At 44.1% G+C, this 72,089-nt stretch overlaps 1 pseudogene; it reads left to right on the forward strand.

Annotated features, from left to right (window-relative positions):
- The first annotated feature begins 18,075 nt into the window (after positions 1-18,075).
- LOC138674614 (uncharacterized) lies at positions 18,076-28,024 on the forward strand (annotated as a pseudogene).
- Positions 28,025-72,089: the final 44,065 nt, after the last annotated feature.

Genomic DNA, 72,089 nt, shown 5'->3' on the forward strand with positions numbered 1-72,089 from the left:
CTACAATACCCAGATAGATTAGCGAAATTAGGATTATTTAGTCTAGAAAAAAGACGACTGAGGGGCGATCTAATAACCATGTATAAGTATATAAGGGGACAATACAAATATCTCGCTGAGGATCTGTTTATACCAAGGAAGGTGACGGGCACAAGGGGGCATTCTTTGCGTCTGGAGGAGAGAAGGTTTTTCCACCAACATAGAAGAGGATTCTTTACTGTTAGGGCAGTGAGAATCTGGAATTGCTTGCCTGAGGAGGTGGTGATGGCGAACTCAGTCGAGGGGTTCAAGAGAGGCCATAATAGTGGGCCATAGAAAGCCTATTTATTTTTTTGCTTGATTTGGGTTCTAAAATCTACCTGAAAAAATCACTACATCAATCAGTGGGAGATAAATATTGGCCTCTGGGCTTGTGTGCCACTCCTGACTCCTGTGTGCGTCATCTCTCACTCAGTGGGCCATAGAAAGCCTTTTTTTGTTTTATTTGTTTTCTAAATTCTTCCTGAAAAAATCATTTTATTGTATTTGGTTTCTAAATTCTTCCTGAAAAAATCCTTTTATTCTATTATTTTTTTTCCCTAAAGTCTCCCTGAAAAAACAAAAAAAAACAAATCAGTGGGAGATTAATATTGCCCTTTCTGCTTGTGTGCCTGTCTTGACTCCTGGGTGTGCCATCTCTCTCTCTCTCTCCAATTGTGGGCCATAGAAAGCCTATTATTTTTTTAGCTTGATTTGGGTTCCAAAATCTACCTGAAAAAATCACTACATCAATCAGTGGGAGATAAATATTGGCCTCTGGGCTTGTGTGCCATTCCTGACTCCTGTGTGCGTCATCTCTCACTCAGTGGGCCATAGAAAGCCTTTTTTTGTTTTATTTGTTTTCTAAATTCTCCCTGAAAAAATCATTTTATTGTATTTGGTTTCTAAATTCTTCCTGAAAAAATCATTTTATTCTATTATTTTTTTTTCCTAAAGTCTCCCTGAAAAAAAAAAAAAATCAAATCAGTGGGAGATTAATATTGCCCTTTCTGCTTGTGTGCCAGTCTTGACTCCTGGGTGTGCCATCTCTCTCTCTCTCTCCAATTGTGGGCCATAGAAAGCCTATTATTTTTTTAGCTTGATTTGGGTTCCAAAATCTACCTGAAAAAATCACTACATCAATCAGTGGGAGATAAATATTGGCCTCTGGGCTTGTGTGCCACTCCTGACTCCTGTGTGCGTCATCTCTCACTCAGTGGGCCAAAGAAAGCCTTTTTTTGTTTTATTTGTTTTCTAAATTCTCCCTGAAAAAATCATTTTATTTTATTTGGTTTCTAAATTCTTCCTGAAAAAATCATTTTATTCTATTATTTTTTTTTCCTAAAGTCTCCCTGAAAAAAAAAAAAAAACAAATCAGTGGGAGATTAATATTGCCCTTTCTGCTTGTGTGCCAGTCTTGACTCCTGGGTGTGCCATCTCTCTCTCTCTCTCCAATTGTGGGCCATAGAAAGCCTATTATTTTTTTAGCTTGATTTGGGTTCCAAAATCTACCTGAAAAAATCACTACATTAATCAGTGGGAGATAAATATTGGCCTCTGGGCTTGTGTGCCACTCCTGACTCCTGTGTGCGTCATCTCTCACTCAGTGGGCCATAGAAAGCCTTTTTTTGTTTTATTTGTTTTCTAAATTCTCCCTGAAAAAATCATTTTATTTTATTTGGTTTCTAAATTCTTCCTGAAAAAAATCATTTTATTCTATTATTTTTTTTTCCTAAAGTCTCCCTGAAAAAAAAAAAAAAATCAAATCAGTGTGAGATTAATATTTACATTTGTGCTTCAGTGACAGTCCTGCGTGTGTGGCATCTCTCTCATTTGTTGCCACCAACAACAGAGTGTGTAACATTGTGCCTGATTTTCGTTGTGGTCTCACTCACCTGTAAAGGGGTAGCTAAATCATACTGAAGTTATAGCTCACCGTGTAATTTGTGTGACAGCAACAAATACCGTTAGTTTGTTTACGTTTTTAAAACAATGAGGAAGTATGGTGGAAGAGGTCGAGCCGGGGGCGTTCATTGTCAGCTGGTAATGAGGGTAGTGGTAGTGGTGGAGCATCAGCTGGTCGTGGAAAAAAAAATATTGCACCTAAGTCTGGAGCTGTGGAGCCAGGTTCGTCGTCTGGCTACACAAGGCCTCGAACGCTCCCTTTTCTGGGAGTAGGAAAACCGCTTTTAAAGCCGGAGCAGCAAGAGCAAGTTTTGGCTTATCTTGCTGACTCAGCCTCTAGCTCTTTTGCCTCCTCTCGTGAAACTGGTAAATGTCAAAGCAGCGCGTCGTTAGTGGATGTTCACGGTCAGGGACAAGTCGCTTCCTTGTCCTCTTCAGCAAAAACAACAACAGAGAAGAATGCAGCAGGCGACACAACGGGTTACTCCATGGAGCTCTTTACACATACCGTCCCTGGCTTAGAAAGTGAAGCAGTTAACAGTACATGCCCATTACAAGTTGAATCTGACATGGAGTGCACTGATGCACAGCCACAGCCAGACTACTATGCTGGTCCTTTGACTCAGACCACAACATTGCCCTCGCAGGGTAATGATCAAGAATCAGACCCTGATGAGACTATGTTGCCCCATCACGAACGCTATACCACCGACCAACACGGTGACACAGACAAAGTTGCACACGAGCTACAAGAAGAGGTAATAGATGACCCAGTTCTTGACCCCGATTGGCAGCCATTGGGGGAACAGGGTGCAGGCGGCAGCAGTTCTGAAGCAGAGGAGGAGGGGCCGCAGCAGGCATCAACATCGCAACAGGTTCCATCTGCCGGGCCCGTATCTTGCCCAAAACGCGTGGCAAAGCCAAAACCTGTTGGAGGACAGCGTGGCCATCCGGTTAAAGCTCAGTCTGCAATGCCTGAAAAGGTATCCGATGCTAGAAAGAGTGCAGTCTGGCATTTTTTTAAACAACATCCAATTGATCAGCGCAAAGTCATCTGTCAAAAATGTTCAACTACCTTAAGCAGAGGACAGAATCTGAAAAGTCTCAATACAAGTTGCATGCATAGACATTTAACCACCATGCATTTGCAAGCCTGGACTAACTACCAAACGTCCCTTAAGGTTGTAGCACCCTCAGCCAATGAAGCTAGTCAGCAACGCAACATCCCTTCCGGCAGTGTAGGGCCACCATTTTCCGCACCACCTGCAGTATCTGTGCAGGTTTCTTTGCCAGGCCAAAGCAGTCAGGGTCAGGGAATCACCAGTTTCGTAGTAGGAAACACTGCATCTAGGACACCGGCGGCAACAATACCATCTCCCACCGTCTCTCAGTCTGCCATGTCCACCGGCACCCCCGCTAGTTCCACGATCTCCAGCTCTCCAGTCCAGCTCACCCTACATGAGACTATGGTTAGAAAAAGGAAGTACTTAGCCTCGCATCCGCGTACACAGGGTTTGAACGCCCACATAGCTAGACTAATCTCGTTAGAGATGATGCCCTACCGGTTAGTTGAAAGCGAAGCTTTCAAAGCCCTGATGGACTACGCTGTACCACGCTACGAGCTACCCAGTCGACACTTTTTTTTCCAGAAAAGCCATCCCAGCCCTCCACCAGCATGTTAAAGAGCGCATCGTCCATGCACTCAGGCAATCTGTGAGCACAAAGGTGCACCTGACAACAGATGCATGGACCAGTAGGCATGGCCAGGGACGTTACGTGTCCATCACGGCACACTGGGTAAATGTGGTGGATGCAGGGTCCACAGGGGACAGCAAGTTTGGGACAGTTCTGCCTAGCCCACGGTCTAGGAAACAGTTGGCTGTAGCCGTTCGCACCCCCTCCTCCTCCTCTTCGTCCTCCTGCAGAAGCGAGAGCTCGTCCACAGACCGCAGTCGCACAACCACTCCATCCGCAGCTGCCACTGTTGCACACCAGGTCTCCCATTATGGGGCAGCTACTGGCAAACGTCAGCAGGCTGTATTGGCTATGAAGTGTTTGGGCGACAACAGACACACCGCGGAAGTTCTGTCCGAGTTCTTGCAGAAAGAAACGCAGTCGTGGCTGGGCACTGTAGATCTTGAGGCAGGCAAGGTAGTGAGTGATAACGGAAGGAATTTCATGGCTGCCATCTCCCTTTCCCAACTGAAACACATTCCTTGCCTGGCTCACACCTTAAACCTGGTGGTGCAGTGCTTCCTGAAAAGTTATCCGGGGTTATCCGACCTGCTCCTCAAAGTGCGTGGACTCTGCTCACATATCCGCCGTTCGCCCGTACACTCCAGCCGTATGCAGACCTATCAGCGTTCTTTGAACCTTCCCCAGCATCGCCTAATCATAGACGTTGCAACAAGGTGGAACTCAACACTGCACATGCTTCAGAGACTGTGCGAACAGAGGCGGGCTGTTATGTTTTTGTGGGAGGATACACATACACGGGCAGGCAGTAGGATGGCAGACATGGAGTTGTCAGGTGTGCAGTGGTCGAAGATTCAAGACATGTGTCAAGTCCTTCAGTGTTTTGAGGAATGCACACGGCTGGTTAGTGCAGACAACGCCATAATAAGCATGAGCATCCCCCTAATGCGTCTGCTGATGCAAAGTTTGACGCACATAAAGGATCAGGCGTCTGCAGCTGAGGAAGAGGAAAGCTTTGATGACAGTCAGCCATTGTCTGGCCAGGGCAGTGTACAGGACGAGTTAGCAGGCGAAGAGGAGGAGGAGGACGAGGAGGATGATGGGGATGATTATATTTGTAATGAGGAAGCTTTTCCGGGGCCACTGGAAATTGGTGGCGCGGCAAGGCCGGGTTCTGGTTTTTGGAGGGACACAAGTGACGTGGATTTGCCTGAAACTGCCCCTCAACCAAGCACAACCGGAGATTTGAGAACTGGAACTTTGGGCCACATGGCGGATTATGCCTTACGTATCCTCAAAAGGAACACACGCATAACTAAAATGATGAACGATGACGATTACTGGTTGGCCTGCCTCCTTGATCCTCGCTATAAAGGCAAATTGCAAAATATAATGCCACATGAGAACTTGGAACTAATATTAGCAACCAAACAATCAACTCTTGTTGACCGTTTGCTTCTGGCATTCCCTGCACACAGCGCCCGTGATCGTTCTCACACGAGCTGCAGGGGCCAGCAGACCAGAGGAGTTAGGGGGGCAGAAATCAGAAGTGGCGTTGGCCAGAGGGGTTTTCTGACCAGGTTGTGGAGTGATTTTGCTATGACCGCAGACAGGACAGGTACTGCAGCATCAATTCAAAGTGACAGGAGACAACATTTGTCCAGTATGGTTACAAACTATTTTTCATCCCTTATCGATGTTCTCCCTCAACCGTCATTCCCATTTGATTACTGGGCATCAAAATTAGACACCTGGCCAGAATTGGCAGAATATGCATTGCAGGAGCTTGCTTGCCCGGCAGCTAGTGTCCTATCAGAAAGAGTATTCAGTGCTGCAGGTTCAATACTAACAGAAAAAAGGACTCGTCTGGCTACCCAAAATGTAGATGATCTAACCTTCATTAAAATGAACCACAACTGGATTTCGAAATCTTTTGCCCCACCTTGCCCGGCTGACACCTAGCTTTCCTATGTAACGGTCTTGCCTGTGGACTATTCTGAACGACTTTTCCAATCTCGTAATTTGCAGCACCTGATTGTCCAGCATCCGACATGTTAACACCTCCCTAAATGGCCAAAGTCCCCACACGGGGCCGTGGTATCGCCACTTGGCGCCAGCACCCGTGAGAGTACTGTTTGTCTGAAGAGGTGGGTGTGCCCACTTTTGGTCGACGGCACTGCCACTAGGTCCCTCATAGTACAATAAAGTGTCTGGCGGTGGTGGTGCGCACCCAACGTCAGACACACCGTTGTAATATGAGGGGCCCTGGGCCTGTACCGCCGGCCACAAGACAGTCCCCCCCCCCCAGGTCAAACAGTGCTCTACGACTTGCAAAATTTTCTCCCACAGCTCCACCAAAGTTTAGTCTATGCGCTGACATCCTTCAATGCCTGGCACTGTCAATACCATTGTATTGACATTTTTCTTATGTTAGGCCTTCGAAGCCTGTCTGCGGTCCCTCCTTCCACTAGGCCTCCACTGACCTGTCTACTGCTGCCCGTGTTCCCCTGGAACCAATTTTAAATTGCCTACAGCCAGCCCAATTTATTATGTTAGGGCTTCGAAGCCTGTCTGCGGTCCCTCCTTCCACTAGGCCTCCACTGACCTGTCTACTGCTGCCCGTGTTCCCCTGGAACCAATTTTAAATTGCCTACAGCCAGCCCAATTTATTATGTTAGGGCTTCGAAGCCTGTCTGCGGTCCCTCCTTCCACTAGGCCTCCACTGACCTGTCTACTGCCGCCCGTGTTCCCCTGGAACCAATTTTAAATTGCCTACAGCCAGCCCAATTTATTATGTTAGGGCTTCGAAGCCTGTCTGCGGTCCCTCCTTCCACTAGGCCTCCACTGACCTGTCTACTGCCGCCCGTGTTCCCCTGGAACCAATTTTAAATTGCCTACAGCCAGCCCAATTTATAATGTTAGGGCTTCGAAGCCTGTCTGCGGTCCCTCCTTCCACTAGGCCTCCACTGACCTGTCTACTGCTGCCCGTGTTCCCCTGGAACCAATTTTACATTGCCTACAGCCAGCCCAATTTATTATGTTAGGGCTTCGAAGCCTGTCTGCGGTCCCTCCTTCCACTAGGCCTCCACTGACCTGTCTACTGCCGCCCGTGTTCCCCTGGAACCAATTTTAAATTGCCTACAGCCAGCCCAATTTATTATGTTAGGGCTTCGAAGCCTGTCTGCGGTCCCTCCTTCCACTAGGCCTCCACTGACCTGTCTACTGCTGCCCGTTTTCCCCTGGAGCCAATTTTACATTGCCTACAGCCAGCCCAATTTATTATGTTAGGGCTTCGAAGCCTGTCTGCGGTCCCTCCTTCCACTAGGCCTCCACTGACCTGTCTACTGCCGCCCGTGTTCCCCTGGAACCAATTTTAAATTGCCTACAGCCAGCCCAATTTATTATGTTAGGGCTTCGAAGCCTGTCTGCGGTCCCTCCTTCCACTAGGCCTCCACTGACCTGTCTACTGCCGCCCGTGTTCCCCTGGAACCAATTTTAAATTGCCTACAGCCCAATTTTTGTTATGTTAGGCCTTCGAAGCCTGTCTGCAGCCCGTTCTTTCCACTACTACTACACTGACCTGGCTACTGCCGCCCGTGTTCCCCTGGAACAAATTTTAAATTGACTACAGCCAGCCCAATTTATTATGTTAGGGCTTCGAAGCCTGTCTGCGGTCCCTCCTTCCACTAGGCCTCCACTGACCTGTCTACTGCTGCCCGTGTACCCCTTGAACCAACATCAGAAAGTATAAAAATAAGTATTTTGCTTATAAAAAAGAAAATACTGGAGAGATATCAAATGCAGACATTTTAACATTAAAAACAAACACATACAACAAAAATCTGGTACAGTACTAAAAATGGCCACCAGCTACAATAACTTTCTCCTGCAAGTAGTTAACTGAAAGTTTTTTTCAATTTAAAACACAGATATGGCATCCACCGAGTGTTGTCCTGTCGCGTCTTCTTTATATTATTGCCAAGAAGATGCAAAACAATGAAAATAATAAAATCATTATTTACCAAAAAAATAGAGTAAGTCAAAACCACATTGCAAATAAACATTCATTACAAATAAAGAAGCAGGGCGCGTCCGAGGGTGAGTATATACCTAATAAGAATATAATCACCCTCGGACGCGCCCTGCTTCTTTCCGACAGCCTTCCTTCCTAAGAATCAGCCCTTCCGTGGTGTAGAGTGAGGGTTTGTTACACTCCAAGGTGTTCCCCAGGTTGCCTTTCCTGAGCTTCGATCTTCATGCTCTCGTTTAGTAGTTGTCGGAAAGTAGGCTGCATTAGGCCTACAAATTGGGTATGGGGTGTAGAGAGATGGTGTGTTCCACTCCAAGGTGTTCTCCAGGTTGCCTTTCCTGAGCTTCGATCTTCCGGCTCTCGTTTAGTAGTTCTTGGAAACTACACTGCATTAGGCCTACAAATTGGGTATGGGGTGTAGAGAGATGGTGTGTTCCACTCCAAGGTGTTCTCCAGGTTGCCTTTCCTGAGCTTCGATCTTCCGGCTCTCGTTTAGTAGTTGTTGGAAACTACGCTGCATTAGGCCTACAAATTGGGTATGGGGTGTAGAGAGATGGTGTGTTCCACTCCAAGGTGTTCCCCAGGTTTCCTCGCCAATGCTTCGATCTTCATGCTCTCGTTTAGTAGTTGTTGGAAACTACGCTGCATTAGGCCTACAAATTGGGTATGGGGTGTAGAGAGATGGTGTGTTCCACTCCAAGGTGTTCTCCAGGTTGCCTTTCCTGAACTTCTATCTTCAGGCTCTCATTAAATTGTGGCTAAACGGAACAACTGCATTTGGCGTACTAGTTGGTTTGGGGCCTACTATCGGTGTCTGCCACTCCTTGCTGTTCTCCTGGTTTCCTGTCCTGAAATTCCGTTTTCAGGCGCTCGTTAAGTAGTTGTTAATGTTAGACTGCATTTGGCCTACTAGTTGGGTTGGGGCCTACTATCGGTGTCTGCCACTCCTTGCTGTTCTCCTCCACTGAACAAAGCTGTGCCGCCTGTTTACTACGGTTGCCAATTTTGAACTGCATTTCGACTACTTACTGATTTGGGCCTACTCTCTGTGTCAGCCTCTCATTCCAGTTGTCCTCCACTGCAATGCCCCCTGGTTATTCCTGTGTTACCAATTTTGAACTGCATTTAGCCAACTTTATTCTTTGGGCCTATATCTGTGTTTCCTCCTCATCCTGCCCATTGCCCAGCCAGTGATAGATGAGTCTGCTGGTACATTGACCCATAACGCAACATTCCCCGTGCACGCTACACAACAACATTGTGACCCTGCTGAAAGTCAGGTTGCTCTTCCCGCAATACCATACCACCTTACACGGGGACAAAGAGGAAGGTGCAGATGAAAGTGCAGGTTCCTTCATCAGGTGGGGGGAGGAATACTAGTTGGCGACGTCACTGGCACAGGGCCTCTCATAGTACGCAAAAGTGTTGCTGCCGGTGGGAGGCGCCCCCGCCGTGCAAACACACCGCTGTACTTTGAGGGGCCCTGTGCCAGTGCCAATGCCAACGAGTGGGCCCCCCCTGCTTGCTCAGGTTCACAGCACTTGCAAAGTTGAAATACTTACCTCTCCCTGCTCCACTGCCGTGACGTGGTCCAGATTTCCTGGGCCCACTAATTACTTGAACCAGCCCTACCCACCACAACTTTAGCCAAATGACCCCCAATTTCAAATGCCTTCCAATTATTATAAGGTAAATTACGCTTGACAAGCTTCATTAAGAAGAATGGATGGTTTTGACATTAAAATGGGCACTCTAGGTGTTTTCCTGGCCCCCACTCACTGCCTGACTATGCTGCCCCATTGACTTGCATTGGGTTTCGTGTTTCGGTCGATCCCGACTTTACGTCATAATCGGCCGATTTCACTCGACCCGACTTTTGAGATAGTCGGGTTTCGCGAAACCCGGCTCGACTCTAAAAAGGTCAAGGTCGCTCAACTCTACTGCTGGTTATGAATGTGATCTGGTATTTGATGAGAATTGTTAATATCTGATTGTTGAGGATGTAGTGGAGAAGTTGAGTTTTTCCAAGAGTGGGCGGTGGGACTGTTGAAGGTTTGAAGGATGGAGGTGGAGCTGGGGTAGAGCCTGGGCAGAGTCTCAAGGGGGTCTGAAAATTTTGGCAGTATGTGGCCCCAATATTCCTAGTGGCAGCCTTGTCTTCATACCTGTTTACACTTGTCATTATCCTCTTAAGAGATCTTGCTTCCCAGCCTGGCAAGTCTTCTCTTTGACCCTCAGGTCTGGCTAAACTTTAGCTTTTTATCTAGTATAGATAATGTTTACTGTAGGCCCTAAATTGCCTGAAATAAAGAAACTTTCTGCCACTTAAAACTTGTCCACGTCAGACCTTGCTATCTAAGTATGGCCTCCACCTTTCTTCATACACGATACCATTAAATCAATCCTGGTCTGGGAACACTTGGACGATAGATCCTTCACTTTTCTTTACGATCTGCTTAACAATCAGGAACGGAGTTCCTTTTGCATATGTAACTCCTCTCTCCATGAGCTGGTCCCAATAGTTAACCCCATCCACTGGCTAACTAGATGCTGTAGGCCACAAATTAGATAAACAACCACATCAAACATGGTAATGCATTATATTATCATAAGATCTTCAGTAGGAGTGTCAACAACTTCTCCACCCATTTCCAACTGACCCCAGGTCCTCAAGGTGGTTGAAGCACAAGGATGTCTCCACTGCAGTCTGACATAATAATAGAAACTTGGATTAATAATAATATAAAATAACTGCAGCAGTAAAACAAATGCTGCATGAATATTTTAAGGCCTACATGCTATGCCTTTCCCTGGAGCGTTAATTACATCATTTCCAACCTAAAATCGTTATGCCTGTTTTCTCATAATAATCACTCTTTCCCGTAACTAAGAATAAACTGCATAAATAAGAATAGATTGCTACTCCATTACTATTGTACCGTCATTTTATTCTTTTGCTAAGATAGAACAGATTCTTATGGCTTGAGCAAATGTCAAGTCATATGAATGTCCCAGTTATTAATTCCAAAATGATGGGCGCCCCAAGGAAGCTTTGCACATTTAAAACTCATGACACATTGTATAAAATTCTGTAATATGTCATGTTTGTCTATGGAAGCTCCAGGGTTAACGCCACACTATGTCCTTGTACTAACACAATACAAATTTCCTGAACATAATGAGGATATATTTGCCGCGCGGCGCTCATAATTAGGAAGCCAGCGTGCTGGGAATACGGCTCACTACGAATTCATCATGCATAATTTATTTTACAAGTGGGTGCTAGCAGCAAGCGCAGAACCTGTCATTCCCATGGGGGGACATCTCTCCCCCGATACTCCTTCAATAGTGGCGATCAAATGAATTTAGGACACTTTGATAAACCGGGGCACTCTTCTAAAAATCAACTCCCCTCCGGAATTACGTGGGGTTTTCAATAGCCTATCTTTTCAAGGCTATTAAAAATTAAGAAATGCCAACGGCAGGGTATGTATTTTTTATACCCAGTGGGCATGAGGTTATTGAATTGTAGACCCACAGCAAAGGACAATGTCACAGCTGCCAGGAGTCACACATGTGCAATGATGCTATAGACCAGCGTGGTTCCTGCTATAAAATGCCCAAATAATACCTTGCTTCCCCGCAGGAGTCAAGCGCTTAGACCTGTAATATACATAGGTTTATTTATCTAAAAAAAATGTATTATTTATAGTCTGTCAACATAACAGAGAGTCTGGATGGAAGATGAAAGCCGGCGAGATAACACGATTAGCGGATATAATAAAATATATCACTATTTGATGCCATCGCTCACAGACGGCAGAAATAATTCATTAATAAGCACTGAGACGTTAATGCAGTCTGTTTGATATGTGATTTCCAGAACATAGGATTTCTACAGGTAAAATAAAATGCAATTTTTTTTTCCCCAGCTTGATTTATACCCAATGAGGCGGCAGCAAAAAATATTCTTTTTGTTAATATATTTATAGAAAAGAGACAAATCTGAAAGGTTTACTCATGTATTCTTGTTTTCCACAAAGCAAAGGATTTTGACAAGATCCATATGATTTGTGCAGTCATTGTATATGTTGTAATACCATTTATCAACTTGTCAGGGAGACCTGTCATTTGATTTCCTCTGCACATTTTTCGAACATTGTGAAAAACAGCTGCTGGTGTTGGCAAAGCATTTTACATTCATGAAAACCCTATTTCAGCAAACAGTTCATTTACATGGAAAACAGGTCTCCTCCTCACCCTCCCAGGATCACGGTGAGATAGGGCGCAGCTTTGCAGGGCTAGGGTCCACATGGATTTGCAAATGCATTGCACCGTATGATAATAGATTTTGGAGGTGGTTGTCTCACGTCTCACACGGCTGACTTGTGTAATACAGAAACAAATTCAATCCCTTCCTATATATTTTATATTTCAATTTTGAGGTTTGTGAGCTAGTGGTGGAGAATAATGCGATATACTAGTAACAAGGTGATGGATATATTCTGCCGGGCTATATATAAAACAAAGGGTTAACTATGACAGACAGTGTCAGACTGGTGTTCTGTCAGCTGTAAGGCAGCGGTTTTCATGTCCAGTGACCCAAGAAAGTTCAAATTAAATATCTTTATTTTACAACTGACAAATTCAAAATGTCTGTATCATTTCATTGTCATGGAATGGAGGACTGCACCACCGTATAATCCGTAGGTGCGGTAAAAGCTTTTCTGATGTCTCTGGTCTGTGTTTAGTTTCTCACAGACAGGACTGCTTAGAGCTCTTGCTCTGTTGCTTTGCAAAAACCCAATATTGGCACACCCAAACCTTAACTGACAGTTTAAATGGGAATCGTGGACATGGGCCACTTTCAAGACCCGAAGTGAAGGGGGAACATACATCCCACTACCATCCTACAGATCTATCCAAAAATAAAAGCCCATATCCGTTTTTCTTCATTCTTACTTTGGTATAATAGCTTGACCAAGTCCACACTCTCTTTTAAATTGTCTTTGACAGTTTATTTAAGTAAATACATCAAAGGCAATACAGAATAAAAGATCATATCATTGACAGAACCATTTTGAACAAGAGTCAGGTGCAAAGATTAATATGGTACAACACCACCTATATAGTGTAGTCAGGGAGAGCCTAGTGAAAGAGCTTGTATATATATATATTGACAGTGTACCAAATTCATTCAAAGTACTCCGAGAGACGCATGTGGCTGCATCAGTGAGAGTGAGCTGTAAATAGATAAACCACCGTAGTGAACATACTGACGCTGATTGCAGTAGCATGAATCCTACATAAAGTGGCTCTTACCCATATCTGACTCTGTGGTGTCACACGTGCTGTCCCAATGCGTGTTTCACGTGGGCTTCCTCAGGGAGCTGTTGTAAAATGATTCTGTCAATTATATGATCTTTTATTCTGTACTGCCTTGTATGTATTGACTTAAATAAATTATCTTTTCACTTTACTTTGGATCTCATGCTTCATTTTTTCATGCATGCAACCCACACTACTGTTTTTTGTCACACTGCACATAGGCAGAAAGCTATCAATCGAGGGTGGAGATGGGTTTATACAGAGCTTATGGATACGGAGGACTGCTTGGCAGCAGGTTTACTAGTCCTCTAATAATAATCTGGTGATAAAACAGTGATTTTATCAAAACTACGTCAAGCCACCCAGTATGTAACACATAGCTGGAGTCATGGTCTCTGTCTCTCGCTCTCTATCTCTTTATATATATATATATTGCATGAAATTGTTTTCTTTCTCACCTTTCCTCTGAAGTCCACATATGACAGGATTACCAAAGCACGATTTTGTGGTAGTCTCATAGAAGATGTTTGTACTGTATGTGTCTATATGTGGTCACTAGAGATTAATGAATATATGTGAGTGCAACTGAATTTTACTTGAATTTATCAAGAATCCCCATTTGCCAAAATCGAGATTTTAAGTAAATTGCTTCTACATAGATTCATCATAATGGCGGCCAATTTTCCATACCACAAAGGGTCATCAAAAGGGTAAAAAAAAAATTAAATAATCCTACAGTCACCTCAGCACTCACCTCCTCTGCTATTCACTGTCTCCGGTTCAGTCTTCGTCGCATCTTCTGACCCCTGCCAATGGTACTGAGATCCAATTTAATCTGATGAGGCCTGGGGTGGTTCAGTACATGGTGTCAGGGTTCCATGACCTTTCATGCCAAGGCATCATGTCATCACCATGTGCAGAACCAAACCAGGAACTATCAGATTTAATCGGATTTCAGCGTGAGCAGTGGAGATCAGAAGTTGCAACTTGGACTGGAAGGGTGACGGTAAAGAGCAGACGGGTTGGAGAGGTGAGCGGTGATGTGAGTATAAGGATTTTTAAAAATTTTTCCACATTACTTTTATTATGCTCTTGGGTTTGTTGAGACCTCAGAGCAGAATGATAGACTTTAAATTCAAGAAAAATAACTTCTCCGCCAATCAAATTTCACAGAGAAAATTGTAGAAGAATTCAATCAATTCTTATTGTTTGGTGCTCACATCTATGACGTGGGTCCCATATGCATAAAATAAAGGAATTACTGGACTCACGTTTATAGTATTCCTGGTTCATATATTTAATCATCTAAACATAATATTTTCTATGCAATTCAGCTCAAACTGAGTCTTTTTCATCTTTGAAAAAAAACACAGGTTGAGTTGATACGCATTATGAATACAACGTTTTATCTGATGAAGGAAATCTACGTGTAATAATCCGGCAGTGAACGCCAATCATCCTCTATTGTATGAGTTGCTAAGGGTTTTGCTAGTTTGTCAAAAAAATCTATAGAATTTGTATAGTTAGAAAGTGGAGTTCTTAAAATCTTGAAAAGGTAAGGAAGGGACATGATATTATCTGCAATAGCAAGCAAAGACAATAGAAGCAAGGCAAAAGTACATGAACCTGATGAAACTGCACAGAACACTGTTGAAAGCAATCCACAGAGAAGAATGCAATACTATCATTTAGAGATGAGCGGATCAAACCAAATTCAAATTTTCTCTGCAAATTGAATGTTACCTATTATGCTCGACATATACCCCACCATAATAAACATAACTCAAAAAAACCTTATACACACCTTACCACTCACGTATCTAGGCCCTCCACTGCTCCCTGCCTACTGTTCAGGTTCTCCACACTTCCGCTGTGCTGCATATCCGGCCCAGTGTTCACTTGTGAGCAGGTTGCGGGATGCAGTAACGAACAGGAGGCAGACCAAGGGTTAACAATATTTTACTTGCACAGGGGGTTACTCCATGGAGAGAGAGGAAGGGGGTAAATAGGATTATAGCAGGTGATATAAACACAAATGATGTGCAGGGTGAGTTAAACAACAACAATGAGTAATACAGCAGTTCTTAGAGGGTTAACTTATGGATCCGGCGGCTTCCTGGCTGTAGAGTCTTTAGTTCAAACGCTGGCACCAACACGGTTAGCGAGTGATGAATCCAGTGTCGTCCTGAAGGCATTGATGATCCGGTTTCTGGCTGTGATGGTGGGACCTTGTTGTCTTGGACGGGGTCCTGGGTCCAGGGTTCGTGGTGCGGTATGAGGTGCAATCTCCAACTTCATTGGAGCTTAACGTAGCTCGACAGATATAAGCAGGTGAGATGAGGCACAGTTCCCGGTGAGTCATTTGGTCCTTACTAGGTGGCACGCGCGCAGCACTTTTGGCACCTTCCGCTTGCTTAGCCACTGGGCACATGGCAAATTTCTCATCAAAGTTTCTGTGTCTAGTCACAGGGAATCTATAGCGCGGGCCTGCGCTGTCATGGTGCTCAGAGGATGGAGCACCAGCCCTTCCCTGCTGTGCGCTGCTTATTCACATCAGGACTGACTGCTTCTGCACAAGCTCTGGCCTTTTTAGCTTAGCCACGCCCCCTGCTGCCAATTGCAAAGGTCGGTCTGGGTATTTAAGCTTTCCCCAGGACAACAGAGGGGACAGCCCCGACAGTTCCGTAACTGGCATAAGAGAGGGACCCTCGGTCCGGTCCCTCTTCTTGCATACTCTCAGATGGAAGTTTTAGCTGGGAACATTTGGACTGCTCGCGGACAGAAGTGCTATCCTAGAGTGAACACCAGGCCAGAGATTTGGCACAATGGAGGTGCTGGAGAACTGGACAGTGAGCAGCGGTGAGCAATGACGTGATTTTTTTTTTAGTTTTTTTTTTACCTTTTGCTGGTACCTCTATTGCTCAACAAGATGGCGGTTGCAGCCAGTCACCATTTTGTTGAATTCGCACTGGACAAATGACATAAAAAAAATCTGTATTCTCAAGAATGTGGATTTTTGTAAAGTTCAGTCTCTACTGTTAACATCAATACAAGGTAACAAATCTGGAAAGGTTAGCAAGGTAGGTCAAAGTAATCAGAAACTTGAAGGAGCCACAAAATACAATAAGAAGATCCAAAGAGCATAGCCTAAGCCTAGCTCATGTTATTATCCAAAGGGGCTGGCACTCAACTTTGTGGTGAGGTTTTAAGGTGATTTATTATAATAAATCACCTTTAAACCTCACCGCAAAGTTGAGTGCCGGGTTCTGTTTTATTTGTAACTACGGTTTGGGAACCTTCCCGAGCACCTGTTAGTTGTTGTGCACATGTTCTTCTATTACTATTATCCAAAGGGGATGACACAAACTCAATGTGTTTTTTTCTACTAAAAATAACACTGCAGCTAACTACACCTATAATATAACAATATGTAAAACCTTCAGTCATCAGGTGGTGATATGATGGGAACAATTATTGTTTTTCAAATGCTAAAAGTTCTCACTGTTTGGCACAACATACATTGAATCCAAAGTGTCCTCTGTGTATTGGATCTACCCTGGGGAACAATGTAGCCCAATGCTATCAATATACCTAATTTGGATGTGTCTGTGTGTCTGTGCACAATGAGTCATCCACAGTTGGGCGTAACCATGGATTCCTGAGGAGAGGAGGTCTCCCTGGTGGCGAGTTAAGGCATAAGCCTTTTTTGAATGTTAGCCTGTGAGGCAACATTGCAAAAATGGATCAAACTGAGCGTGCTGCTGCACGTAGAGAAGCGAATCGCATACGGATGCTTAATCTGCGTCTTAATGAAACAGAAGATGAAGGAAATTGGGGCCAGAGTTGGAAGAAGTGAATGAAGTAACTGAATCATGTAGAGTATCTAATGCTGCACGACAACCAGCAACACGCAATGCACAAAGTGATACACATATTTCACAAAAAAAAGAACAAGATAGAATATGTGTCCAAAATGCAAGAGCCACTCGACAAAGGCAAGTTTGCTGCTAGAGGACTTCTCAATCAAATTGATGAGACACTTATTGAAGAGCACTATGGTGGCGAACTGACATTTCGATGTCAGTTCTGTCAATCTAAAATTTTTAAAGACGAAATGGCGCAGGACAAAACATTCTCTTCCTGCTGCAAGAGAGGGCGCATCCAATTACGTCCCATTCGTATGGATGATCAATTAGTCAAGTTGATGAAAGGAGAGCATCAGCACTCCAATACCTATATGGCTAATATAAGGCAATACAATAGCTCACTTGCTTTGGCATCAATGGGTGCACAAATAACACCACCTCCTCGGCATGGTCCATACTGTTTTCGAATTCATGGACAAATTTACCAAAGAACTGCCCCATTGCATTCCACTGTGGGTAGTCCTCCCAAGTTTGCTCAGATATATATCTTGGACAGTGAAGAAGCATTAAGTACAAGAAGTCAAGCAAATAAAAAGTGCCTCCCAGCACTGCTATCATCTCTTGGAGAGAAAATGAAAGCAATTAACCCACTCGCAAGAGCCTTCACAATGATGAGGGAATTTGAAACAGAGGAAGAGAGGATTGCTGAATTAGAAAATTGCGATCCACTCGAAATAACAATGTCAATTATAAATGACTACAATGATGACCAGTGGTGCTACAATGCACCAAGGTGCAATGAAGTAGCTATAATTTATCAAAATGCAGTGGGTGAACCCCCATTTAATAGGGACATCAGAGTTCACCTCAAAAGTGAAAACCAAACTCCGCTTTCTTCACAGAAAGTGTGATGAAATGACATATTCCCTTCTATTCCCATATGGGGACAGTGGATGGACAATAAATTTGACAACTCCAATTGCGCTACATCAAGGAATTGGTGATATTCATCTACCATCCATACCAGTGGATCAAGATCAACAAGAAAAAATCACCCTGTTACAGTACTATGCATACAGGCTTGCCATTCATGACTAATTTAATCCCCTTTTAAATGCTGGGAAGTTGACGCAACAATTTATCGTTGACAGTTACGTCAAAATTGAATCTGACAGGATCGAATATATAAAACAAAATCAAAAGGCATTACGTGTCGATAGTTTTGCCGGCGTTATGGATCACATCCATAATGCTGCGTTACACCAAGAGCTAAAAGCTGGGACACCAGTAATTTTACCATCCACTTTCATTGGAAGCCCAAGAGCTATGCAGCAAAATTACCAAGGCGCCATGACAATTGTCTGAAAATTAGGAAAGCCAGATCTCTTTGTTACTATGACCTGTAACCCAAAGTGGAAAGAAATTACTGAAAAGTTAGAACCATGGCAAAGGCCAGAGTTCAGACCAGATTTGGTTGCACAAGTATTTAAAATCAAACTCCAAGCCGTAATTGACGAGATTTTGAAAAAACACATTTTTGGCCGTGTAGTTGCCTATGTGCATTTAGCAGAATTTCAAAAGCATGGACTACCACACGCGTACATGCTCTTAATCCTCAGAGAGGAAGATAAACCGAGGGACAAAAAAGTAATTGATGAATTGGTCTCTGTTGAAATCCCAAATGAGACAGCAAATCCAAAACTGCATGAGGCAGTGATGAAGCACATGATTCATCTCCCATGTGGCGAAGATCAACCTGGTGCTATATGCATGACAGATGGTCAATGCGCAAAAAAATTCCAAAAGGAATTTAATACAGAGACAAACCCCAATGTTGATCGTTACCCACAGTACCATCGATGCAATACTGGGAAAACCAGACGAGGAACGCGAGAAATCGACAATAGATGGGTAGTTCCATACAACCCTTATTTATTACTCAAGTACAATTGCCATATCAATGTTGAAATATGTGCTTTAATGAAAAATTTTAAATATCTTTTCAAATATGTATACAAAGGACATGACTGTGCCAATATCAAGTTTGATACAATAAACTGGAGAATCAGAAAAAATAAAATGCATGATGCTTCACATACCATTAAAAGGCTTGCTGTTCACCTTGAAAACATGCAGCCAGTGTTTTTTGAAGATGGTAATGTAGATATGGTTATTTCAAACTCAAAAGCCTCTACTCTGCAGGCTTATTTTGAGCTAAACAGAGTTGACGCTTTCGCCCGTCAGTATTAGTACAGTGAAACCCTATGTTAGGGTTGGCGGAACGCACCAAATATATAGTTTATTAGATGGAATTGGTGCGTTCGCAACCCGGGATCCACCGTGCAGGAAAGTACCTGCTGCTAAGTAAGATGGACTATATGGCGGTACTATAAGTATACATACAAGGGTTAACTTCACCCTGCGTGAAGGAAGCGATCCTGTTGCGTCACAGGACCGCGGTACTGTACATAGAGTGCGAGCAATAAGTCAGCGAACACAACCCCAACTAGGATTGAAGTCCGATTAGACCACTGCTGGCACAACACCGCAACTGGGTGTGTAAGGAAACTATAGAAATAGTAAATAAAGGCACGAGAGTGCGTGCGGTGCCGCACTAACGGACGCCGCTAACCACCCAGGCTTGGGTAAGGAAAGCGCATGGCGCCGTACAGTCGGTCACAGCAACTAGACGCTGTTATGTGTGTTTTATGCTGATGGCTAGTCGGGCGCTAGATAGCTACCATCATCCGCAAACAGACAACAACACTAGGGAGGGATACTTAGGAGCTTTCATCCTTCGACATACATCCATCTACACACACACATATATTTTCAAGACAATACTAGCGCATGGCCGTGCGGTCATGCGCAGTTTATATATTTGCAGCACAGGAAGCTGCTACTGAAGTTTTTGCCCTTTCAGGACCTTCCAGAAGGACCAATGGAAAGTGCTGCAGTACCTAAGCATGTTTTGCCCTTTCAGGACCTTCCAGGAGGACCAATGGAATGTACTGCAGCACCTGAGCATGTGACCGAACATGTGGCCCTCGACCTCCAATGGGAGACCCTGCCCTGGGCATGCTCAGTGTGAGTAAACAAGGACTTAGTCCCAGAGAGGCTCGCTCGCCGCAGATCAGTGCAGGGTACCATAGGAAAGCCAGAAAAGGCAGTAGTGACCCTATGCACCGAATCAGCCTCAGCGAGACGCTGGGAGCGACGTCTCCGCTGAGCAGAGCCCACTGCGGCCGATACCGAATGGGAGACCGCAGCAGACACGGATCGAGGTTCCCCCTGTGCAGCAGAGGAAACTCGACTCCTGACATTACCCCCCCCTCCTAGGGCCCCCCCCTCCTTGAGCCTCACTACGCTCAAAAGCTGCGATAAGCAGCGGAGCCCGAATGTGCTCCACAGGCTCCCAGGTTCTATCCTCTGGGCCGTGACCCTTCCAGTCCACCAGATAAAATTTCTCGCCACGTACCACCTTGCACCCCACAATAGCATTCACCTCAAACTCATCCGTGGATGAACCCGATGTCCCAGCAGATGACTCAGAAAACCGGGACAAATGAACGGGCTTTAAGAGGGAAACGTGGAAAGTATCGGTGATACCAAGGCGTGGAGGAATAGCCAAATGGTAGACCACAGGGTTGACCTGTTCCAGAACCTTAAACGGACCAATGTAGCGAGGAGCAAACTTAGTGGACTCAACTCGCAGCCTGATGTTACGGGCGGAGAGCCACACTAAGTCGCCAGGAGCAAAGACCGGAGCGAGGCGCCGGTGTGTATCAGCCGAAACCCTCATTCTCTCCTTGGAGGCCCGGATGGCATCCTGTGTGCGGTCCCAGATGTCACGTGCCTCCACCGCCCAGTCTGCCACCCTAGAATCGGTGGATGACACGGGCATGGGCACAGGGACACGCGGATGCTGGCCGTAATTAAGGAGAAAAGGAGTTTGACCAGTGGAATCGGCTACGGCGTTGTTCAAGGCAAATTCCGCCCAAGGTAGCAAAGATGCCCAGTCATCCTGCCTAGCAGAGACGAAATGTTGCAAATATGTCACCAGAGTCTGGTTGGTTCTCTCCACCAACCCATTCGTCTCGGGATGGTATGCAGAAGAGAGATTTAACTCTATGCTGAGTAAACGGCAGAGCTCTCTCCAAAACCGAGATGCGAACTGGGGACCCCGATCGCTGACAATCTTATCAGGCATACCATGCAATCGGAAAACATGTCTAATGAACAACACGGCCAAGGCCCATGCTGAGGGTAACCGAGGAAGCGGCACCAAATGCACCATCTTGGAGAAATGGTCGTTGACAACCCAAATAATGGAGCAGCCACGCGACTTGGGTAGACCCACCACAAAGTCCATCCCGACCATCTCCCAGGGCCTGTCTGCCACCAGTAGAGGGTAAAGCAACCCAGCAGGCCGTTGCCGAGGAGACCGATTCTGGGCGCAAGAAACGCACGGCAGAATATAGTCCTTGACATCTCGGGCCATATGCGGCCACCAGTATGTTCTCGCCAGAAGCTCAGATGTCCTCTTGGTCCCAAAATGCCCACCCACTCTGGAGGAGTGAGCCCAAGAGAGAACCTCCGGTCGCAAGTTAGCTGGTACAAAAGTCTTGCCCGGGGGCACAGACTCTAGCGAAACCGGAGCTACAGTTCTCAGGCTCTCAGAAGGGACAATAAGCCGAGGCTCCTCCTCCGATGACACCACGGAGCGGGAGAGAGCGTCAGCACGAACGTTCTTCTCCCCGGAGAGGAAATGGAGAGTAAAATGGAACCGGGAGAAGAACAGGGACCATCTAGCCTGGCGAGAATTCAGCCGCTGGGCCGTTTGCAGATACACCAAGTTCTTGTGGTCAGTGAAGACTTGGAAGGGAAAGCGAGCTCCCTCCAAGAGATGTCTCCACTCCGAAAAAGCCAACTTCATGGCCAGCAACTCCCTGTCCCCGATGGAATAATTCCTCTCCGCTGGTGTGAAGGTCTTGGAGAAGAAGAAGCAAGGATGCTTCCGACCTTGAGCATCCTTTTGGAAAAGGACTGCTCCAGCACCAACGGATGAGGCATCCACCTCCAAGATAAATGGCTTATCAACATCGGGGCGATGTAGGATGGGAGCGCTAGCGAAGTGTGACTTGATCGAGAGAAAGGCTTTGGAGACCTCCTCTGACCACAACTTGGGATTTGCTCCCTTCTTGGTGAGGGCAACCAAGGGAGCTACCAAAGTTGAGAAGTGTGGAATGAACTGGCGATAATAATTAATGAACCCCATAAAGCGCTGCACCGCTTTAAGAGAATGGGGTTCCTGCCAGTCCATTACAGCCTGTAGCTTGGCAGGATCCATAGCCAAACCCTGGGCAGAGATGATATAACCAAGGAAAGGCAAGGACTCCTGCTCAAACACACACTTCTCCAACTTGGCATAGAGGGAGTTTGCCCGTAAGAGGTCGAAGACTTTGCGAACATCTCTCCGATGGGAGTCAATATCTGGAGAGAAGATGAGAATATCATCCAGATAGACTACGACCGAGGTGGTGAGCATATCCCGGAAGATGTCGTTCACAAAGTCTTGGAAAACGGCTGGGGCATTACAGAGCCCAAAGGGCATCACCAGATATTCATAGTGCCCATCCCTGGTGTTAAAAGCCATCTTCCATTCATCCCCCTCACGGATGCGAATCAGGTTGTAGGCACCCCGCAGATCTAACTTCGTAAATACCCTCGCTCCCCGTAGCCTATCAAACAGCTCAGATATCAGGGGTAATGGGTACTTGTTCTTAACGGTGATGGCGTTAAGACCCCTGTAGTCTATGCATGGACGTAAGTCTCCAGTCTTCTTTTGTACGAAGAAGAACCCAGCCCCTGCCGGTGACACTGACTTCCTAATGAATCCTCTTGCCAGATTCTCTTGGATGTACTGAGACATTGCCTCCATCTCCGGGAGAGATAACGGATAGACTCGACCCCGGGGAGGCTCAGCACCAGGCAAGAGGTCAATAGGACAGTCATAGGGGCGGTGAGACGGAAGGGTCTCTGCAGCTCTTTTGGAGAACACATCTGCATAGGGCCAATAGTGCTTGGGGAGAGAGGAAAGATCTGCGGGTACCTGTGTAGTAGCAACCTGAACGCAGTCCCTCTGACATCTACACTCGCAGGATTTACTCCATCCCAAAATTCTCCAAGAGGACCACTCAATATGAGGAGAATGGTAGCGAAGCCATGGTATCCCCAACAGGACCTCATCAATTCCCTCAGGAATGACTAATAGGGAGATTATCTCCTGATGTGATGGAGACAAAGAAAGCGTGAAAGGAATGGTTTGGTGGGTAATCTGTGAGGGTATTGTTGACCCATTTACCACTCGAACGGTCACAGGCTTGGCGAGCATCACCAAGGGTATTGCGTGACGCTGGGCAAAAGAGGAAGACATAAAATTACCCTCTGCCCCAGAATCCACGCATAGCTCGACCATAAGAGTGGATGGGCCTATGGTAATTGTCCCCTTGAAGGACAACTTTGAGGCAAACGTCGCCGTGTCTAGTGTACCTCCTCCAACTGCCACTAAACGCTGACGTTTCCCCGACCGCTGAGGACCCTTGGAGGCAAGAGGTCCTGACTGCCGGTAAACATGACGGACCTTATGTGCACGGGCGGACTGAGACTTGGATCCCGCTCGTGTCACCTCTAAGGCCTCATGTGACTCGGACGCCTGGACTGGAGATTCCAAAGGTTTGGCGAAGGTGGGAGCCAGCCGAAACCTCTGCCTACACTGGGCTCGCTCCAACCTTCGCTCGTGAAAACGAAGGTCTATGCGAGTAGATATGGCTATGAGCTCCTCCAGTGTGGCGGGAATCTCCATAGTAGCCAAAGCGTCTTTCACATGGTCAGCCAGCCCCCTCCAAAATACGGGAATGAGGGTTTTATCTGACCATTCCAACTCAGACGCTAATGTTCGGAAGAGAACAGCAAAATGGCTGACCATGGTTGAACCCTGAGTCAAAGCCAGCAGCTGGAGCGCTGTATCACGGGTGACTTGAGGTCCTAAAAAGACCTGTTTCAGAGAGTCCAGAAACCGAGGAACACTCTGCACCACATGATCGTTGTGCTCCCACAGCGGCGTAGCCCACTCCAACGCTCTGTCCGACAAGAGGGAGATTATGAATCCCACCTTTGCCCGCTCAGTAGGGAAACGTGCAGCCAGGAGCTCGAGGTGTATACCACATTGGCTCACGAAACCCCTACAGGACTTACTGTCCCCAGAGTATCTCTCAGGCAAAGGAAGGTGAGATAGGGTCGGAACAGAGGTGGCAGTGGGTAAAGCTGCTGCAGCCACGCTAGCAGCTTGAACAGCTATTGCGGTAACATCCACCGCCGAGGTTGCACGCTCAAGAGACGCCAACCGGCCCTCCAGCAGCTGGATGTACCCCTGCAATCGCTGTTCATCCGCCATTACTTAGCCAGATCCTGGCGCTAGTATTCTGTTAGGGTTGGCGGAACGCACCAAATATATAGTTTATTAGATGGAATTGGTGCGTTCGCAACCCGGGATCCACCGTGCAGGAAAGTACCTGCTGCTAAGTAAGACGGACTATATGGCGGTACTATAAGTATACATACAAGGGTTAACTTCACCCTGCGTGAAGGAAGCGATCCTGTTGCGTCACAGGACCGCGGTACCGCACATAGAGCGCGAGCAATAAGTCAGCGAACACAACCCCAACTAGGATTGAAGTCCGATTAGACCACTGCTGGCACAACACCGCAACTGGGTGTGTAAGGAAACTATAGAAATAGTAAATAAAGGCACGAGAGTGCGTGCGGTGCCGCACTAATGGACGCCGCTAACCACCCAGGCTTGGGTAAGGAAAGCGCACGGCGCCGTACAGGCGGTCACAGCAACTAGACGCTGTTATGTGTGTTTTATGCTGATGGCTAGTCGGGCGCTAGATAGCTACCATCATCCGCAAACAGACAACAACACTAGGGAGGGATACTTAGGAGCTTTCATCCTTCGACATACATCCATCTACACACACACATATATTTTCAAGACAATACTAGCGCATGGCCGTGCGGTCAGGCGCAGTTTATATAGTTGCAGCACAGGAAGCTGCTACTGAAGTTTTTACCTTTTCAGGACCTTCCAGAAGGACCAATGGAAAGTGCTGCAGTACCTGAGCATCTTTTGCCCTTTCAGGACCTTCCAGGAGGACCAATGGAATGTACTGCAGCACCTGAGCATGTGACCGAACATGTGGCCCTCGACCTCCAATGGGAGACCCTGCCCTGGGCATGCTCAGTGTGAGTAAACAAGGACTTAGTCCCAGAGAGGCTCGCTCGCCGCAGATCAGTGCAGGGTACCATAGGAAAGCCAGAAAAGGCAGTAGTGACCCTATGCACCGAATCAGCCTCAGCGAGACGCTGGGAGCGACGTCTCCGCTGAGCAGAGCCCACTGTGGCCGATTCCGAATGGGAGACCGCAGCAGACACGGATTGAGATTCCCCCTGTGCAGCAGAGGAAACTCGACTCCTAACACCATATGTCTGGGATAGAAAAGCTGTACTAGAAGGATAGAAAAAACGATGGGCTTAATTTTGGAAAACAATTGCCCGAATGTACACAGTCTCTTTAACAGATGGTGAGCTGTATTACCTAAGACTCCTTTTACTTCACGTTAGAGGAGCAAAGTCTTATGCTGACTTAAGGCCTGTCAATGGAGTCCTACATGACACGTATAAAAATGCGTGCATTGATCTTCATCTTTTGGAAGATGATTCCCAATGGGAAGATGGTATAACGGATACAATCGCTTTCCAAATGCCCTACAACTTTACAAATTATTTGCTATAATTTGTGTATATGGAGAACCAGCTAAACCATTGGCATTATGGCAAAAATATAAAACCGAATTTATGGAGGATTACACCAGGCGGTATACTCCAGAAATCGCTGAACAACTGGCTCTTTGTGATATTAATGAAGTCCTGTGCTGACTATGGATTGCCAACTCCAGTAAATTTTCCAGATGAAATACTGGACCAACTGAATTTTGATGTAATAAAACATGAGGCTGAGCAATTGAAAGCTATGCTTAATGAAGATAAGAAATCAGCTTTCGATGTAATTATGCAAGCAGTAGTGTTGAGCATTCCGATACCGCAAGCATCGGGTATCAGCCGATATTTGCGGTATCGGAATTCCGATACCGAGTTCCGATATTTTTGTGATATCGGGAATCGGTATCGGGATTTAGATTATTGTGTAAAATAAAGCATAAAAATAAAAAATATTGATATACTTACCCTCAGACGGGCCCTGGTTGTCACTGCTGCAATCGCCATGTTTTCCTTCCTATGAATGAGCTTGTTAAGTACCTTCGATGATGTCGCGGCTTGTGATTGGTCGCTGAGCGGTCATGTGACCGCTCACGCGACCAATCACAAGCCGCGACATCATCGAAAGTACTTAACGCGCTCATTCCTAAGAATGAGCGCGTTAAGGACCTTCGATGACGTCGCGGCTTGTGATTGGTCGCGGGAGCGGTCACATGACCGCTCAGCGACCAATAACAAGCCGCGACGTCATCGAAGGTCATTAAAGCGCTCATTCTTAGGAAGAAAAGCATGGCGATTGCAGCGGTGACAACCAGGGCCCGTCCGAGGGTAAGTATATCAATATTTTTTATTTTTATTCTTTTTTTTACACATTAATATGGATCCCAGGGCCTGAAGGAGAGTTTCCTCTCCTTCAGACCCTGGGAACCATTACGGATACCTTCTGATATTTGTGTCCCATTGACTTGTATTGGTATCGGATATCGGTATCGGCGATATCCGATATTTTTCGGATATCGGCCGATACCATCCGATACGGATACTTTCAAATATCGGACGGTATCGCTCAACACTAGCAAGCAGTCAATGCTGCATCACAGCCAGACGACACTAGCTCACACTTTTTTTTTCTGGACAGCCCAGGAGTTAGTGGGAAGACATTTTTGTACAACTGCTTGCACAAGACACTACAAGCAGAAAAGAAGTCTATTTGCTCAGTAGCTTCCACTGGATTGGCGGCTACATTACTACAAAACGGTAGCACCTACCATTCCAAGATTGGCCTTACAACAAATGAGACCACAGTGTCAAAAATTAAGCAAACCTCACTTCAAGCAATGGCGCTTAGGGAGTCATCTGTCGTTATTTGGGACGAAGTAACAATGACTTACTGTTTTAATATGAATGCTGTGGATAATTTGTTCCAAGACATATGTGGAAAAAAAGACCATTTGGTGGAAAAATTTTCATAAACTGTGGTGACTTTCATCAAACCCTACCAATGGAAGGTGGAAAAATAGCCCAAATTGTACAGTCCACCATTAAATGCTCCATACCCTGGAACCAGTTTTCACGGTTACAGTTACAACAGAATATGAGAACGCCTCAGGACGAAGTTGAGTACAACTCATGGTTACTGAAACTTGGCAATGGAGAGTTGTCAAATGTATATGGTCTACCAGAATACACAATTGAAATCCCGAATTCTTTTATTGAATAGGGTGAATTAATTACAGCCATTTTTGGGGACTCAATTGAGATTACCGATGCAAAGGTAGAAGCAATTGCCAATAAAGCAATTCTTACGCCATTGAATGATGACGTTCACGCCTTGAACGACAAAATTCTAAGTCAAGTTCAAGGTGAACACTCAACATATCGCTATATTGACACAATAGCGGAAGAGGAGGGTGTGATTCTCACAGATTACCCTGTAGAGTTTCTTAACTCTTTGAATCCCACTGGGATGCCTCCTCGTGAACTAAAGATGAAACCAGATGCTTTAATTATGCTCCTGCGTAATCTTAACAGAAAGTGTGGCCTTTGTAATGGCACAAGGCATTATGTGATAAGTTTAAAAGCAAACGTTATTCATGCCGTTGCTTTAAATGTAAAAGCAAAGGGTCAGGCAGTTCTTATTCCAAGAATTAACCTGATTTCCAAAGATAAAAACTCGCCAGTCCAGATGCGACGGCATCAGTTTCCTATCATGTTGTCTTTTGCAATGACTGTCAATAAATCTCAGGGACAGTCCTTGGATATTGTAGGAATTGATTTGCTTCTCCCAGTGTTTTTACACGGGCAGTCATATGTGGCTTTCTCCTGGGGAAGGAAAAGCTAACAAATAAGGGTCAAAATATTTGAGACACAGAAGCAAGGTAAACTTATTCCTAATGTTTACAAATGGTTTACTGTCAACTGTGTGTGCAAAAAAGTCTTTTATTAAGCTTTTGAACAATTGTAAAAGCCAATACATTTTGACGGGACTAACTCCTAGCCGCGGTCTACGGACCCAACATTGGGCATAGGCAGGGCCTTGGTGGCAGATCCCAATTGCGCTCAGGCATGTGAAATAGCTTACGCTCAGGAACATTGAGAAATAGCACTATTGGATAGCTCTACCCATTCATTTCCTTTAGGTATAAGGCTATGGGATATCTCTACCTGTTCACTTTCTTAATGGATAGCGCTATCGGATAGCTCTACTCGAACAGTATTAACTATAGATCTTTTTCCTACACAAGGTAGGAATGGCAGGAGAGGTACACCAGGTATTAATGTTTGCTATTAGTCTGCACATACGCCAGTCTGGTGCGTGGGTACACCCCATTGCGTGGTTTGTAATCAACGCGGGCACCCGAAGGGCGCGCAATCAATCATATAAATTACTGAAATGGTAATTTTAGCTTAAGCCCTGAGGACAAATATCTTGACTCAGCACATAACTTAAAGATTTTTTTTCAAAAATAATTTTATTGAATGGGAAGAGACTAGAAGACATTCATCTGAAATTAATGAATGACGTTAATATCAAAGCCATACTGTATTATTAATATTATTATTATTATTATTATTATTATTATTATTATATACTGTATGACATATAGTACAATTATTATATGGATCTTCTTTAGCTTCTAAATTCCAACGCATTGTCATAAAGAGAGAATGGGGAGTATGGAAGGGCTGTATAACTGCATTTTCCTCAGCACATGACTGAATTATTCTGTTTAAGCATTAAACATCACATTTAATAACAGAATTATACATATATGATTCTTTGGGCTCCAACATTTACTAAATGTTCTTGAGAGAACTCAACACAGAACCTCCCATCATTGCTATGAGCAGGAGCTGGTGCAGACAAGTGTATTTTCCGTCCAACAAAATCATACTGAAAGGGACACTGTCACCTGAATTTGGAGGGAACAATCTTCAGCCATGGAGGCTGGGTTTTTGGGTTTTTGATTCACCCTTTCCTTACCCGCTGGCTGCATGCTGGCTGCAATATTGGATTGAAGTTCATTCTCTGTCCTCCGTAGTACACGCCTGGGCAAGGCAAGATTGCACTCTGCAGGCATGTACTACGGAGGACAGAGAATGAACTTCAATCCAATATTGCAGCCAGCATGCAGCCAGCGGGTAAGGAAAGGGTGAATCAAAAACCCCAAAACCCCGCCTCCATGGTTGAAGATTGTTCCCTCTAAATTCAGGTGACAGTGTCCCTTTAAACATACTCAGACTTATGGTAGTCAATGAGGCCATGCACATGTCTGATTTTTCTCAGATAGAGACTGAAAGATGAAAAAAATTGCTGCATGCCTAAGTTTGATCTGATAGGGATTGCATTCAGCCATGCATGTCAATGGGAAACATCTGACTGCACTTGGATGTCATCTGAGTGTAGTCCAATTTCCCCACAGAATGGAGAAGACGGAGAATTTTTTTTCTCCATCCTCTCCTAATCCTAGAGAATAGCATCACACCATGATCAGACTCAAATCAAATTCTGATCAGAGTTTGATCAGAGTGTCATTTACATAATCGATCCGACTCTCCGATAAGAACCTACAGCCATCTGCACTTGCCCTAAGAGTTTTGTATCGAGAAATATGTCAGCAAAAATTCACTGGGGAGCCATACTTATGTACGGTTCACAAGTCGCTCTCTCCGAATAGCATGTGTTGGATTTACTAATGTCATGCATACTTTTTTGGCGAGTCTGCTATTGACTTAGCATAGAGATACAGGGTTAGTGGGTGTTCTCGTCCAATGGCACAACTGTCTTTAGGAAGACTGCATGGACCAGGGCTCATACCACTGAATGCCTGCTCTCTCTCCCCGTGGGCAGAACACTACTCAGAAAACACAGGGTGAGGGTAAAACAGTGTGGCAATGATTTATTGAACCACCAACACAAAGTAACATATAAAAAAGTCCCAGCAAATGCCCAAGATGGTGCAAATTACAGAGTCTCACCCTTCCGCTGACTCACTGGGATCATAGCTGCTTCCAGTGCCGAATAGCCCCTCCAGCGGCTTTCCGCTTTTGGCGGGCCTCCACAGAGAGGAGGTAATGACAAGCTTAGGAAGGTGACAGTCCATTGATGTACGAGGCCAGGTGACTTGAGTGTCCCAACCTGGATTCTCTAAACATCCTCGAGGGTTCAGTGATGGTCAATGAAGCAGCTCCTCATTTCTTCAGTTGGAGCCATGATGCCATGACTCCTGTAATGTAGAGTCTCCCTAAATACAGGCAGATCCTCCTTTTTACAAGTCACAACTTCTCATTCAGGAATTGCTCCCCCCAGGCTTGGGGGAAGGTGGAAGGAGGCCATCCCTCATTGCTGGAGTGTTCAAACAACATGCATAGATTGCCCTTCATATTGCAGAATATCAATGGGTCATCAACATATTAAAAAACATTCGAACATTGTGCCATTGTTTCCCAAAGATAGTAGAAGACTACTAGGACTGCAAAACAAGGACAGATACAAAAGCTAATCAGCAGCTAGGTCAACAAATGGCAGCCATTTAATTCAATTACAATAGGGGTCAACAGTCATTCTTACCTGAATTTTAGCTCATGTCCCTGGGCCTACCGAAATAACGTCTCGATAATTCAGATTAAATGCAGTGTTGCCACACTTAGGAACTGGAAAAGAAATCCAAGTGTGGAAAAACAACTAAACGCCATAATACTGCCAAGTAAAATCTCAGTCTTCCAGAAAAGTGATTTCAGTAAGTGCAGAATTACAGTGTTCTGCTTTATCACTATGAGGCTGATCATAAGGTATTACCGGCACTTTACTATCGGACATAGATCTCAACTGCAGACTATTTCCACCAGAATGCCACTCTTCCTTTATGTTATCTATTCCCTAACTTATAAGCACAGATGTTTTTACAGTTTTGGCAGACCAGGCTGGTTTGTGTTGTAAAATATTCATTTTAATAACAGCGGGCACATCTCAAGCGACGGTAATTATGGAGAAAAAAAGAAAAAAAAAAAACAGAAAACGTTTACTCCTCGCTAATGACATATATCTCAATAACCATTTTATATAGATTTATGACTCGGTCCTCTGTCTGCAAATTGCTCCCTGGCTTCTAAAAAGGCTGCGAGAGGGAGATTACCTTACGTGGCTCTGATAATAATAAATAAGCACTCCCATAAGTTTTTTTCTATTTGTTCCACATGACAAAGTATATGAACTATGGAGTGCAGGTCCGTACTTAACAGCAAAAATGACGGCGAATATGAGCTTTAAATTGGAAGAGAAGCAGTCTTCGGGAACACGCAATCTGTCCTGTACAAGACTGTGCATCTGGACGGCAAGCATTGTTATTCCACACTAGGGTGTCCTTGGGCATGGCTGGAATATATTTTCTGTTTATTCCTAGAGACATCTAATTAAATGTTATGGTCCGAGGAAAAGCTGTGCATGAGGCCAGATTCTCTGCTCTGGATAATATCATTGTCATTTTTTTCTAATTTGTATTAACTGTTTGCCCCCATGTACAGCAATTCAAGCATTTCAAACAGGAAAGTCATGTAAAGCAAGGATATAATTGCCATAATTGGATGTTGGTTGTGGTGGGTCCTTATGAAACATCTGCAGAAGTCTATTATTGGTCAAGGAGAGTGCCAGGAGAAGAGGTTAGTTCTTAAAAGCATTTTAGAATAAAGGCAGCCAAAGCTCAAGTTTCGTCAAATAAAAAATATTCCAGAGAACCTTGGGGAGATGTGGACATTAGGTTGTAAATTAAGGACCTTTCTAAAAAGAAGTTACAATAGATACAACATTACTATTACTAGTTTTAAATTCCTAAAACGAACATATTAATAATTAGTATTTTCTATTAGAGCTTGTATGCTGTAGGACATACTGAATCTGATGCTAAATTTTATTCTGTAAAAAGGGTTATTGGCTTCTATGACAATACCAATAGACTCAAACAAGATTGTTGAGGTCCAATTTATCCTAACAAACAGAGAAAGTCCCTTACCTAATTTCTACAAGGAGGTAAGGACTTTTAGTAGCATCTAGAGAAGTTCCGGAAAACTGTTTAGTCATGCACTGTCCAAGTTCACTAACAAAGCAAGACCCTAGAAACTGTAAGTCAGCAGAGCAATGGTGCAATAGTAATGATATAACCACCACCAAATTTCCATAAGGAAGTGAGATTTTGGATAGCAGATGTTGAGATGTTCAATTTCTGCCCATACTCTCTCATGGTCTACTACAATTTCTCCCAGGTGCTATATCTCTGTTAGAGAACCAGACATTATTTTTGGCCAATATCCATCTATATACTGCAAGTTAACTTCTAAAATAATCGAAAATTGCTAGATCTGCATTAAAATGTTTAAACCAGGAATGTACGGTCTTTGCTGGTGCAAGGGAATCATTGTCATATTGAAAAACTCTCATATTGATAGTACATGTCATCTATGCCTAGTAGATTCAGTATCCACTTCAAAGATTCTCACTAGTGAAGATCATATTGATCCACAGATAATTAACTTCAATTTCCTGAAAGTTGAAGGTTCTTGGGAAATGGATGAGTTTGCAGTAAAATTTGAATGACTCTGTTAAAAAAATAAATGTATAGCTCCATTTCCTGCACTACTAGACTAGTCACAGAATGGGCTTATGACATCAGGTGCAGCCAGGCAGACTTCCCCATATAGCTCATAGGCTGTATTCTACCGCAGTCAATCAGGAAGGACTGTCACGGCCAGATTAAAAAATGGGTGCCAGCCAAGGAGCGCCATTTTATGCCTTCATAGTGTAAGGTAAGGAAGTCAGCAAGCAAACCTCATCCCACATAGCAATAGAAAAAGGCCAAAATTGAATTGTGTTGTACTACTACACTAGTGAAATACATTGAAAAAGGAAGTGTTAGTTGTTCTGAATAATCAAAAAGATTTACATTGAAGATTTACAGTGAAGTATCGTACCTGACTTTTTAATGTGACCGTCAATTCATTGATCTGTGATACCTTGATCAATTCTTTGATCAATATAACATTTAGGGTTAGGTTTTTAATCAAGGGGGCTGATAGTGTTTTAAAAATCAAAAGTAAATATTTGAAAACATTATACAGAAGATTCACTTTTTGCATGAATCTTTGACTATTTCAATTTGGCAACCGTACAACTCACAAGAACTATACTATGGACTGTCTTTGGATTTTTAGGTTGTGTTCCTATATCCTGTAGGACACCTGTTAATTATGTGTTCCATTTTGGGCAGGGGTATTTATTTACTTAAACCTAATATTTCAATAAAAATTATTAGCGGAAATTGAATTATTTCACTTTTCAGGTCTGTTTTGAAATCGCTAAACTGGAGATAAATATTCATGCCACAACAATATAAAAAAGGCTGCCTGGTGTTGCATTCACATAGTTTGCAAGTTTGGCTAGATATTGCTTGTAACACATTTTGGTAAAGGACTTGTATTCACAGTTGTACTTGTGTCCAAAATGTATACTAAACCAAAACATGGCACCAGTAACATACATGGCACCGTGAGAGAAATAATTATTTTTACCACAATAAATTCTGGCGAGTGGCACTATGAGCAGCACCATCAACCCTTCTGGCAGCAATTTTCAAGACAGAAAAAGTACTACCTAATGCAGGTTACAATGACCTTACTTTGCCTCTTGTAAGCATATCACTTGGGAGGAAGTAGAAGGTGTAACGGCATACATGTCACAAGACTCTTCTCAGTCATAGCAGGATGATGTTGCCTCTGACAGAGACGCCATCAGGTTGAGCAAGAGTTTTGCTCAGTCAGTCAACCTCTTCTGCTACCAAAATATTCCATGCTGTACAGAGCAGAATTTACATTCTGTTAATGACACCTGTTTCTTTTCTATCCAATTTCTTAGAGACATGATGGTGGGAGCGCTGGCAGTGGTAGTACACTCTGAACCGGAGCATATGTTGAGATGGGAATCTAAAGGGGAGAAGGTACAAAGCTCTTGCCATTCCCTACACAGGGAACTGTTAGCTAAATTCAGGATATTGATGATTCTGTGGTGGGCAGCACCTGGGAATCAAAAGGGTGGGAGGCAGTGATGTCATCAGAGGAGCAGGGTATTAGCCTCCATAAACACAGTGCACTGACGTGTGCCTAAGATCGCCTGTTCTTCAGTCAGCATTCGAGCATTTGTTGCTGCATGTGATGTTGATGGAGTAGAATCAACAGCAAGGTCTGCTGGTGGTGGTGGCGAGTTGTATGTGAAAGCATATTGTGGGATTTCTTTTGAACATTGCCGCCAGATGAAACTTTGGCAGTCTGCAGGTGCTGCAAGAGGAAAATAAGCCGTGAACGCACCAGCTTGCAAAGAGTAGGTACTACAGTTCTTTAACGACACATGAAGCAACCTCAACTGCTTATTTGGGAGAAGCAAGGTGGCTAGCAATTATAGCAAGCCTCAAGTAGTCCTTTTACTCTTCTTGTCACACTCGTATCTCTGCCAATCAGGCAACATTTTTGTGTAATACCTGGTCAGTGTCTTCATCACTATCATAATTGTCATCCAGCACTACTGTTAGTCATATTCAGAGTACACCTCTGAAGTGGAAACTAAATTGGCTCATTACGAGCATAAGATGTGTTACTTGATCTGTGAAACGTTCACAGACGATGCCTGCTGACTGCACAACTGAACAGCAATCCTTTGCAATACTTTTAGACACAATGCTCCTCTATAAATGTCTGCGATAGACCAACAATGTGTAGTTGAGACACATGATGAACCAGATGTTTTCTCTGCCATTGCAAAAACTTGACACACTTCAGCAAATTGAAAGAGGTGGACACATACCGTAAGTTCAGTTGTACCTAGACTAAGTCCTTTCTCAGGTAAATACCCTGATCACATGGGCCAGTGTTCTCTTTGCTTACTGTCATGTCCTTCCAACAGTGTAATGTCAGAAGGGGTATTCAGAGTGGCCGGTGACTTTGTCACCAAGTGAACCAGGTTATCCTCCATAAGTGTGATTAACCTTACAGATGCTAAAATGAATCAGGAATGAATCACTGCCAACTTTCTATGGCTGATGCCAATGATGAAATCAGCTATACTATTATCTTACCTAACTGTTATGATACGGTGGTCTAGCAGCAACATGGAACGAGCTCTGAAGGAAGTGGTAACTGTACTGACCGCAGTCCCTAAGCTCAACACAACACTAGAAGTAGCCGTGGAATGCTCCTAACTCTCCCTAGGCATCTCGTCACAGCCTAAGAGCTAACTACCTCTAAAGATAGAAGTAGGAAAGCTATCTTGCCTCAGAGAAAATCCCCAAAGGATAGATTAGCCCCCCACAAATAATGACTGTGAGTGGAGAGGGAAAAGACATACACAGAATGAAACCAGGATGAGCACAGGAGGCCAGTCTAACTAAATAGATAGGACAGGATGGAATACTGTGCAGTCAGTATAAAACACTACAAAAATCCACGCAGAGTTTACAAAAAATCTCCACACCTGACTAAAGGTGTGGAGGGCAAATCTGCCTCCCAGAGCTTCCAGCAAGACAGAATTAATTCACACTGATAAGCTGGACAAACATAGAAAGCACAGAATGGATAAGTCCACAATCTATAGACAGAAAAGGGCAAGCAAAAACTTAGCTTAGCTGAACTGGTCAGGATAACAGGGAACTCCAAAGAGATGTGAATCCAACCAGGAACGATTTACAAGTGGCACTAGCTGAAGATAGAGCCAGACTTAAATAGCCGAGCAGAAGAGACGATAAGTGGAGGCAGCTGATGACAGCTAACTCCAAGGAGCAGCCATACCACTAGAAACCACAAGAGGGAGCCCAAGAGCAGAACTCACAAAAGTGCCACTTACAACCACCGGAGGGAGCCCAAGAGCAGAATTCACAACACCTAACTGTCTGTTATTATCTCTTCTCCTTCACTGCTCTTCTGCTGTCAGTGCCAATGGATCGTTCTCAACCAGGCATTGACTTACTGTCATAGTTTGTCATCTATACTGTAGTACTGCCACGACTGCTGTTGCTGAGGATAATTGAAAAAATCCAGTCCTGTTGAGCCGAACTCCAATTTTTTCTATTATTCTTAGTGTCAGGCCAGGGCGAGGCTGGTGTCTCAGCCTCAGGTGGATGAGCATAGAGCAACTGGGTGAGCTGGAATCAAGTTTATATACTGCTGTTGCTGAGCCTACACTACCAGACATGACCTTGCCTGCCCATCCTTATTTTCTACCTTGTGTCTTCTGCCACTGCCATTGCTATCACACAACCATGACAGCCATACATTTCCTGTCTTCCTGCCCACTACGGATTACAGTGCTAGACTGTGCTTCTGATGTCATTGTCTGGTCTGGTCACAGTGGTTGTGAGTCATACGTGTGGACTCCTCATGTATGGGAATTCTTTTCCGCATTGCCAGGGGACCAATCTATTGCATTGTGCAGCCTATGCTATTGGAAAATAAGCTGGTTACTTCCCAGCATACATCGAATAGGATCTATTTCTCTCCGTCAGACCATGAAACGACATCACATATTCATGTGGAGAAAGCAAACTGACTACAAGATGAGCGAAGTTCAAGCTGTCCTCATTCCTTTCCTCGTGATCATCTTTCTTGTAAAACAGTCTGCACCCCCAAGTGTTGCCTTGTCATTGTTATCAGCTCTATCATGGCAATTAGCTTCTGCTTTCCATAAACTTCCTCATTTACCTCCATGGCATAGTCAAGTCTCATTTTGAGAGCCCCAAAACCATTTGTTCAATCATCCAATTACATGGAAATTGTGCTCCCAGATATTTAAATTCACCACAATTGATGTTAGACTGCCTGGATTTTATTGCCTGCACTACGGCAAATAGAAGATACCTAGCTGACAGAACTTATTGTATCAAAAAGCGCTCTCTGTCAGGTTTGGGAACAAAATGCAACATTTTTTTAACCGACAATTATCGTATTACATTCATCAATTTTTCGATGCAACAAAATCACGTTCTTTCTAATGAAGGGTGAAATTACTTATTATCATTACTGCATCTGGGTTGAATTTTCCTGGTATCGCTTTTTCAGGATCGAGAGAAAGGGCAAAATTGTTGGAATTATCCTGCCAACGTTCTTTATTAGTGAAATTTAAAAAAAATTCAATTTTTTCAAAATTATTCAGAAATATTTTGGGAGGTAGAATTTGTATATTAGCAGTAGAACTATGTTCCTTAATCGGTATTGCTTTTGAACCGTAAATGGTTCAGACCGTATATCTGACCAGGAGAACTTCCTGAAAAGTGAACACTTCCACGTATGTGTGGCCCTTGCGGAGGGCAAAATAGTTGAAAATATATAAACATATGATATAGTAGACCAGATGGTTCATCTGCCAATGCAAAATCGAATGCACATCAGCAAACAGAGTTGCAATACCTGAACAACCAGGTTCAGTCATATCTAGATTGTGACCTTTCTCAAGCAGATGTCCTAAGCCTTGATCCCGTAGATTTCTGGGTTAACAAATTTGCAATAGCTGCACCATTATATCCAACCTCAGCGTAATGTGAGACAGGGTGCTCAGCATGGCTGGTGGATTTTGCACAACAAATCGGAATGTCTGCTGTATATGTGTGACACAAGTCACTACTGACCACTACTCACGGACTAGCCGTGAGGCAGAGTGGTCTAGAGGTCCAAGGTCAGAAGCCAAGTTATATACGTCAAAGACGAAGGGATAAGACAAAGACAGGGACAAAGCCCGGGGTCACATACTGTAACTAAGGTCTGAATGCATCAAAGGCAAAAGGGGTTATACAAATGGGAAAACCCAAGGTTTGTCCACAAAAGATCAGAATATCGGAATAAAGAGCACAAAGTAACACACACCACTTAGCTGAAGCTAAAATTGGCAATGATCTTACGTTGCCAGCCAGCTAAATAGCCTGGCAATTATCTGGAAAGGAAACCACCTGGATGAAGCTCAAACAATACACTGACAGCCCGACATTTCCCTGACATCCATAGGGCAGCTAAGCTGTCACTCACTGCACTGAGATTCCTTGAGTCACAGGATTGTGTCAATAGTTTTGAAATACTTAATATTTGTTAATATACATCAAGCATGTACAGGATCAGTGCAGACTTTTGTGCACTGATTTTATCAAATGTCCGCAGATAGTGTTGTGCACACCTCACAATAATCATGTCAAACCAACTTCCCTATACATGAATTATAAGGGAAAAAGAGGCTAGGGCAGAATTTACAAATGTAATAAAAATATATTTTTAATAAAGAATAGATTAAAAACAATAATATTCAACAGGAAATCCTCTTCATAAAAAATAGCCGGGAACAACATACAAGTAGAAAAACTCTCAATATAGTAAATACATATAATATGGCATAATAGTCACAGTATGACAAATAATGCAATAATGTTCTATACCCCCTACTGAAAATTACTTATGTGATATATTCAATAGGCGAAATTTACCATGGAAACTGAGTTCCTATGACCACAATAAGGGCTATGAACACAAATGTTAATTACCTCCCAATAACATATCGGGCTGGAGAAAAGTGCAACGTGCTATAGAAGTGAACCGTGCCTAAAGCTATTGCTAAAATAGTAAGACTTACATGAATGTGAATTCCTAACAAGAAGTGTTCCAAAGCTACCCCGACAGCACCGTTTCACCTGACTGGCTTCCTCAAATAGGGGGCGTAAGTGTCTATAGCTAGCTGCTCTGCCTTTCTATATAACAAACTCAGCTGTAATGCGCGTCAGGATGATTGGCATCGTACAGCGCATGCGCCGATCCCCTGACATCACACAGTAAATGTGACTTCCGGAACTCCGCACTTCAAACGCGAGCGTGGAGTGCTTCGCCCTCCTGTATGTGCGGAGCAGGAAGTCACCGTGATGTCACTAACCGGCACATGCGCAAACTAAATGCAGAGGCTGCGAAGTGCATAAGTGATTACCGAAGGCAGAAGAAGGGAATCAAGATGAAAAGAATACTAAAAACCTAAATAAAGGCGGCTGCAACTCAAATACACATAATGGCACCTATATATATATATATATACAAAAAACGGGGGGCTATTAGAGACATATGAGCCATACAAATCACTATATGATAAAAGTAAATAACCCCGAATGAATACATAAAGGGGCAAAAATTAATATATCAATAAATAAAGAAAAAGGAAAACAATAGAGGTCTAGTAACAACTTCAATAAAATAAACTAATAGAAATGAGTGTGAGAAAATAAATATAAATATACACAATGCTATTAATACTGTGATATAATACTGAAAATATATACACCACGTATATGCAATCAATATATAAAAGTGTGAATATCTAAAATGAGAAATTATATATGACTCAATATAAATATACTATTAATGAATAAATCCTAATAGAGTGAAAATCATCAGTATGTATCAAAAGTTAGTAATAATAATAATAATTAATGAAAATAATGAATACTAAAATTATATATATGTGAATTATAAATATAAACATGCATTCTATAACAGAATAAATATATATATCTGTGTTGACGGTCTCCAAAAGTAGTTTCAGTCCATGGATATGATCATATGACTCATTGTTAACACTATCTTCTTTCTTCTAGCCTCGTCCAAAAAGAAGAACGCCACCACATCAAAAAAAAACGCCACAAGGTGATTTGCTGTCCAATATAATGACTTGATCACTAAATAAAAATACATAATTAATATCACACATATAAACAAATGCAAATATAAGTTAAAAAGGACCACAAAATTTCTTTCTATAAAAGTGGAGAAAAAGAATAAGATACCAATATAAGAGACTGTTAAGGAACAGAGACCCTGGAACAAGACTGAAATAATAAGAGAACAAAGGATCTAAAGATCTGGGAATAATCATACTATAAGAATGAATTAAGGCCTAAGGTCTCATTGAGGCCCTGTAGTGCCAAAGTTCCCAACAAATACGGTAAATCCATTTGCTCTCTTTTTGAGCTAAAACTTTAGCTAAATTACCTCCTCTGATTCCAAGTTGAATCTGATCAATTGCCTGGATTTTAAGACTCCTAGGATCAGACTGATGATACAATTTAAAATTCCTAGGCAGAGTTTTTAAAGTACTCGGGTCAATGACAGTTACCGACTTCTCATTGTCTCTTACATGCTCCCTTGTCCTTACTCGTAATTCTCGTGTAGTCAAGCCAATATAAACTTTATTACACGGACAATGAGCATGATAAATAACGCCTTTTGACGTACAGTTAAGTCTCTTACGTATCTCAAAAACTCTAGATCCATCAAAATTAGTGAATGATTTACTCTTAAACAAATTATAGCATCCTTTACACATATTGCAAGGAAAGAAACCATTACCTCCAGATGTACCAGGCTTGGAACTGATTGCCGAATAGTGACTATGCACGAGAAGATCTTTTAGATTCCTGGATCTTCTTGGGACCATTAACGGACGGTTAGGAAGGAGTTTCTTTAGAATGGGGTCAGAATGCAAAATACTCCAATGCCTGTTAGGGGTAGAGTTCCCGCCTCTGCACAGGGGGAATCTCAGGCCATCTCCGCTGCGGTCTCCCATTCTTCTCCTGCCGCAGTGGAGCCTGCTCAGCAGAGACGTCAGTCCCAGTGTCTCGATCAGTCTGACTCTGTACAAAGGGTAACTGCTGCTTTTCCTGCTTCTGCAATTGAAGTCAGTGTTGGGCAGCGGCGAGCACACGCTTCTAGGACTAAGCCCTGCTTTTCTCGTTCTGAGCATGCCCAGAGTAAGATCTCTCAGTGGAGATTGAGGGTCACATGTTCAGATACTGCAGCTAAATCCATTGGTCCTTCTAGGAAGGTCCTTTAGGTGCTCAGGCTTTGTAGTAGCCTCTCATTGGTCCTTCTTGGAAGGTCCTGTACTTGCTGCAGCTATTTAAGGCTCTTATGACCGCACGGCCATGCGCTAGTATCGAATCAGTTATGTGCATGCGCCAGTGTGGTCACATTTATGTGTGTTCAGGGACTCAGCTGAAATAAGCCCCTAGAATGCCGGCACCTCCGGCGAGGAGATTGTGTGCATGGATTTAGGGCCCCGGCTGAATTAAGCCCCTAGAATACCGGCTCCTCCTGTCAGGAGATTGTATGTTTGTTTTGCCACACACTGCCTTCAGCTCGGCAGTTGCTGGTTACTCCTGTTAAGTCAACAGGTTTCCGCATTTCTTAGTTGCCAAGGTCTCAGCTGCTGACTCGGGGCATCCTCTGGCGCGGGCTTAAAAGCCACCGAGGGTCAGAGTGAGATCTGGCACAGCGTCTCTGTGAAGTAACAGAGTGCGTTTCTACCGCCATATAGGTCCGCCATTTGCTAGCAGCAGGTCCTCTCCTGCACGGTGGACCCCGGGCTGCGAACGTACCAAATAACATCTCTCAAGTTAACTCGGTGCATTCCGCCAGCCCTAACAATGCCTATGCATAATATTGGATAATTCAGGCCATTGTTTGTTGAACTTGGTAATAAATCTAATTTCACTCTTGTCATTTTTTACTTCATTTTTCCGTTTGTTACCATATAGCAATTCATCTCTAGAGGCATTAGCAGCTTTTTTAAGCCCCCTTTTAATTTGCCGATTACTGTATCCTCTGTCAAAAAATCTTCTGGCAAGATCAAATGCTTGATTTTCATAATCATCCAGTCGTACAAATTCTCTTAATTCTGAGAAATTGCCCAGTTGGTATACCGTTGATAGTGGACCTATGGTGGGCAGAGGAAGCGTGCAACAAAGTATTAGTTGCTGTGGGTTTCCGGAATACGTTAGTAACTATTTTACCATCTTCCAAAGCCATGATATTCAAATCCAGAAATTCAACTTTTCAGCCAAAGTTGTAAGTCAGTTTGATATTGATCTGATTCTGATTAAGTTTGGTCATGACCGAAGGCAACTTATCAATAGAATCTTCCCATATGAACAGGATATCGTCAATGTAACGACTCCAGCCCTGTATGGCTTGACTATCCCAATCATCATCCTGAAAAATGAGTAGCTCCCAATACCCCATAAATAAGTTGGCATAAGCCGGGGCACAAGTGGCCCCCATGGCAGTACCCTGCTGTTGAATAAAAATCTCCTTATTAAATATAAATACATTGTGTTCCAATACATAGTAACATACATTGTAACATAGTTAGTAAGGCCGAAAAAAGACATTTGTCCATCCAGTTCAGCCTATATTCCATCATAATAAATCCCCAGATTTACGTTCTTCTACAGAACCTAATAATTGTATGATACAATATTGTTCTGCTCCAGGAAGACATCCAGGCCTCTCTTGAACCCCTCGACTGAGTTCGCCATCACCACCTCCTCAGGCAAGCAATTCCAGATTCTCACTGCCCTAACAGTAAAGAATCCTCTTCTATGTTGGTGAAAAAACCGTCTCTCCTCCAGATGCAAAGAATGCCCCCTTGTGCCCGTCACCTTCCTTTGTATAAACAAATCCTCAGCGAGATATTTGTATTGTCCCCTTATATACTTATACATGGTTATTAGATCGCCCCTCAGTCGTCTTTTTTCTAGACTAAATAATCCTAATTTCGCTAATCTATCTAGGTATTGTAGTTCTCCCATCCCCTTTATTAATTTTGTTGCCCTCCTTTGTACTCTCTCTAGTTCCATTATATCCTTCCTGAGCACCGGTGCCCAAAACTGGACACAGTACTCCATGTGCGGTCTAACTAGGGATTTGTACAGAGGCAGTAAAATGCTCTCATCATGTGTATCCAGACCTCTCTTAACCCTGCTGTTCTGTTCGGGTCATAGTGACCCGAACAGACTTTTTGCGGCCCTGTAGATTTTTTTCTGTAAGTCTCTAAAACTTGAAACTCCTTGACTTTTCCTCATTTGGGGGGACCTACCTATGAGTATTTTTTTTTTTTTCGTTTACTTTTTGCTACACACAAAAAGTTACACTTGTTGTGTTCGGGTCATAGTGACCCGACTTAGTTTTTTACAGCTGTGAGGCCATATTTTCAGTGAAATAAAGGAGTTGTAACCTCAGTTGGGTCGATTTATTGCATCTACTATTGTATATCAATTGATTTATTTCCTAAATTATTTCAATGGGGTCGTACACGCGCTCTACCGGGGGTATGCATTGAGATCTGCGCACCATAAAAATGGCTTTATATTGATTATTTTTGGTGCGCAGTCTATTCTATTCTATGGGCGGCACGGTGGCTCAGTGGTTAGCACAGCAGCCTTGCAGCGCTGGAGTCCTGGGTTCAAACCCCACCAAGGACAACATCTGCAAAGAGTTTGTATGTTCTCTCCGTGTTTGCGTGGGTTTCCTCCGGGCACTCCGGTTTCCTCCCACATTCCAAAGACATACTGATAGGGAATTTAGATTGTGAGCCCCATCTGGGACAGTGATGATAATGTGTGCTAAATGTAAAGCGCTGCGGAATATGTTAGCGCTATATAAAAATAAAGATTATTATTATTATTTATTATTATTCTAAAATGTAGAGTGCATCCGGAGAGATCACTAGGTGTGCACTACACGTGTATATTATGCGCAGAATGGACTGCTCAGAACGCGCTGTCTAAGACTTTTTTTTTTGTAAAGCTGAGCTGTAAAGTCTTGCAAATAATTTTTTTTTGCTAAGTAAGTCTGTCTTCCTGGCTTATCTGCTTGTTTTCAGAAGGGTTCTTATGTTCTCTGCTCTTATCAGTACACATATGCTAGCCCAGACATGTTACCTTTCAGTTTCTTTGGAGAGCAGCTATGTGCTTCTACCCCCATGGCCTCTTCCGGCATCAAAAGAAAAAGATGCAGCTATTGCCCTTCTACTTGTGACAACAAGACGAGTATAACATGTTCTGGCTGTAAAACATTTCTATGCAAAAATCATGTGTATTGTTTTTCATGCAAGAATCCGTAAATTTATATGATCATGTAAATATATTCACATTGTAATGTTTATTATCTTTAATTTTTTATCACAAAACGTTTGATTTGATTGGTTTTTTTTTTTTTTTTTTTTTTTACAAAATATGTGTAGTTTTCTATTTTCGTTTTGCTCATTGGATGGATCTGTTTTTTCAAAATAAAAACAAAAAAAAAGATTTCTAGTTCATTTTTCTTTTTTTTTTTTACTACCAAACATGTTCACAAACAGTCTAGTAAGCAAAAAGTATAAAAAAATGGAGTTAGAGTGTCTAAAATCAAGGTTTAATAAGCCGGGTCATAGTGACCCGGAACACTACAAGTGTATAGTAAATGCGAACAAAACAGCAGGGTTAATGCACCCCATGATCCTGTTTGCCTTGGCAGCTGCTGCCTGGCCCTGGCTGCTCCAGGTAAGTTTATCATTAACTAGGATCCCCAAGTTCTTCTCCCTGTCAGATTTACCCAGTGGTTTCCCGTTCAGTGTGTAATGGTGATATTGATTCCTTCTTCCCATGTGTTTAACCTTACATTTATCATTGTTAAACTTTATCTTTATCTTCTCTTGTATTAACTGCTTTACATAGTTTTGTATCATCTGCAAATATCGATATTTTACTGTGTAAACCTTCTACCAGATCATTAAGGAGTATGTTGAAGAGAACAGGTCCCAATACCGACCCCTGCAGTACCCCACTGGTCACAGCGACCCAGTTAGAGACTATACCATTTATAACCACCCTCTGCTTTCTATCACTAAGCCAGTTACTAACCCATTTACACACATTTTCCCCCAGACCAAGCATTCTCATTTTGTGTACCAACCTCTTGTGCGGCATGGTATCAAACGCTTTGGAAAAATCGAGATATACCACGTCCAATGACTCACCGTTGTCCAGCCTATAGCTTACATCTTCATAAAAACTGATTAGATTGGTTTGACAGGAGCGATTTCTCATAAACCCATGCTGATATGGAGTTAAACAGTTATTCTCATCAAGATAATCCAGAATAACATCCCTCAGAAACCCTACGTACTTTAAGAGAGTAAGGAGAAGCTCAGTTAATGAAGGTTCCAAATTGCTTTCCTGCAAATAATGGGAGACTGCCTCTAAACCATCATCATGCCTAATGGAAGAGTAAAGTGCCTCAACATCGGCTGTAACTATAACCGCCCCTTTGTCCAAATGCAAAGAATCAAGTCTTTTCAACATCATGGTAGTATCCTTAATGTACGATGGTAGCGTCTGTACTAATGGCTGCAGATAGTAATCTATAACTGTACAGATGATCTCGCAAAGGCTACCATTCTCTGCCACGATGGGTCTTCCTGGCGGGTCTGCTGGATTCTTGTGTAATTTGGGCAACAGATAAAATGCTGCCTTTTTCGGTTGTAATTTAGTCACAGTTTCAACTAACCTCTTAGGGATGATGCCATCATCAAAGGCAGATTTAAATATATCAACTAGTTCCTGCTGGAACTCAGTTAAAGGATTATAGCAAAGTTTTTTTATAACAACTAGTGTTACTCAAAATTTTATAAGCTTGTTTCTCATACATTTTACAGGGCCAAATCACAGTGTTGCCCCCTTTATCTGCCTGTTTGATGACGACATCATCCCATGCCTGCAATTCCTTAAGTGCCCTATTTAACACACACCACTGAGCTGAAGCTAAAATTGGTAATCATCTTACGTTGCCAGCAAGCTAAATAGCCTGGCAATTATCTGGAAGGAAAACCACCTGGAGGAAACTCAAACAATACACTGACAGCCCGACATTCCCCTGACATCCATAGGGCAGCTAGGCTGTCACTCAATGCACTGAAATTCCTTGAGTCACACGATTGTGTCAATATTTTTGAAATACTTAATATTTGTCAAAATACATCAAGCATGTACAGGATTAGTGCAGACTTTTGTGCACTGATGTCTGATGCCAATGAGTAAATTGGCCATACCATTTATTTCGCTGCCTGTCCATTGACTGTCATCTAAATCATTCTGCTACCGTCAGTGCAGATGGATCATGCTCAGCCGGGCAACTACTCCCCAACCATCATGTCATCTATACTGTACTACTGCTGCTGCTGGGGCTGCCGTTACTAGCCCTAAACATCACAGCATTTCTTTGTCTGCTTTGTATTAACTTTCTACCATGCTATTCCTACCACAACTACTGTACAACCACTCCAGCAACACACCTCCTGTATGCACACTCTGTTTCATAGTACTTGACTGCACAGCTTCTGGCAGAACTGCCGTTTCTGACCCCAAACTGCCAAACATCTCTTTACTTTCCTGGTCTTAACTCTCTACCGTGATGCTCCTGCGGCAGCTACTGCCCACTGGGGTTGTGCCCAGTCATTCCAGCTACGCACCTCCTCATGTAGAAAAAGGTGCACACTTATAGGTACAGGACAATTAATTTTATTAAACACCATACTGTATTACTCTACGATTAAAAACAATTAACAACATGACAACCCTGTTTTAAATAAAAACGGTGGTGCCCTTTTGATACCAAAATAATGTGTTGTGTAATTTATCTTATAGGGCCATGTGCTAATGAATGAAGTCAATCCCAAATCTAGGAGTCATGATCATGAACATTGTCACAGATTGATATTGTTGAATCTGCTTTGCAAATCCCTAATCCATAATATAGTCTATAATTGCATGCTTCATTCCCTCAATCGTTCTAAAATCTAATTTACAAATCACATTGTATACACTCTCACAGAGGCCTGTATACTGCCTGTGCATCTGCACCGTGGTCCAAAGGTGGAGACGGGCTGTGCAAGGGCACCTTATAATAAGGCAATCTGGCCTGTTGCTTGGAGCCCAAGATTCCCCGAGGGGCATTGCTAGATTTCCCTCATTATTAGCAGCAGGCCAGGCAGGGAGCATTCCTGCAGCTGCCCAGAATAGACAATAGCCACAGAGCTACAGGAAATCTTCCTGCCTGGTGCTTTCTCTATAACCCAGGCGCACATGTCTTTCGCGAGCTACCTGCGTCATTTAGAAATTACCAATCTTGAAAAGGTAGGAAGCAATACTGCAAATGATCGTCTGGAGAGGTGAAAGATTATTACTATACTATACTATATATTATTACTATTTTGTTATTTTTTAACACAGTTGGGAAAGAACAATGTGGGAAGGGAGGATAGGACTCTTTCAGGGAATTATAATGAATTAGATGGTGGGGAGGACACTATCAGGGACTTATAATGGACTTATAATGAATTGTGGGTGAGAGAGAATGTTATGAGGGACTTATAATGAATTGGGGTGAGGGAGGACACTATAGAAGGACTTATAATTAATGGGCAGCAAGGGAGGACATTATCAGGGACTAAAAATAAACTGAGGATGGGAGAGAACTCCATCTGGGACTTATAATGAACTATGTGGTGGGAAAGGATGAGGTACTTATCATGATTTGAAGGTGAGGGAAATTGCTATCAAAGACTTACTATGAATTAAGTGGTAGGGACGATGCTATAGAATTACTTATAAAGAATGGAGAGGGGTGGGAAATGTGCTACAAGGGACTTACAGTGACTTGGGGATTGTAGAAAATGATATACAGGGACACATAATTAATTGTGGAATGTGGAGGATGCTATAAAAAGAATTATCATGAATTTTGGGGTGAGGCAGAATGCTATAGGAGGACTTATAATGCATTGAGGGTAGGGGAATGCTATCAGGGACCAAGAATGAATTGAGGGTGGTGAATGAAACTATCAGTCTGTTTTTTCTCTTCGCCACGACAGCACTCACTGAGAGATGGGATCCGCCCCTAGGAACAGGAAACCTACAGAGAGATAAAAGGGGGGCCCCCTCGCTCCTCAGTTGGTGTTAGGGTTGGCGGAACGCACCAAATATATATTTATTAGAAGAAGTTGGTGCGTTCGCAACCCGGGATCCACCGTGCAGGAAAGCACCTGCTGGTAGATATGGCGGTACAATATAGTAGTATAAACAGACTCTGTTACTTCACAGAGTCTGTTAGCAAAGATAACGCTGTGCCCTGTTTGGCTCACAGAGGAACACAGCTACCTGGTAGAGCAGATGGTGGTCATGCTGTCAAATGCAAACATGAAACTCCTCGCCGGAGGTGCCCGCATTCGAGGGGCTTATTTCAGCCGGGTCCCTGAATACACACACATGAAACTCCTCGCTGGAGGTGCCAGCATTCTAGGGGCTTATTTCAGCCGGGTCCCTGACTGCATACAAACATGACCACACTGTCGCTGAGCTCATACATAAATTGATACTAGCACATGGCCGTGTGGTCATGCACACCTCTTATAGCTGCAGCAAGTACAGGACCTCCCAAGAAGGACCAATGAGAGTCTGCCACAGACGATGAACACATTCAGGACCTTCCTTGAGGACCAATAGGATTTGCTGCAGTACCTGAGCCTGTGACCCTTGATCTCCAATGAGAGATCTTACCCTGGGCATGCTCAGAAGGGGAAAAGTGGGCCTTAATCACAAAGACATCTGCTCGCTGCTGACCAGTACTGGCTACAATGGCAGAAGCTGGAAGGACAGCAGTAACCCTTCGCACAGTGTCAGACTGAGCATGATGCTGGGACTGACGCCTCTGCTGAGCAGGCTCCACTGCGGTAGGAGAAGAATGGGAGACCACAGCGGAGATGGCTCGAGATTCCCCCTGTGCAGAGGCAGGAACTCGACCCCTAACAGTTGGTTTCCTGTTCCTAGATGGGAACCTGCAGAGAGTATTCTCTGAAGTTGGAATCTAAGAAGAGGAATACCTTCCTGGGTAGCTGCCTGTGCAGTTTCTTGTAAGAGCGGCAGGGGCTCCAGTGTAAGTGACAGAGTCGGGGGAAGGTTCCTATATGGCTCCCCCTCCTCTGGATAGGATGACAGGAGTCATTCCTTATCAAGGCCTTTGGAGTGGAATGAGTATTATGGAGGCACACTTAGTCAACAGCGTCTCTGTTGGGACACTGATTGTGGAGACATCCTGTCATAGAGAATAAGGTAAGGCGTGCATGGTATTAATGCATTGCAAACGCCTACTTGTATTGTCGGCCAGCCTAGGAAAGAGACGCGGCGGTGAGTAGCTGTGTGTGGTGGCGCTCATGCATGGGTGCCGGAGTGCCCAGGAAGTAGTTTGGATACTTCCGAGTGTGGAAAGAAGATGAAGGTGATGCGTCTTGGAGCGGACGCTATTCCTCAATAGACAGCGCCATAAATCCGGGACCGCACTTCCAGCAGTTATCGGCCGCCATGATGGGAAGGTCAGATCGATGTGCTTGTAGCTGCCGGGTGAGTGCAGCGGCCGGATGTCATATGTTCAGATAGGGTGTGATTGCCTCTTACGCTCCTCACTGTTCACAGCATCTGTAAAAAAAAAAAAACGGGGTGTGGAGTGTGTAGAGCTGCTGCCTCCAATAATTAGTGCTATATAAACACAGGCTGAAAGATTATGGGTGCGTGTGCTATCATGTCATCTCCTAGTGACAGTATTGTGCACCCACTGGAGGAGCTAGAGTCTCCTACTCACGACAGCAGCAAGAAAAGTGATAGTGGACACTCTAAAAGGAGTGTTTCCACGGATAAGATGGGGAAAGATAGAAAATCAGTCCGTCCCACACCTCAATCCAAGCAACTATCCCTACAGTCGGTATTTTTGATGATCTTTCACCGGGGTGAGTGGTTGATAAGATTTCTAGAGGCTCAATAATTGCCTATGTTCTTGTTTTATATATTCATAGGCTAAAAAAAGTGGGAAAACCAATCACAAACAGTGTGCTTTGTGCTCTGAACCCCTTCCAGATACTTATATCAAAAAGTGATCCCAATTTTGTATCAGTTCTACCCTTCAGGAGGAGGGTTCGGTTAAGATGGAGGATATACGTTTAATGATCCGTGAAGAGCTACAGTCTTTAGGACATTCGAGTGGTAAAATAGAGAGGAAATCCAGCAGGAAAATGGCCTCTTCTAGAGCAGAATCCTCTTCTGAAAGTGGTGAAATTAACTTGGATATTTCACAAGGGTCCGTATCCTCAGAGGAGGAGGAATATCTAGGTTTTCCTACTGATGGTATCAACAATTTAGTCAAATTAGTAAGAGACACGATGGGCCTATCTGAATCTAAATAACCCCAAACTCCTCAAGAGGTCATGTACGGGGGTCTTTCCCAAAAGAAGGGAAGAGTTTATCAGTAATACAAACAATTAAAGGTCTGGTGAAAAAAGAGTGGGGCAAATCAAAAAGATGATACCCATTTGATGATGAGGATCTAACCTCCTGGGCTAAAGTATCCAAAGTTGATGCAGCTGTGGCCTCCACCTCGCGTTGATCCTCCTTGCCGGTAGAGGATGCTGGATCTCTATCTGATCCAATGGATCTTAAATCAGACACACTGTTAAAACGATCTTGGGAATCTTACATAGCTGTGTTCAAACCAGCAATTTCAGCCACTTGCACAGGGAGATCTATGGTTTTCTGGCTGGACCAGCTGACAAAAATATAAAAAATGGCATGTCGAGGGAAAGGTTACGTTCCTCCATTTCCTTAATTAAAGGAGCAGCAGCATTTTATCTGACGCTTCTATAGACTCTCTTCGTCTGGCAGCTAGTACGGCGAGTTTAACCAATACAGCTCGCAGAGCTCTATGGTTGAAGAATTGGAAGGGTGATGCCCAATCCAGATCTATACTCTGCTCTATACCCTGTGAGGGTGAGTACTTATTTGGAAAAGTATTAGATGATATTCTGACTAAAGCGGGAGAAAGGAAAAAAAGGGTTTCCTAATCCGTTCATTCCTTCCTACAGAAGAGTATTCAGGAAGCCGACATTTAGCTGAAAAAAGGACTATAAGGACCAATGGAACAATAAAGATTTCAGGCAGAAGAGAAACCTCTTTAACAGACGTCCCTTCAAGCCGGTGGATAGGTTCCACTAGTTCAGCTTTACCTGTAGGAGGCAGATTGCTTCATTTTGGTCGTCAATGGAGGAAAATAACAGTTAACTCTTGGGCCATAAACATCATAACATCAGGCCTATCCTTAAGGTACCTTCACACATAACGATATTGTTAACGATATCGTTGCTATTTGTGACGTAGCAACGATATCGTTAATGAAATCGTTATGTTTGACAGCGACCAACGATCAGGCCCCTGCTGGGAGATCGTTGGTCGCTGAATAAAGTCCAGAACTTTATTTCGTCGCTGGACTCCCTGGAGACATCGCTGGATCGGCGTGTGTGACACCGATCCAGCGATGTCTTCACTGGTAACCAGGGTAAACATCGGGTAACTAAGCGCAGGGCCGCGCTTAGTAACCCGATGTTTACCCTGGTTACCATGCTAAAAGTAAAAAAAAACAAACACTAGATACTTACCTAACGCTGTCTGTCCTCCAGCGCTGTGCTCTGCTCTCCTCCTGTACTGGCTGTGAGCCGGAAAGCAGAGCGGTGACGTCACCGCTCTGCTTTCCGGCTCTCAGACAGTACAGGAGGAGAGCAGAGAAGCAGAGCGCAGCGCTGGAGGACAGACGGCTGTAGGTAAGTATCTAGTGTTTGTTTTTTTTTACTTTTAGCATGGTAACCAGGGTAAACATCGGGTTACTAAGCGCGGCCCTGCGCTTAGTTACCCGATGTTTACCCTGGTTACCGGCATCGTTGGTCGCTGGAGAGCGGTCTGTGTGACAGCTCTCCAGCGACCAAACAGCGACGCTGCAGCGATCCGGATCATTGTCGGTATCGCTGCAGCGTCGCTAAATGTGAAGGGGCCTTTAGACTTTGTCCGGAGACCTCCGGACTCCTTCCTATTGACTTCCTTGAAATCCCAAGCACAACAGGAAGCATTACAGATGGAAATTAAGAACCTTTTATCTAAACAGGTGTTAGTTGAAGTTTCGGCACACCAAAAAGGGAAAGGGTTTTACTCTCCCTTGTTTCTAATTCCCAAACCTGATGGTTCATTCCAAACCATAATTAATCTAAAAAAATTAAATGCCTTTTTAAGATCTAAAACCTTTAAAATGGAATCTGTATGTTCAGCCATAAAAGTGTTGTTTCCCGGTTGTTATATGGCGGTGTTAGATCTTAAAGATGCGTACTATCATCTGCCTATACATAAATCGCATCAACAGTTTCTTCGTGTAGCTATCACAATGGCGGGTCATGTATGTCATCTACAGTTCAAAGCTATGCCCTTTGGTTTATCTATGGCACCCCTCGTGTTTACTAAATTAATGTTGGAGGTAATGTCCAATTTACGGGCTAAAGATACCTTAATTATTCCATACCTAGATGACCTCTCAATAGTAGGCAATTCTTCCCTTCAATATGAACAAAGACTGGGGGATATAATTTCTTCCTTACAGGCGCTTGGCTGGTTGATTAATTGGGAAAAATCTAGACTACGGCCTGTCACCTGCCGGATGTTTCTAGGCCTTCATCTGGACTCAGTGAGTCAGAAATGTCTGCTTCCTGATGCAAAAAAAGTAATCTATTATTAATAAAGTAGGCCAAGCAATTAGTAATTGTAGTATGTCTTTAAGGATAGGCATGTCTTTATTGGGTTCATTAACCTCTTGTATTACAGCAGTACAGTGGGCTCAGCTTCATACTAGGAAATTACAGAAATTTATATTACAGGAAGATAGCAGACTACAAGGACAATTGGATCTTTCACTATTCCTGCCATCAGATGTAGTCCAATCCCTTAGATGGTGGTTAAACCCAGATAATCTCTCGGACATGTTTCCTTGGGTGGTGGTTCCCTCAAACATAATCACCACAGATGCTAGTCCATTTGGCTGGGGCGCACATTTTAGGGACAAAATAGTTCAGGGCCGGTGGTTTAGAGCAGAGGCTAGTGACTCTTCTAATGTGAAGGAGTTGAAGGTGATATATTATGACGTTTTTAACTTTCTTCTGCAGCTACAAGGCTCTCATACAAGAATTCAGTCCGATAACACAACCTCAGAAGCTTACAAAAACCATCAAGGAGGTACGCCCTCATGACCATTACAGCAGACATTATGGATCTAGCCGAGAAACATCTCTTGTCTGTATCAGCCATACACGTCACAGGCATAGACAACAACTGAGCAGATTTTCTCTGCCGCCACACCCTGCACCAGGGGGAGTGGGTGCTCAGCAGATGGATCTTCAGGATGATAACTGCCAAATGGGGAGTACCTCAAATAGACTTGAGAAGTGAAAATAGGCAGCTCAAAACATTTGCATCATTGTACAGGCGGGACAATCCAGTCATATTCGATGCCCTGCAGATACCATCGACATTCAATCTGGTCTATGCCTTTCCCCCGTGGAATCTTCTTCCAATAGTCATCAGGAAGATAAGAGAAGAAGGGGCAAGGGTACTTTTAATAGCTATGTTTTGGCCCAAAAAGCCATGGTTCTCATGGCTAAAAGCAATGTCGGTGTCCGACCATTGGATTCTTCCAGAAACCAGAGATCTACTCTCACAAGGCCCCTTCTTCCACCCTCAGGTCAAAGGTCTGAACCTGATGGCATGGAATTTGAGAGGCAATTATTAAAACTTAGAGGTTTCTCTGATGGATTAATTAATACCCTCTTAAAAAGCAGAAAGCAATCCACGACAAAGATCTACACTAAAGTATGAATTTTTTTTAGAGCATTATACTTCAGATGTAGCTGCTGAAATTCCTATATTAGAGTTCCTGCAAAGAGGACGTGAATTAGGGCTTTCAGTGAACACCCTAAATGTTCAAATTTCATCTCTAGGGGCCCTTTATAATCATGATGTTGCAGGTAATAGATGATATCTCATTTTATATCTGCTTGCCAGCATTCAGACCCCGTCCATTTACCACAGGTACCACCATGGGATTTAAATTTAGTTCTGGATACGTTAACAGAGAGCTCATTCGAGTCTCTCCCTTTAGCCTCAATGAAACATGTCTTGTTAAAAACTATATTATTAGTAGCTTTGGTGTCCGCTAGGAGAGTAAGTGATCTTCAAGCTTTATCGATTGATCCTACTTTTTTGACAATATTTCCTGACAGGATAGTCTTAAAAATACACCCATCATATCTTCCCAAAATGGCTACTAAATTTCCTAGGTCGCAAGAAATCTTCCTGCCTACATTTTATGAAAATCCTTTCACACCAGGGAAAGAGAAACTTCATACCCTGGACATAAAGAGGGCTGTTCTGGCCTACTTGGATATGACTTAAGGTACCGTCACACTAGACGATATCGCTAGCGATCCGTGACGTTGCAGCGTCCTCGCTAGCGATATCGTCCAGTGTGACAGGCAGCAGCGATCAGGCCCCTGCTGTGCTGTCGCTGGTCGGGGAAGAAAGTCCAGAACTTTATTTGGTCGCTGGACTCCCCGCAGACATCGCTGAATCGGCGTGTGTGACACCGATTCAGCGATGTCTTCACTGGTAACCAGGGTAAACATCGGGTAACTGCACTGCTCTGCACTCCTCCTGTACTGGCTGTGAGCGTCGGTCAGCCGGAAAGCAGAGCGGTGACGTCACCGCTCTGCTTTCCGGCCGCTGTGCTCACACAGCCAGTACAGGAGGAGTGCAGAGCACAGCGCTGGAGGACAGACGGCTGTAGGTAAGTATGTAGTGTTTGTTTTTTTTACTTTTAGGATGGTAACCAGGGTAAACATCGGGTTACTAAGCGCGGCCCTGCGCTTAGTTACCCGATGTTTACCCTGGTTACCGGCATCGTTGGTCGCTGGAGAGCGGTCTGTGTAACAGCTCTCCAGCGACCAAACAGCGACGCTGCAGCGATCCGGATCGTTGTCGGTATCGCTGCAGCGTCGCTAAGAGTGACGGTACCTTAAAGCCTGGAGGCAAAGCAGGGCTCTCTTTGTGTTGTTTCAGGGAAATTAGTTTCCAAGGTCACGAAAAGTACACTGTCTCGCTGGATTAGAGATGCCATAATATTGGCTTATAAGGCCAGAGGAAGAGATCCACCAGATAATGTGGGAGCACACTCTGCAAGGGCAATATCTGCTTCCTGGACCCAAAGGGCGGATGTTCCAATTGATCTCATATGTAAGGCCACAACCTGGTCGTCACCTTCTACCTTTTACAGGTACTATAGGCTAGACCTGTCTTCTTCATCTGATTTAGCTTTTGGAGTATCAGTTCTTGACACGGTGGTCCCACCCAGGTGATTGTCTCTGTAAATCTCTCAGTGGGTGCTGTCGTGGCAAAGATCAAAAACCAGATTACTTACTGGTAATGCTCTTTTGTAAAGCCCACAACAGCACCCACTCACATCCCTCCCTTATTATAGTTGCACATGGTACTTCCATGGTGAAAGGTCAATTGTATATTGTAGGCTGTACATACCATAAATTGGTAGATATGTATATATTTTTATGGAGCATATTAACTAAAACCTGGTGGCGGTTCCTCCTTTTCTCTGGACTACAACTGAGGAGCGAGGGGTGGCTGCCCCTTTCATCTCTCTGTAGGTTTCCTGTTCCTAGGGGCGGATCCCCTCTCTCAGTGGTTGCTGTCGTGGGCTCTTTAAAAGAGCCTTAGCGGTAAAATAATCAATTTTTTCTTCATTTGAGAGGTACTTTGACTGCATTTTGTAGGTTTACAGCAACAGCTTCCAAATGTAAATGTCACACCTGGAATAAGTCCCAGACGTTTTACCTGCTTAATTGATTATGGATTAACAAAGAAATAGCCCATGCAGCCCATTAAACAGCTTTTGAGATATTTGTCCAATTGGTTTGTTTTTCTTTATTTAAGAGCTACTTTGACTGCATGTTGTGGGTTCACAGCAACAGCTTCCAAATGTAAATGCCACACCTGGAATCAGTTCCTAACCTTTTACCTGCTTAATTGATGATGGATTAGCAAGGAAATAGCACATTAAACAGCTTTTGAAATATTTGTCCAATTACGTTTGGTCACTTTAAAAAAAGGCATCTACATATTAAAGAGCTGTAATTCACAAATTCATAAACCCTAACTACAATTAGGAAGTGAATACCCTCAAATTACAACTGAGAGTCTGCACTTTAAACTCATACTGATTATATTATTGTACTTTGAAAACAGTATGTTTTGGTAACTGGGTAAAATAACAAAACTTGTGTTACTATTCAAATATTTGTGAACCTAACTGTATATACCACCATCTCTTTCATAGCATATTCTCTTGTTATTTTGGTTATTCATAGGGCCCTCTTTGTTTACACAGTCCTCTCTTATTAGATATAAAATGACTGCTGATGAAGCAGCCGGTGACCAGAAGACCAGTCCATCAGACTCCTCCATTAGAAAAGTAGCTTTACCACTTTCCATCATCAACGATATAATTTTATATTTAACAAGAGAGGATTGTATGAAATACAGAGATGACACTATGAATAGCAAAAATAACACAAGGAGATGAAAAAGGAAAGCTAGAGCCTTGCTCAATTTGCTGGTCAGTTTGCTATCCCCACATAAGCAGATGATGCCATTTTGGGTGCTGATGGAGTCACTTTGTTCCTAGTTGCAGTGTGCCAGGATGTACATTTCTTATTTCAATGCAGTCGAGCCTGCACTCTGCAATATATTTCTCTCCTGGCAATGCTAGGCTTCTTTCAGTTTTTAATTGAAGTCAGCAAAATGTGTCTATGGTTAAACTCTGTGCCTGTGAGAGATCTTGCTGATGCAGTATAACCATCATGAGTATTGTTGCTGTACTCATTCTTTCCATGGTGTATGCTCTTTGACACGAATCTGTCTTCCACAACCTCACCTTTATAGCAGAGTTTGGCTGTTCATCACCCTGTTTGTTTCAGTTAACGACTGTGTTTCAACCTACATGTGAAAAAGAATGGTCACCTGTTTGTTATAATTGGTTACTCATACTGCTGAACATAAACCTTCAAAATCCTGATTTTGTGCAAGTGTACATTTAAGAATTTAGGCTATTTTAAAGGCAAGGGACGATCACACCAAATATTGATTTGATGTAGGTTTTTATTTTGTTCACTTTTCATTTTGGTAATTGTTAAAAACAAACTATTAGCACTGCCATTGTTTATAGCTTTTGCTACATTCATTTCATCTGCCTAAAACTTTTGCACAGCACGGTATATATAATCATATACTACAATTGTTCTGGTGGAGGAGCAGCACAATACACAAAAATGAACAAAGGTTATTTTAAAGGCTAGGCAGTTTTTCATATAACCTTTTGAGATAATTGATTTTTTTGTTATAATTTTTCATTTGTTTTTTTTTTCCTTTGACCTTTGCATGAATTATTGACTTCAATGTGAAGGTAAAATGCTTCATCCTTCAAGTTTGTGTTTTGCTTTCAGCCTTTTGTAATAAATTATTAATCTAAAAGACGCCCATACGCCTTTAACCAGAAAGTAAATATTGTGTACCATTTATGTTGATTATATTCAGATACACAGCTGAATATTCCCGGGTCAGTAATAGAACAGTAGCTGCAGTGTTATTAAAGACTGGCTGCTACAGTCATCTTCATGTTATACAGGTCCTTCTCAAAAAATTAGCATATAGTGTTAAATTTCATTATTTACCATAATGTAATGATTACAGTTAAACTTTCATATATTATAGATTCATTATCCACCAACTGAAATTTGTCAGGTCTTTTATTGTTTTAATACTGATGATTTTGGCATACAACTCCTGATAACCCAAAAAACCTGTCTCAATAAATTAGCATATTTCACCCATCCAATCAAATAAAAGTGTTTTTTAATAACAAACAAAAAAACCATCAAATAATAATGTTCAGTTATGCACTCAATACTTGGTCGGGAATCCTTTGGCAGAAATGACTGCTTCAATGCGGCGTGGCATGGAGGTAATCAGCCTGTGACACTGCTGAGATGTTATGGAGGCCCAGGATGCTTCAATAGCGGCCTTAAGCTCATCCAGAGTGTTGGGTCTTGCGTCTCTCAACTTTCTCTTCACAATATCCCACAGATTCTCTATGGGGTTCATTCAGGTCAGGAGAGTTGGCAGGCCAATTGAGCACAGTAATACCACGGTCAGTAAACCATTTACCAGTGGTTTTGGCACTGTGAGCAGGTGCCAGGTCGTGCTGAAAAATGAAATCTTCATCTCCATGAAGCATTTCAGCCGATGGAAGCATGAAGTGCTCCAAAATCTCCTGATAGCTAGCTGCATTGACCCTGCCCTTGATGAAACACAGTGGACCAACACCAGCAGCTGACATGGCACCCCACACCATCACTGACTGTGGGTACTTGACACTGGACTTCAGGCATTTTGGCATTTCCTTCTCCCCAGTCTTCCTCCAGACTCTGGCACCTTGATTTCCGAATGACATGCAAAATTTGATTTCATCAGAAAAAAGTACTTGGGACTAGGGTTGAGCGAAACGGGTCGTTCATTTTCAAAAGTCGCCGACTTTTGGCAAAGTCGGGTTTCATGAAACCCGATCCGACCCCTGTGCGGGGTCGGCCATGCGGTACGCGACTTTCGCGCCAAAGTCGCGTTTCAATGACGCGAAAAGCGCCATTTCTCAGCCAATGAAGGTAAACGCAGAGTGTGGGCAGCGTGATGACATAGGTCCTGGTCCACACCATCTTAGAGAAGGGCATTGCAGTGATTGGCTTGCTGTCTGCGGCGTCACAGGGCTATAAAGGGGCGTTCCCGCCGACCGCCATGTTACTGCTGCTGATCTGAGCTTAGGGAGAGGTTGCTGCCGCTTCGTCAGAAGCAGGGATAGCGTTAGGCAGGGTCCATTAACCACCAAACCGCTTGTGCTGTAGCGATTTCCACTGCCCAACACCACCTTCGGTGTGCAGGGACAGTGGAAGCTACATTTTTTTTTTTCCCCCTCAGCGCTGTAGCTCATTGGGCTGCCCTAGAAGGCTCCCTGATAGCTGCATTGCTGTGTGTACGCCGCTGTGCAAACCAACTGCTTTTTTCAAAGCACAAATCCTCTTGTTCCTTCCTTTCTGCACAGCTATCTTTTTGGTTTGTCCACACTTTTTATTTAATTTGTGCATCAGTCCACTCCTTATTGCTGCCTGCCATACCTGGCTGAGATTACTGCAGGGAGATAGTAATTGAAGGACACTCCCTGTTTTGTTTTTTTTTTTGTGGGAGATTAAGATTGACATTTCTGCTAGAGTGCCATCCCTCTCTGTGTCATCTCGCACTCAGTGGGCCATAGAAAGCCTATTTATTTTTTTGCTTGATTTTGGTTCTAAAATTTACCTGAAAAAATCACTACATCAATCAGTGGGAGAAAAATATTGGCCTCAGGGCTTGTGTGCCACTCTTGACTCCTGTGTGCATCATCACTCACTCAGTGGGCCATAGAAAGCCTATTTATTTTTTTGCTTGATTTTGGTTCTAAAATCTACCTGAAAAAATCACTACATCAATCAGTGGGAGAAAAATATTGGCCTCAGGGCTTGTGTGCCACTCCTGACTCCTGTGTGCATCATCACTCACTCAGTGGGCTATAGAAAGCCCATTTTTTTTTTTTTTGCTTTATGTGGGTTCTAAATTCTACCTGAAAAAATCAATAAATCAATCAGTGGGAGATTAATATTGGCCTTTGGGCTTGTGTGCCAGTCCTAAGCGTGCCATCTCTCTCTCTCAGATAGTGGGCCATAGAAAGCCTATTTATTTTTATTTTTTTTTATTGGGTTTATAAATTTTCCCTGGAAAAAAAAAAAAAAAGTGGGAGATTAATATTGGCCTCTGGGCTTGTGTGCCAGTCCTGAGCGTGCCATCTCTCTCACAAATAGTGGGCCATAGAAAGCCTATTTATTTATTTTTTTTTGGTTTTATAAATTCTCCCTTAAAAAAAAAAGGGAGATTAATATTGGCCTTTGGGCTTGTGTGCCAGTCCTAAGCGTGCCATCTCTCTCTGTCTCTCAGATAGTGGGCCATAGAAAGCCTATTTATTATTTTTTTTATTGGGTTTATAAATTTTCCCTGGAACAAAAAAAAAAAAGTGGGAGATAAATATTGGCCTCTGGGCTTGTGTGCCACTCCTGACTCCTGTGTGCGTCATCTCTCACTCAGTGGGCCATAGAAAGCCTTTTTTTGTTTAATTTGTTTTCTAAATTCTCCCTGAAAAAATCATTTTATTTTCTTTGGTTTCTAAATTCTTCCTGAAAAAATCATTTTATTCTATTTTTTTTTTTCCTAAAGTCTCCCTGAAAAAAAAACAAAAAAAAAACAAATCAGTGGGAGATTAATATTGCCCTTTCTGCTTGTGTGCCAGTCTTGACTCCTGGGTGTGCCATCTCTCTCTCTCTCTCCAATTGTGGGCCATAGAAAGCCTATTATTTTTTTAGCTTGATTTGGGTTCCAAAATCTACCTGAAAAAATCACTACATCAATCAGTGGGAGATAAATATTGGCCTCTGGGCTTGTGTGCCACTCCTGACTCCTGTGTGCGTCATCTCTCACTCAGTGGGCCATAGAAAGCCTTTTTTTGTTTTATTTGTTTTCTAAATTCTCCCTGAAAAAATCATTTTATTTTATTTGGTTTCTAAATTCTTCCTGAAAAAATCATTTTATTCTATTTTTTTTTTTCCTAAAATCTCCCTGAAAAATAAACAAACAAAAACAAATCAGTGGGAGATTAATATTGCCCTTTCTGCTTGTGTGCCAGTCTTGACTCCTGGGTGTGCCATCTCTCTCTCTCTCTCTCCAATTGTGGGCCATAGAAAGCCTATTATTTTTTTTAGCTTGATTTGGGTTCCAAAATCTACCTGAAAAAATCACTACATCAATCAGTGGGAGATAAATATTGGCCTCTGGGCTTGTGTGCCACTCCTGACTCCTGTGTGCGTCATCTCTCACTCAGTGGGCCATAGAAAGCCTTTTTTTGCTTTATTTGTTTTCTAAATTCTCCCTGAAAAAATCATTTTATTTTCTTTGGTTTCTAAATTCTTCCTGAAAAAATCATTTTATTCTATTTTTTTTTTCCTAAAGTCTCCCTGAAAAAAAAAAACAAAAAAAAACAAATCAGTGGGAGATTAATATTGCCCTTTCTGCTTGTGTGCCAGTCTTGACTCCTAGGTGTGCCATCTCTCTCTCTCTCTCCAATTGTGGGCCATAGAAAGCCTATTATTTTTTTAGCTTGATTTGGGTTCCAAAATCTACCTGAAAAAATCACTACATCAATCAGTGGGAGATAAATATTGGCCTCTGGGCTTGTGTGCCACTCCTGACTCCTGTGTGCGTCATCTCTCACTCAGTGGGCCATAGAAAGCCTTTTTTTGTTTTATTTGTTTTCTAAATTCTCCCTGAAAAAATCATTTTATTTTCTTTGGTTTCTAAATTCTTCCTGAAAAAATCATTTTATTCTATTTTTTTTTTTCCTAAAGTCTCCCTGAAAAAAAAAAAAAAAAACAAATCAGTGGGAGATTAATATTGCCCTTTCTGCTTGTGTGCCAGTCTTGACTCCTGGGTGTGCCATCTCTCTCTCTCTCTCCAATTGTGGGCCATAGAAAGCCTATTATTTTTTTTAGCTTGATTTGGGTTCCAAAATCTACCTGAAAAAATCACTACATCAATCAGTGGGAGATAAATATTGGCCTCTGGGCTTGTGTGCCACTCCTGACTCCTGTGTGCGTCATCTCTCACTCAGTGGGCCATAGAAAGCCTTTTTTTGTTTTATTTGTTTTCTAAATTCTCCCTGAAAAAATCATTTTATTTTCTTTGGTTTCTAAATTCTTCCTGAAAAAATCATTTTATTCTATTTTTTTTTTTCCTAAAGTCTCCCTGAAAAAAAAAAAAAAAAACAAATCAGTGGGAGATTAATATTGCCCTTTCTGCTTGTGTGCCAGTCTTGACTCCTGGGTGTGCCATCTCTCTCTCTCTCTCCAATTGTGGGCCATAGAAAGCCTATTATTTTTTTTAGCTTGATTTGGGTTCCAAAATCTACCTGAAAAAATCACTACATCAATCAGTGGGAGATAAATATTGGCCTCTGGGCTTGTGTGCCACTCCTGACTCCTGTGTGCGTCATCTCTCACTCAGTGGGCCATAGAAAGCCTTTTTTTGTTTTATTTGTTTTCTAAATTCTCCCTGAAAAAATCATTTTATTTTATTTGGTTTCTAAATTCTTCCTGAAAAAATCATTTTATTCTATTATTTTTTTTCCTAAAGTCTCCCTTAAAAAAAAAAAAAAATCAAATCAGTGGGAGATTAATATTTACATTTGTGCTTCAGTGACAGTCCTGCGTGTGTGGCATCTCTCTCATTTGTTGCCACCAACAACAGAGTGTGTAACATTGTGCCTGATTTTCGTTGTGGTCTCACTCACGTGTAAAGGGGTAGCTAAATCATACTGAAGTTATAGCTCACCGTGTAATTTGTGTGACAGCAACAAATACCGTTAGTTTGTTTACGTTTTTAAAACAATGAGGAAGTATGGTGGAAGAGGTCGTGGCCGGGGGCGTTCATTGTCAGCTGGTAATGAGGGTAGTGGTAGTGGTGGAGCATCAGCTGGTCGTGGGAAAAAAAATATTGCACCTAAGTCTGGAGCTGTGGAGCCAGGTTCGTCGTCTGGCTACACAAGGCCTCGAACGCTCCCTTTTCTGGGAGTAGGAAAACCGCTTTTAAAGCCGGAGCAGCAAGAGCAAGTTTTGGCTTATCTTGCTGACTCAGCTTCTAGCTCTTTTGCCTCCTCTCGTGAAACTGGTAAATGTCAAAGCAGCGCGTCGTTAGTGGATGTTCACGGTCAGGGACAAGTCGCTTCCTTGTCCTCTTCAGCAAAAACAACAACAGAGAAGAATGCAGCAGGCGACACAACGGGTTACTCCATGGAGCTCTTTACACATACCGTCCCTGGCTTAGAAAGTGAAGCAGTTAACAGTCCATGCCCATTACAAGTTGAATCTGACATGGAGTGCACTGATGCACAGCCACAGCCAGACTACTATGCTGGTCCTTTGACTCAGACCACAACATTGCCCTCGCAGGGTGCTGATCAAGAATCAGACCCTGATGAGACTATGTTGCCCCATCACGAACGCTATACCACCGACCGACACGGTGACACAGACGAAGTTGCACACGAGCTACAAGAAGAGGTAATAGATGACCCAGTTCTTGACCCCGATTGGCAGCCATTGGGGGAACAGGGTGCAGGCGGCAGCAGTTCTGAAGCGGAGGAGGAGGGGCCGCAGCAGGCATCAACATCGCAACAGGTTCCATCTGCCGGGCCCGTATCTTGCCCAAAACGCGTGGCAAAGCCAAAACCTGTTGGAGGACAGCGTGGCCATCCGGTTAAAGCTCAGTCTGCAATGCCTGAAAAGGGATCCGATGCTAGAAAGAGTGCAGTCTGGCATTTTTTTAAACAACATCCAATTGATCAGCGCAAAGTCATCTGTCAAAAATGTTCAACTACCTTAAGCAGAGGACAGAATCTGAAAAGTCTCAATACAAGTTGCATGTATAGACATTTAACCACCATGCATTTGCAAGCCTGGACTAACTACCAAATGTCCCTTAAGGTTGTAGCACCCTCGGCCAATGAAGCTAGTCAGCAACGCAACATCCCTTCCGGCAGTGTAGGGCCACCATTTTCCGCACCACCTGCAGTATCTGTGCAGGTTTCTTTGCCAGGCCAAAGCAGTCAGGGTCAGGGAATCACCAGTTTCGTAGTAGGAAACACTGCATCTAGGGCACCGGTGGCAACAATACCATCTCCCACCGTCTCTCAGTCTGCCATGTCCACCGGCACCCCCGCTAATTCCACGATCTCCAGCTCTCCAGTCCAGCTCACCCTACATGAGACTATGGTTAGAAAAAGGAAGTACTTAGCCTCGCATCCGCGTACACAGGGTTTGAACGCACACATAGCTAGACTAATCTCGTTAGAGATGATGCCCTACCGGTTAGTTGAAAGCGAAGCTTTCAAAGCCCTGATGGACTACGCTGTACCACGCTGCGAGCTACCCAGTCGACACTTTTTTTCCAGAAAAGCCATCCCAGCCCTCCACCAGCATGTTAAAGAGCGCATCGTCCATGCACTCAGGCAATCTGTGAGCACAAAGGTGCACCTGACAACAGATGCATGGACCAGTAGGCATGGCCAGGGACGTTACGTGTCCATCACGGCACACTGGGTAAATGTGGTGGATGCAGGGTCCACAGGGGACAGCAAGTTTGGGACAGTTCTGCCTAGCCCACGGTCTAGGAAACAATTGGCTGTAGCCGTTCGCACCCCCTCCTCCTCCTCTTCGTCCTCCTGCAGAAGCGAGAGCTCGTCCACAGACCGCAGTCGCACAACCACTCCATCCGCAGCTGCCACTGTTGCACACCAGGTCTCCCATTATGGGGCAGCTACTGGCAAACGTCAGCAGGCTGTATTGGCTATGAAGTGTTTGGGCGACAACAGACACACCACGGAAGTTCTGTCCGAGTTCTTGCAGAAAGAAACGCAGTCGTGGCTGGGCACTGTAGATCTTGAGGCAGGCAAGGTAGTGAGTGATAACGGAAGGAATTTCATGGCTGCCATCTCCCTTTCCCAACTGAAACACATTCCTTGCCTGGCTCACACCTTAAACCTGGTGGTGCAGTGCTTCCTGAAAAGTTATCCGGGGTTATCCGACCTGCTCCTCAAAGTGCGTGGACTTTGCTCACATATCCGCCGTTCGCCCGTACCCTCCATCCGTATGCAGACCTATCAGCGTTCTTTGAACCTTCCCCAGCATCGCCTAATCATAGACGTTGCAACAAGGTGGAACTCAACACTGCACATGCTTCAGAGACTGTGTGAACAGAGGCGGGCTGTTATGTTTTTGTGGGAGGATACACATACACGGGCAGGCAGTAGGATGGCAGACATGGAGTTGTCAGGTGTGCAGTGGTCGAAGATTCAAGACATGTGTCAAGTCCTTCAGTGTTTTGAGGAATGCACACGGCTGGTTAGTGCAGACAACGCCATAATAAGCATGAGCATCCCCCTAATGCGTCTGCTGATGCAAAGTTTGACGCACATAAAGGATCAGGCGTCTGCAGCTGAGGAAGAGGAAAGCCTTGATGACAGTCAGCCATTGTCTGGCCAGGGCAGTGTACAGGACGAGGTAGCGGGCGAAGAGGAGGAGGAGGACGAGGAGGATGATGGGGATGATTATATTTTTAATGAGGAAGCTTTTCCGGGGCCACTGGAAATTGGTGGCGCGGCAAGGCCGGGTTCTGGTTTTTTGAGGGACACAAGTGACGTGGATTTGCCTGAAACTGCCCCTCAACCAAGCACAACCGCAGATTTGAGAACTGGAACTTTGGCCCACATGGCGGATTATGCCTTACGTATCCTCAAAAGGGACACACGCATAACTAAAATGATGAATGATGACGATTACTGGTTGGCCTGCCTCCTTGATCCTCGCTATAAAGGCAAATTGCAAAATATAATGCCACATGAGAACTTGGAACTAATATTAGCAACCAAACAATCAACTCTTGTTGACCGTTTGCTTCTGGCATTCCCTGCACACAGCGCCCGTGATCGTTCTCACACGAGCTGCAGGGGCCAGCAGACCAGAGGAGTTAGAGGGGCAGAAATCAGAAGTGGCGTTGGCCATAGGGGTTTTCTGACCAGGTTGTGGAGTGATTTTGCTATGACCGCAGACAGGACAGGTACTGCAGCATCAATTCAAAGTGACAGGAGACAACATTTGTCCAGTATGGTTACAAACTATTTTTCATCCCTTATCGATGTTCTCCCTCAACCGTCATTCCCATTTGATTACTGGGCATCAAAATTAGACACCTGGCCAGAATTGGCAGAATATGCATTGCAGGAGCTTGCTTGCCCGGCAGCTAGTGTCCTATCAGAAAGAGTATTCAGTGCTGCAGGTTCAATACTAACAGAAAAAAGGACTCGTCTGGCTACCCAAAATGTAGATGATCTAACCTTCATTAAAATGAACCACAACTGGATTTCGAAATCTTTTGCCCCACCTTGCCCGGCTGACACCTAGCTTTCCTATGAAAAGGTCTTGCCTGTGGACTATTCTGAATGCCTTTTCCAATCTCGTAATTTTCTGCACCTGATTGTCCAGCATACGACATGTTTACACCTCACTAAATGGCCAAACTCCCCACACGGGGCCGTGGTATCGACACTTGGCGACAGCACCCGTGAGAGTGCAGTTTGTCTGAAGAGGTGGGTGAGCCCGCTTTTGGTCGACGGCACTGCCACTGGGTCCCTCCTAGTACAATAAAGTGTCTCTGGCGGTGGTGGTGCGCACCCAACGTCAGACACACCGTTGTATTATGAGGGGCCCTGGGCCTGTACCGCCGGCCACAAGACAGTTTCCCCCCACCCCAGCTCAAACAATGCTCTACCACTTGCAAAATTATCTCACAGCTCCACCAATGTTTAGTCTATGCGCTGACATCCTTCAATGCCTGCCACTGACAATACCATTGTATTGACATTTTTGTTATGTTAGGCCTTCGATGCCTGTCTGTGGTCACTCCTTCCACTAGGCCTCCACTGACCACACCACTGCTGCCCGTGTACCCCTGGAACCAATTTAAAATTGCCTACAGCCATGTGTTATTATTTTAGGCCTTCGATGCCTGTCTGCGGTCACTCCTTCCACTAGGCCTCCACTGACCACACCACTGCTGCCCGTGTACCCCTGGAACCAATTTAAAATTGCCTACAGCCATGTGTTATTATTTTAGGCCTTCGATGCCTGTCTGCGGTCACTCCTTCCACTAGGCCTCCACTGACCACACCACTGCTGCCCGTGTACCCCTGGAACCAATTTAAAATTGCCTACAGCCATGTGTTATTATTTTAGGCCTTCGATGCCTGTCTGCGGTCACTCCTTCAACTAGGCCTCCACTGACCACACCACTGCTGCCCGTGTACCCCTGGAACCAATTTAAAATTGCCTACAGCCATGTGTTATTATTTTAGGCCTTCGATGCCTGTCTGCGGTGACTCCTTCCAGTAGGCCTCCACTGACCACACCACTGCTGCCCGTGTACCCCTGGAACCAATTTAAAATTGCCTACAGCCATGTGTTATTATTTTAGGCCTTCGATGCCTGTCTGCGGTCACTCCTTCCACTAGGCCTCCACTGACCACACCACTGCTGCCCGTGTACCCCTGGAACCAATTTAAAATTGCCTACAGCCATGTGTTATTATTTTAGGCCTTCGATGCCTGTCTGCGGTCACTCCTTCCACTAGGCCTCCACTGACCACACCACTGCTGCCCGTGTACCCCTGGAACCAATTTAAAATTGCCTACAGCCATGTGTTATTATTTTAGGCCTTCGATGCCTGTCTGCGGTGACTCCTTCCAGTAGGCCTCCACTGACCACACCACTGCTGCCCGTGTACCCCTGGAACCAATTTAAAATTGCCTACAGCCATGTGTTATTATTTTAGGCCTTCGATGCCTGTCTGCGGTCACTCCTTCCACTAGGCCTCCACTGACCACACCACTGCTGCCCGTGTACCCCTGGAACCAATTTAAAATTGCCTACAGCCATGTGTTATTATTTTAGGCCTTCGATGCCTGTCTGCGGTCACTCCTTCCACTAGGCCTCCACTGACCACACCACTGCTGCCCGTATACCCCTGGAACCAATTTAAAATTGCCTACAGCCATGTGTTATTATTTTAGGCCTTCGATGCCTGTCTGCGGTCACTCCTTCCACTAGGCCTCCACTGACCACACCACTGCTGCCCGTGTACCCCTGGAACCAATTTAAAATTGCCTACAGCCATGTGTTATTATTTTAGGCCTTCGATGCCTGTCTGCGGTCACTCCTTCCACTAGGCCTCCACTGACCACACCACTGCTGCCCGTGTACCCCTGGAACCAATTTAAAATTGCCTACAGCCATGTGTTATTATTTTAGGCCTTCGATGCCTGTCTGCGGTCACTCCTTCCACTAGGCCTCCACTGACCACACCACTGCTGCCCGTGTACCCCTGTAACCAATTTAAAATTGCCTACAGCCATGTGTTATTATTTTAGGCCTTCGATGCCTGTCTGCGGTCACTCCTTCCACTAGGCCTCCACTGACCACACCACTGCTGCCCGTGTACCCCTGTAACCAATTTAAAATTGCCTACAGCCATGTGTTATTATTTTAGGCCTTCGATGCCTGTCTGCGGTGACTCCTTCCACTAGGCCTCCACTGACCACACCACTGCTGCCCGTGTACCCCTGTAACCAATTTAAAATTGCCTACAGCCATGTGTTATTATTTTAGGCCTTCGATGCCTGTCTGCGGTGACTCCTTCCACTAGGCCTCCACTGACCACACCACTGCTGCCCGTGTACCCCTGGAACCAATTTAAAATTGCCTACAGCCATGTGTTATTATTTTAGGCCTTCGATGCCTGTCTGCGGTCACTCCTTCCACTAGGCCTCCACTGACCACACCACTGCTGCCCGTGTACCCCTGGAACCAATTTAAAATTGCCTACAGCCATGTGTTATTATTTTAGGCCTTCGATGCCTGTCTGCGGTCACTCCTTCCACTAGGCCTCCACTGACCACACCACTGCTGCCCGTGTACCCCTGGAACCAACATCAGAAAATATAAAAATAAGTATGTTGCTTATAAAAAAGAAAATACTGGAGAGATATCAAATGCAGACATTTTAACATTAAAAACAAGCACATACAACAAAAATCTGGTACAGTACTAAAAATGGCCACCAGCTACAATAACTTTCTCCTGCAAGTAGTTAACTGAAAGGTTTTTTCAATTTTAAACACAGATATGGCATCCACCGAGTGTTGTCCTGTCGCGTCTTCTTTATATTATTGCCAAGAAGATGCAAAACAATGAAAATAATAAAATCATTATTTACCAAAAAAATAGAGTAAGTCAAAACCACATTGCAAATAAACATTCATTACAAATAAAGAAGCAGGGCGCGTCCGAGGGTGAGTATATACCTAATAAGAATATAATCACCCTCGGACGCGCCCTGCTTCTTTCCGACAGCCTTCCTTCCTAAGAATCAGCCCTTCCGTGGTGTAGAGAGAGGGTTTGTTACACTCCAAGGTGTTCCCCAGGTTGCCTTTCCTGAGCTTCGATCTTCCGGCTCTCGTTTAGTAGTTGTTGGAAACTACGCTGCATTGGGCCTACAAATTGGGTATGGGGTGTAGAGAGATGGTGTGTTCCACTCCAAGGTGTTCCCCAGGTTGCCTTTCCTGAGCTTCGATCTTCCGGCTCTCGTTTAGTAGTTGTTGGAAACTACGCTGCATTAGGCCTACAAATTGGGTATGGGGTGTAGAGAGATGGTGTGTTCCACTGTAGAGAGATGGTGTGTTCCACTCCAAGGTGTTCCCCAGGTTTCCTCGCCAATGCTTCGATCATCATGCTCTCGTTTAGTAGTTGTTGGAAACTACGCTGCATTAGGCCTACAAATTGGGTATGGGGTGTAGAGAGATGGTGTGTTCCACTCCAAGGTGTTCCCCAGGTTTCCTCTCCATTGCTTCGATCTTCATGCTCTCGTTTAGTAGTTGTTGGAAACTACGCTGCATTAGGCCTACAAATTGGGTATGGGGTGTAGAGAGATGGTGTGTTACACTCCAAGGTGTTCCCCAGGTTTCCTCTCCATTGCTTCGATCTTCATGCTCTCGTTTAGTAGTTGTTGGAAATTACGCTGCATTAGGCCTACAAATTGGGTATGGGGTGTAGAGAGATGGTGTGTTACACTCCAAGGTGTTCCCCAGGTTTCCTCTCCATTGCTTCGATCTTCCGGCTCTCGTTTAGTAGTTGTTGGAAACTACGCTGCATTAGGCCTACAAATTGGGTATGGGGTGCAGAGAGATGGTGTGTTACACTCCAAGGTGTTCCCCAGGTTTCCTCTCCATTGCTTCGATCTTCCGGCTCTCGTTTAGTAGTTGTTGGAAACTACGCTGCATTAGGTCTACAAATTGGGTATGGGGTGTAGAGAGATGGTGTGTTACACTCCAAGGTGTTCCCCAGGTTTCCTCTCCATTGCTTCGATCTTCCGGCTCTCGTTTAGTAGTTGTTGGAAACTACGCTGCATTAGGCCTACAAATTGGGTATGGGGTGTAGAGAGATGGTGTGTTACACTCCAAGGTGTTCCCCAGGTTTCCTCTCCATTGCTTCGATCTTCCGGCTCTCGTTTAGTAGTTGTTGGAAACTACGCTGCATTAGGCCTACAAATTGGGTATGGGGTGTAGAGAGATGGTGTGTTCCACTGTAGAGAGATGGTGTGTTCCACTCCAAGGTGTTCCCCAGGTTTCCTCGCCAATGCTTCGATCATCATGCTCTCGTTTAGTAGTTGTTGGAAACTACGCTGCATTAGGCCAACAAATTGGGTATGGGGTGTAGAGAGATGGTGTGTTCCACTCCAAGGTGTTCCCCAGGTTTCCTCGCCAATGCTTCGATCATCATGCTCTCGTTTAGTAGTTGTTGGAAACTACGCTGCATTAGACCTACAAATTGGGTATGGGGTGTAGAGAGATGGTGTGTTCCACTCCAAGGTGTTCTCCAGGTTGCCTTTCCTGAACTTCTATCTTCAGGCTCTCATTAAATTGTGGTTAAACGGAACAACTGCATTTGGCGTACTAGTTGGTTTGGGGCCTACTATCGGTGTCTGCCGCTCCTTGCTGTTCTCCTGGTTTCCTGTCCTGAAATTCCGTTTTCAGGCGCTCGTTAAGTAGTTGTTAATGTTAGACTGCATTTGGCCTACTAGTTGGGTTGGGGCCTACTATCGGTGTCTGCCACTCCTTGCTGTTCTCCTCCACTGAACAAAGCTGTGCCGCCTGTTTACTACTGTTGCCAATTTTGAACTGCATTTCGACTACTTACTGATTTGGGCCTACTCTCTGTGTCAGCCTCTCATTCCAGTTGTCCTCCACTGCAATGCCCCCTGATTAGTCCTGTGTTACCAATTTTGAACTGCATTTAGCCCACTTTATTCTTTGGGCCTATATCTGTGTTTCCTCCTCATCCTGCCCATTGCCCAGCCAGTGATAGATGAGTCTGCTGGTACATTGACCCATAACGCAACATTTCCCGTGCACGCTACACTGCAAGATTGTGACCCTGCTGAAAGTCAGGTCCCCCTTCCCGCATACCATACCACCTTACACGGGGACAAACAGGAAGGTGCAGATGAAAGTGCAGGTTCCTTCATCAGGTGGGGGGAGGAATACTAGTTGGCGACGTCACTGGCACAGGGCCTCTCATGGTACGCAAAAGTGTTGCTGCCGGTGGGAGGCGCCCCCGCCGTGCAAACACACCGCTGTACTTTGAGGGGCCCTGTGCCAGTGCCAATGCCAACGAGTGGGCCCCCCCTGCTTGCTCAGGTTCACAGCACTTGCAAAGTTGAAATACTTACCTCTCCCTGCTCCACTGCCGTGACGTGGTCCAGATTTCCTGGGCCCACTAATTACTTGAACCAGCCCTACCCACCACAACTTTAGCCAAATGACCACCAATTTCAAATGCGTTCCAATTATTATAAGGTAAATTACGCTTGACAAGCTTCATTAAGAAGAATGGATGGTTTTGACATTAAAATGGGCACTCTAGGTGTTTTCCTGGCCCCCACTCACTGCAGACTATGCTGCCCCATTGACTTGCATTGGGTTTCGTGTTTCGGTCGATCCCGACTTTACGTCATAATCGGCCGATTTCACTCGACCCGACATTTGAGATAGTCGGGTTTCGCGAAACCCGGCTCGACTCTAAAAAGGTCAAGGTCGCTCAACTCTACTTGGGACCACTTAGCAACAGTCCAGTGCTAATTCTCTGTAGCCCAGGTCAGGCGCCTCTGCCGCTGTTTATGGTTCAAAATTGGCTTTACCTGGGGAATGCGGCACCTGTAGCCCATTTCCTGCACACGCCTGTGCATGGTGGCTCTGGATGTTTCCACACCAGACTCAGTCCACTGCTTCCTCAGGTTCCCCAAGGTCTGGAATCAGTCCTT

This window comes from Ranitomeya imitator, chromosome 4, assembly GCF_032444005.1.
Source record: "Ranitomeya imitator isolate aRanImi1 chromosome 4, aRanImi1.pri, whole genome shotgun sequence".
In the NCBI taxonomy this organism is placed as follows: Eukaryota; Metazoa; Chordata; class Amphibia; order Anura; family Dendrobatidae; genus Ranitomeya; species Ranitomeya imitator.